At 38.2% G+C, this 72,089-nt stretch overlaps 1 protein-coding gene across 2 annotated transcripts; it reads right to left on the bottom strand.

The window, feature by feature from the left end:
- Nucleotides 1–17,518: 17,518 nt before the first annotated feature.
- Nucleotides 17,519–46,618, bottom strand: LOC127683358 (probable alcohol sulfotransferase). Of its 2 annotated transcripts, XM_052180539.1 has the most exons (6): nt 46,483–46,618; nt 45,208–45,416; nt 40,935–41,061; nt 33,035–33,129; nt 22,196–22,373; nt 17,519–17,631 (listed from the first exon to the last, which is right to left on the bottom strand). In XM_052180539.1, the coding sequence occupies exons 1-6, from the start codon at nt 46,616–46,618 to the stop codon at nt 17,519–17,521; spliced, it is 858 nt and encodes a 285-aa protein (XP_052036499.1). The 2 variants fall into 2 exon arrangements, with proteins under 2 accessions (XP_052036499.1, XP_052036506.1); XM_052180546.1 differs by lacking the exons at nt 22,196–22,373; nt 33,035–33,129.
- Nucleotides 46,619–72,089: the final 25,471 nt, after the last annotated feature.

The following is a 72,089-nucleotide window of genomic DNA, read 5'->3' as shown; positions in this document are numbered from 1 at the left end:
AGAAGTCAAACTATCATTATTTGCAGACGACATGATCGTCTACCTAAGTGATCCAAAGAACTCCACTAGAGAGCTCCTACAGCTGATAAACAACTTCAGCAAAGTGGCAGGTTATAAAATCAACTCAAGCAAATCAGTGGCCTTCCTATACTCAAAGGATAAGCAGGCTGAGAAAGAAATTAGGGAAATGACCCCCTTCACAATAGCCACAAACAGTGTAAAGTATCTTGGGGTGACTCTTACCAAACATGTGAAAGATCTGTATGACAAGAACTTCAAGACTCTGAAGAAGGAAATGGAAGAAGACCTCAAAAAATGGGAAAACCTCCCATGCTCATGGATCGGTAAAATCAATATAGTTAAAATGGCCATTTTGCCTAAAGCACTATACAGATTCAATGCAATACCCATCAAAATCCCAACTCAATTCTTCACAGAGTTAGAAAGAGCAATTATCAAATTCATCTGGAACAACAAAAAACCCAGGATAGCTAAAACTATTCTCAGCAACAAAAGGAAATCTGGGGGAATCAGTATCCCTGACCTCAAGCAATACTACAGAGCAATAGTGTTAAAAACTGCATGGTATTGGTACAGTGACAGGCAGGAGGATCAATGGAACAGGATTGAAGATCCAGAAATGAACCCACACACCTATGGCCACTTGATCCTCGACAAAGAGGCTGAAAACATCCAATGGAAAAAAGATAGCCTTTTCAACAAATGGTGCTGGTTCAACTGGAGGTCAGCATGCAGAAGAATGCGAATTGATCCATCCTTGTCTCCTTGTACTAAGCTCAGATCCAAATGGATCAAGGACCTCCACATAAAGCCAGACACTCTGAAGCTAATAGAAAAGAAACTGGGGAAGACCCTTGAGGACATCGGTACAGGGAGAAAGTTTCTGAACAGAACACCAATAGCGTATGCTCTAAGAGCAAGAATTGACAAATGGGACCTCATAAAATTACAAAGTTTCTGTAAGGCAAAGGACACCATCAAGAGGACAAATCGGCAACCAACAAATTGGGAAAAGATCTTCACCAATCCTACATCAGATAGAGGGCTAATATCCAATATATATAAAGAACTCAAGAAATTAGACTCCAGAAAACCAAACAACCCTATTAAAAATGGGGTACAGAGTTAAACAAAGAATTCTCACCTGAAGAACTTCGGATGGCGGAGAAGCATCTTAAAAAATGCTCAACTTCATTAGTCATTAGGGAAATGCAAATCAAAACAACCCTAAGATTTCATCTTACACCAGTCAGAATGGCTAAGATTAAAAATTCAGGAGACAGCAGGTGTTGGAGAGGGTGTGGAGAAAGAGGAACACTCCTCCACTGCTGGTGGGGTTGCAAATTGGTACAACCACTCTGGAAATCAGTCTGGCGGTTCCTCCGAAAACTGGGCACCTTACTTCCAGAAGATCCTGCTATACCACTCCTGGGCATATACCCAGAAGACTCCCCACCATGTAATAAGGATACATGTTCTACTATGTTCATAGCAGCCCTATTTGTAATTGCCAGATGCTGGAAAGAACCCAGGTATCCCTCAACAGAAGAGTGGATGCAAAAAATGTGGTATATCTACACAATGGAGTACTATTCAGCCATTAGAAACAATGAATTCATGAAATTCTTAGGCAAATGGATGGAGCTAGAGAATATCATACTAAGTGAGGTAACCCAGACTCAAAAGGTGAATCATGGTATGCACTCACTAATAAGTGGATATTAACCTAGAAAACTGGAATACCCAAAACATAATCCACACATCAAATGAGGTACAAGAAGAAAGGAGGAGTGGCCCCTGGTTCTGGAAAGACTCAGTGAAACAGTATTCAGCAAAACCAGAACGGGGAAGTGGGAAGGGGTGGGTGGGAGGACAGGGGAAGAGAAGGGGGCTTGCGGGACTTTCGGGGAGTGGGGGGGCTAGAAAAGGGGAAATCATTTGAAATGTAAATAAATTATATCGAATAATAAAAAAAAAAAAGAAATGAACTGATAATAGATCGCTTTTCTTCCACCTCTTGCTGATCCATTGTACTATTTATTTAGGTCCAATCTATCTATCTATTTATTTAATTTTTATTTATGATGTTTATTGTATATACAATAATTTTCTCATATGAATATAACAAATATTTATGTAATTTTATTATATTAACAAATAAAAATTCTATGTTTCTATTGTTTACTTATAATAGTATCTTACTACGCACTCCTGGCTAACCTGAGTCTCTCTATGTAGACCAAACTGGCTTGTATTCCAATTATGACAGCAGGTTTCATTCTGAGGAGTCAGGTTCCATGACATTTTCTAAGGAAATGGTATTGCATGCCACTTACTCTTCAACTCTTTAAGGAAAAACAGTAAATGGCTTAGAAATTAATATTAGTGTAATTAAGACATTATGAAAATGTCCTCATTAATATGGTTCTTTAAATAGCCCAGTGAGTGCTAATAGGAACAATATGTTTACCTAAGAGCACCATTTTCTTTAATCATTCATTTGTGAGGATAAAATTATTATTTTCTTAAAACAGTTATGTTTCCATATAGTAGTTAATAGTTATTAAATTTTATTTAATAAGTACATATGATATGGCAAATTGACACATAGGTGATGCTTGTTAGCACATAGGTTAAATTATTTTAATGTTATTGTCATGCATAATTCTTTAATATTTAAATAATATTTAATAATGAACGCTTAAGTAACATTTTTTTCTTTTTGTATTCGATATATTTTTATTTACATTTCAAATGATTTCCCATTTTCTGGCCCCCTACTCCCCGAAAGTCCCATAAACGCCCTTCCCTTCCCCCTCTTCTCTCACCCACCCCTTCCCACTTCCCTGTTCTGGTTTTGCCCTATACTGCTACACTGTCTTTCCAGAACCAGGGGCCACTCCTCCATTCTTCTTGTACCTCATTTGATGTGTGGATTATGTTTTGGGTTTTCCAGATTTCTAGGTTAATATCCACTTATTAGTGAGTGCATACCATGATTGATCTTTTGAGACTGGGTTACCTCACTTAGCATGATGTTCTCCATCTCCATCCATTTGCCTAAGAATTTCATGAATTCATTGTTTCTAATGGCTGAATAGTACACTCCATTGTGTATATATACCACATTTTTTGCATCCATTCTTCTGTTGAGGGATACCTGGGTTCTTTCCAGGTATATATTTCTATACCAATCACTCTATCTCAGCGTCATCATTTCCCAACACTCACGAGGCCCAGACTGTGATCTACTACACTCCGCTAAGCTGGTTCCAATAGTATGCCCACAGTATAGAATTTTGTTCTTTCTTTATTTATTTGATTGATTGATTTAAGACAGAATCTCACTGGGCAGCGGTGGCACACGCCTTTAATCACAGCACTTGGGAGGCAGAGACAGGCAAATTTCTGAGTTCAAGGCCATCCTGGTCTATAGAGTGAGTTCTAGAACAGCCTGGACTACACAGAGAAACCAAAAAAAAAGATATTTCTGGCAGTTTTGTCTTTTCTTTTTTATTCTGTTTAGGAGACATATATACATACATATGAGAGAGCTCTAAATATAAGCCCTAGGTGTCCTTGAACTTGCTGTGTGGAACAGACTGCTCTTGAACTCATGAAGATCCACTTGACTCTGCCTCCTGGACACTGGTATTCAAGGTGTATGCCACCATGCCCATTGCCAGATTATTTCTTTTTCTTTTTAAATTTATTTTTATTTTATGTGCATTGGTCTTTTGCCTGCATATGTGAGGGCATCAGATACCCTAGAATCTGGAATTACAAACAGTTGTAAGCTGCAATGTGGGTGCTTGGAATTGAACCTAAGTCCTCTGGAAGAGTAGATAGTGCTCTTAACTGATGAGCCATCTCTCCAGCCCCCAGCTTATGTCTTAGTAAACGCTAAAGAGTGATCACTGCTACTGAATAGGAACCAGACTTTGAGTCCCAGACCCACAAAGGGTGGGATAGTCACAATGGCCTATAATTCAGCTTCAAGGATCTTCTCATTATCCCGAATACAGTTTTGTTCTCTTGTTTTCTTCAAAATGGAGTCCTAAGAAATATATAGTTGCCTTACTTGCTAAAAAAAAAAAAAATAGAAAGAAAGAAAGAAAAAACAGGAAAGCGAACCTTGTACATATTTTGGAAGATAACTGTTTCACTGCAGTCACTTAATTCTACTGAGATAGTCTGATTCCATTACAGGCTTCAAAGCGGCAGTTACAGAGACTAAGCCTAAATCTCTGTTTCCAAGAACTAGACAGGTCCAGACAAGCCCTGACAAGTCAGTTACAGAATAAAAACCCCAGGCTTCAGGCAGCTAGTCAGAATGTGCCCCACCAAGGCTTCTGAGGCAAGGACAATGGGTCAGCAATAGTTTCCAGTCCCACATTCCAGTAATGCTTCTAGAATTTCTGATGAGATGGACCCAACAGGTTAAAATAGTAGTGACCTATCCCATAATTCCCCTAATGTACTTTAAATTGGGCCTGCAAGCTCACTTCAGGCTCTGTCTTGATGATGGGGAGGCCTCAGCATGCTGGATTTCTAAAGACTAAAACATTCTGTGTTTGAGGCCAGGGCATCATTCTTCAGCAAATCATGGACCCTTACAAGATCACTTTAGTTAACTTACATTTTAATTTTTTTAAGATTTATTTCTTTTGTGTATATGAGTGCTCTATGAATGCCTTCAGACACACCAGAAGAGAGAGCCAGACCCCATTACAGATGATTGTGAGCCACCATGTGTTTGCTGGGAATTGAACTCAGAACCTCTGGAAGAACTGTCAGTGCTCTTAACTACTGAGCCATCTCTCCAGTCCAAATTTTTAATACATTTATTTTATGTATGGGGCTGAGGAGAAATGTTTGTGCTGCAGTGCGTATATGGGAGTCAACAGTACAACTTAGTGGAATGGTTCACACCTTCCACCATATTGGTCCTAGGGATTGAATTCAGATCAGGCTTGCAATAGGCACCTTTACTGAGCCTAGATTTTGCTCTTTTTTTTCTTTTCTTTTTTTTCTTCTTTTTTTCAAGACAGGGTTTTCCACCTGCCTCTGACTCCCAAGTGCTGGGATTAAAGGTGTGTACCACCACTGACAGCCTTGTTGGAGCAGGTGTATCAGTGGGAGTGAGCTTTGAGGTTTTCAAAGCCAGGGCCAGGGTCTCATCCTTTGCCTGCCTAAGGGGCAGGCTGTAAAGCTCCCAGCTACTTCTCCTGCACAGTGCCTGACTGTGTGCTACCATGCTCCCCTCCAAGATAATGACGGACTAAGCCTCTGAAACTATAAGCAAGCTCCCAACTAAGTGTTTCCTTCTAGAAGAGCTGCTTTGGTTATGGTGTTTCTTCACAGCAACAGAACACTAACTGTCCAATCTGCTGGAGTTTCAGGAAGTTGTAATCTGGATGCTCAGATCTAAAGTCTGGTCTTCTCAAAAGTTAAAAGCAGTAAGCACTCTAAACTTCTCAGCCATCTCTCCAGTGCCTGATCTACTTTCAACATAATTTCATTTAAACAAAAACAAGAAGAAGAATTTTTAAATGTTTTCTTTTTCTTGTTCACTTTTTGTTTTTTATTTGTTTCTGTTTGCAGGCAGGACAGGGTAGGGGTCCTTACTCTACCCCTTATGTCCTTGAACTGACGACAAAGTCAGGTTGGCCGCCTTCTAAGGATTAAGACTACAAGAATGTATCACCACTCCTGGCTTTGGGGATTTTTATGGAACCTTACAATGCTAAAAAATCTGTATTATTTTCCATGAAAATCTTTAATCTTATGACTTTGATCTATATATTTCTTCAATTTTTTCAGGATTATTTTCCATGTAAATTTTCAGTTTTATCAGAAAATATTTCTACTTACCTCTTCAAATAGTTTGGAAATATTCTCTGTGTCTACCATTTTATCAGTATTGAAAATCTTAGATTTTAATTTTTTTCTATGTATTTCCTCAATTTTATTAGAAAAATTTTCCTCAGAAAAGGCTTTCTCAATTAGTAAAGATATATTTTCTATATTTACCTTTTTAACATTATTATTTCCCATCAAATTATTCAATTTTAAAATATTTTTCTATATATTTCTTCAATTTTATCGGAGATATATTCCATGTAAATCTTCAGTTTTATCAGAAAATGTTTCTACTTACTTTTTACTTAATTTAGAAAGATTTTCTCTGTCTATACTTTTATTTGTATAACTTTCCATTAAAATCTTTAATTTTCATACTTTTTCTATATATTTCTTCAATTTTATCAGAAATATTTTCCATCAAAACTTATTTTATCAGAACATTTTTCTATGTATTGGTCAAATAGTAAAGATATTTTCTATTTTTACAATTTTACCCTTATTATTTTCCAAATAATTCTTCATTTTTTGTATTTTTCTATATATTTGTTCTATTTATCAGAAATATTTTCCATAAAGATATTTAACTTTATCAGAAAATATTTCTACTTCCTTTTTCAATTATTTTAGAAAAGATTTTTATGTGTACCATTTTGTCTGTTTTATTTTTCCATGAAGCTCTTCCATTTTAACACTTTTTTTCTGTTTCTTCAATTTTATCAGAAATATTTTCCAATCAAAGTCTTCAATGTATCAGAAAAAATTTTATGTACTTGACATATCAATAAAATATATGAAAAATTGAAAATGTATATTGAAATATTTCTGATAAAATTGAAGATTTACATGGAAAAATTCTGATAAAAACAAAGACATGTATTGAAAAATTACTGGTAAAAATGAAGAAAAATGTAGAAAAATTATATGAAAAAATGAAAATGTATGTTGAAAATTTATTAAAAATGTAGATAAACAAGAAAAATTGATAATATTGAAAACACACATGAAAAAATTATTGACAAACATGATAACAAATGTAGAAAAATTGTAATGAAATTGAATATATAGAAAAGTTGCTAATAAAAATGAAGACAAAGATAGAAAAAAATTACAAAAAATTGATGATGTATTTAGAAAACTTTCCAATAAAATAGAAGATTTACATGGAAAAACTTTTGATAATACTTAAGATGTACATGGAAAAATTACTAAATATTGAAGACAAATATAAATAAAATTTCAGATGAAAATGAAGAAATAAAAAAATTTCATTTTTTGTGTTGAAAAATGAAATTGAGACAAATATAGAAAAAATATTTAAAATATACATAGGAAATTTTCTGATAAAATTGAACATTTACATGGAAAAATTACTGATAAAATTGAAAAGGTATATTGAAATATTTCTGATAAAATCAAAGACAAACAGAAAAAATCGATATATTTGAATACGAATAGGAAAAAATTACTGATATAAATGAAAATAAAAATAAATTCTTAGACTGGGCGGTGGTGGTGCACACCTTTAATTCTAGCACTTCGGAGGCAGAGGCAGGCAGATTTTTGAGTTCGAGGCCAGGCTGGTCTACAAGTGAGTTCCAGGACAGCCAGGGCTACACAAAGAAACCCTATCTTGAAAAACCAAAAAATAAATATAAAAATAAAAAAATAAAATAAAATAAAATTCTTATAAACTTTAAGACATGTGAAAAGACTACTGATATGCTTGAAGACAAATATAGAAAAAGTTGTGAAAAAATTGAAAGTTAATATAAAAAATTTTCACATAAAATTGAAGATTTATATAAAAACTGATAAAAATGAAGTTATATATGGAAAAATATGGATAAAAATGGAGACAAATAGAGAAAAAAGTTTGTGAAAATAAAAAAATTATGTAGAAAATTTTCTGATGAAATTTCAGATGTACGTGGATCAAAATACTAATAAAATTGAAAAATCCTATGGAAAAATAATGATAAAATTGAAGAGAAATACAGAAAAAATCTGATAAAGTTGAAAATTTACATGGAAAAATTACTCTGAATATTGAGGAGAAATAAAAAATGTGTGAAAAAATTGAAAATCTATGTAGAAAAATTTCTGATAAAATTGAAATTTTCTGAGGAAAAGTTTCTGATAAAAACAAGGATATTGACTTCTTTATCTATTTTGGCTATTTGTCCTCTATCAGATGTAGAATTGGGTTAAAAAAAATCCCATTCTATAGGCAGCTACTTTGTCCAATTTTCATAAGCTTTTCAATTTCATAAGGTCTCATATATTAAATAATGATATAATTGTCTGTGCTAATAGTTTTATGTGAATAAAGGCATCTCTTGTGCAAATGAGTTAAAGAAAAACAAGGATATTTATGAGAAATATTGGTAAAAATGAAGACAAATATAGAAAAAAGATATGAAAAACATGAAAATGTATGAAGAAAACTTTCTGATAAAACTGAAGACATAGAAAAAATATATAAAAACCTTGGAAATGTTATATATTAAAATATATAGTGACAAAACTGAAAAAGTTTTGGATAGTATTGAAGATGTACATAGAAAAATTCCTGAAAATTGAAGACAAATGTAGAAAAAATTTCTGATGAAAGTGAAGATACATATTGAAAAATAGAGATAAAATAAAGACATATAGAAAAATATTGAAAAAATTAAAAATGTATATAGAAATTTCTCAGATAAAATTAAAGACCAATTTTGAAAATAATTGTGATAAATTTGAACACATATAGGGAAAAATTACTGTATAAATGAAGTAAAACACAAAAAAATTATGATTAAATTGAGGACACATGGAAAAATCTACTGATACAAATGAAGAAAAATGTGGAAAAAATTTGTTCATAAACTGAAAATATGTATAAAATATTCTGAAAAAATTGAAGATTTACATGGAAAAAACTTCTGATAAAAACAAGAATATTTATAGGAAATTTACTGGTAAAAATGAAGATAAATATAGAAAAAATATGAAAAAATTAAAAAATGCATTTAGAAATATATATGATAAAATTGAAGACATATAGAAAATATATTAAAACGTGAAAATGCATGTTGAAATACTCCTGATAAAATTAAAGATTTACATGGAAAAAATTTGATAATATTGAAAAATACATGGAAAATTTACTGATAAACATGATGACAAATATAGGAAAAATGTGATAAAATTGAGGATATAAATGGAATAACATCACTAACAGAAATCAAGGCAATATGGTAGCATCTGAACCCAATTCTCCTTTACGGGCATATCCTGGATACCCAATCACACCAGAAAAACAAGATTTGGATTTAAAATCACTGGTCATGATGCTGGTACAGGAACACATGAAGGACATACTTAAAGATATTCAGCAGAAAATGGATCAAAAGTTAGAAGCCCTTAGAAGGGAAACACAAAAATCATTGAAAGAAATTCAGGAGAATACAAAAGCCAATAATGAGGAAAATCACTTAAAAAATACAGAACTTTGGTCAACAGGCTGAGGTCATGAAAGAGGAAACACAAAAATGTCTTAAAGGATTACAGGAAAACACAAACAAGCAAGTGAAGGAGCTAAGCAAAACCATCCAGGATCTAAAATCAGAAGTAGAAACAACTAAGAAAACTCAAAGGGAGACAACTTTGGAGATAGAAAATTTGGGAAGAAATCAGGGGACATAGATGCAAATATCAACAACAGAATACAAGAGATAGAAGAAAGAATCTCAGATGCTGAAGATACCATAGAAACCATGGACTCAACACTTAAAGAAAATGAAAAACTTCCCTAACCTAAAGAGAGAGATGCCCATGAATATACAAGAAGCCTACAGAACTCCAAACAGACTGGACCAGAACAGAAATACTTCCCATCACATAATAATCAAAACATCAAATGTACTAAACAAAGAAAGAATATTAAAGGAAGTAAGAGAAAAAGGCCAAGTAACATATAAAGGAAGTCCTATCAGAATCACAGCAGACTTTTCACCTGAGACTATGATGGCTAGAAGATCCTGGGCTGATCTCATGCAGACTCTAAGAGAACACAAATGCCAGCCAAAACTACTATATACAGCAAAACTCTCAATCACCGCAGATGGAGAAACTAAGATATTCCATGACAAAACCAAATTTACCCAATATCTATCCACAAACCGAGCCCTACAAAGGATAATAGGAGGAAAACACCAATACAAGGAGGGAAACTTCACCCTGGAAAAAGCAAGACAGTAACTTTTCATCAAACCCAAAAGAAGTTAAGCAATCAAATTTAAAAAATAACGTCAAAATGACAGGAAGTAACAATCACTATTCCTTAATATCTCTCAATATCAATGGACTCAATGCCCCAATAAAAAGACACAGACTAACTGACTGGATACGTAAACAGGACCCTACATTTTGCTGCTTACAGGAAACACACCTAAGGGTCAAAGACAAACACTACCTTAGAGTAAAAGGCTGGAAGACAATTTTACAAGCAAATGGTCTCAGGAAACAAGCTGGAGTAGCCATTTTAATATCAGATAAAATTGACTTTCAACCCAAAGTCATCAAAAGAGACTCTGAGGGACACTTCTTGCTGGTCAAAGGAAAAATACAACAAGAAGAACTCTCAATCCTGAACATCTATGCTCCAAATGCAAGGGCACCCTCTTTCATAAAAGAAACTTTATTAAAGCTCAAAGCACACATTGCACCTACCACAGTAATTGTGGGTGACTTCAACACTGAACTTTCCTCAATGGACCGATCAGGAAAACAGAAACTAAAAAGGGACACAATGAAACTAATTGAAGCTTTGGACCAATTAGATTTAACAGATATATATAGAACATTCTACCCTAAAGCAAAAGAATATACCTTTTTCTCAGCACCTCATTGGTACCTTCTCCAAAATCGACCATATAATTGATCACAAGACAGACCTCAACAAATATAAGATCGAACTAATCCCATGCCTCCTATCACATCACTATGGAGTAAAAGTGGTCTTCAATAGCAACAAAAACAACAGAAAACCCACATACACGTGGAAACTGAACAATATTCTACTCAATGATACCTTGGTCAAGGAAGAAATAAAGAAAGAAATTAAAGACTTTTTAGAACACAATGAAAATGAAGACACAACATACCCAAATCTATGGGACACAATGAAAACAGGGCTAAGAGGAAAACTCATAGCCCTGAGTGCATTCAAAAAGAAAACGGAGACACACAGCTTAATGACACACCTGAAAGCCCTGGAACAAAATGAAGCTATTTCACCCAGGAAGAGTAGAAGGCAGGAAATCATCAAACTCAGGGCTGAAATCAATCAAGTAGAAACAAAGAGAACCATACAAAGAATCAACAAAACCAGGAGCAGGTTCTTTGAGAAAATCAACAAGATAGATAAACCCTTAGCCAGACTGACCAAAGGGCACAGAGAAAGTATCCAAATTAACAAACTTAGAAATGAAAAGGGAGATATAACAACGGAAACTGAGGAAATCCAAAAAATCATCGGAACAATCAACACAACTGGAGAATCTGGAGGAAATGGACAATTTCCTTGACAGATACCAAATACCAAAATTAAATCAGGACCAAATAGATCATCTAAACAGTCCCATAATGCCTAAAGAAATAGAAGGAGTCCTAGAAAGTCTTCCAACCAAAAAAAGTACAGGACCAGATGGTTTCAGTGCAGAATTCTATCAAACCTTCAAAGAAGAGTTAACACCAATACTCTTCAAACTATTCCACAAAATAGAAACAGAAGAAACACTACCCAATTCCTTCTATGAAGCCACAATTACGCTGATACCAAAACCACACAAAGATCCAACAAAGAGGGAGAACTTCAGACCAACTTCCTTTATGAACATCGATGCAAAAATACTCAATAAAATTCTTGCCAACCGAATCCAAGAACACATCAAAACGATCATCCAACATGATCAAGTAGGCTTTATCACGGAAATGCAGCGTTAGTTCATTATACGGAAATCCATCAATGCAATCCACTACATAAACAAACTCAAATTAAAAAACCACATGCTCATTTCATTGGATGCTGAAAAAGCAATTGACAAAATTCAGCATCCTTTCATGCTTAAAGTCTTGGAAAGAACAGGAACTCAAGGCCCATGCCTAAACATAGTAAAAGCAATATACAGAAAACCGGTAGCCAGCATCAAACTAAAAGGAGAGAAACTTGAAGCAATCCCACTAAACTCAGGGAACAGACAGGGCTACCCCCTTTCTCCTTATCTTTTCAATATTGTACTTGAGGTAATAGCTCGGGCAATTCGACAACATAAGGAGGTCAAAGAGATACAAATTGGAAAGGAAGAAGTCAAACTATCATTATTTGCAGACGACATGATAGTCTACCTAAGTGACCCAAAAACTCCACGAGAGAACTCCTACAGCTGATAAACAACTTCAGCAAAGTGGCAGGTTATAAAATCAACTCAAGCAAATCAGTGTCCTTCCTATACTCAAAGGATAAGCAGGCTGAGAAAGAAATTGGGGAAATGACCCCCTTCACAATAGCCACAAACAGTATAAAGTATCTTGGGGTGACTCTTACCAAACATGTGAAAGATCTGTATGACAAGAACTTCAAGACTCTGAAGAAGGAAATGGAAGAAGACCTCAAAAAATTGGAAAACCTCCCATGCTCATGGATTGGTAGAATCAATATAGTTAAAATGGCCATTTTGCCAAAAGTAATCTACAGATTAATTGAAATACCCATCAAAATCCCAACTCAGTCCTTCACAGAGTTAGAAAGAGCAATTATCAAATTCATCTGGAATAACAAAAAACCCAGGATAGCTAAAACTATTCTCAGCAACAAAAGAAAGTCTGGGGGAATCAGTATCCCTGACCTCAAGCAATACTACAGAGCAATAGTGTTGAAAACTGCATGGTATTGGTACAGTGACAGGCAGGAGGATCAATGGAACAGGATTGACGATCCAGAAATGAACCCACACACCTATGGCCACTTGATCCTCAACAAAGAGGCTGAAAACATCCAATGGAAAAAAGATAGCCTTTTCAACAAATGGTGCTGGTTCAACTGGAGGTCAGCATGCAGAATAATGCGAATTCATCCATCCTTGTCTCCTTGTACTAAGCTCATATCCAAATGGATCAAGGACCTCCACATAAAGCCAGACACTCTGAAGCTAATAAAAAAGAAACTGGGGAAGACCCTTGAGGACATCGGTACAGGGAGAAAGTTTCTGAACAGAACACCAATAGCGTATGCATTAAGAGCAAGAATTGACAAATGGGAACTCATAAAATTACAAAGTTTCTGTTAGGCAAAGGACACCATCAAGAGGACAAATCGGCAACCAACAAATTGGGAAAAGATCTTCACCAATCCTACATCAGATAGAGGGCTAATATCCAATATATATAAAGAACTCAAGAAGTTAGACTCCAGAAAACCGAACAACCCTATTAAAAAATGGGGTACAGAGTTAAACAAAGAATTCTCAATGGAAGAACTTCGGATGGCAGAGAAGCATCTTAAAAAATGCTCAACTTCATTAGTTATTAGGGAAATGCAAGTCAAAACAACCCTGAGATTCCACCTTACAGGAGTCAGAATGGCTAAGGTTAAAAATTCAGGAGACAGCAGGTGTGGGAGAGGGTGTGGAGAAAGAGGAACACTCCTCCATTGCTGGTGGGGTTGCAAATAGGTACAACCACTCTGGAAATCAGTCTGGCTGTTCCTCCAAAAACTGGGCTCCTCACTTCCAGAAGATCCTGCTATACCACTCCTGGGCATATACCCAGAGGATTCCCCACCAAGTAATAAGGATACATGCTCTACTATGTTCATAGCAGCCCTATTTATAATTGCCAGATGCTAGAAAGAACCCAGGTATCCCTCAACAGAAGAGTGGATGCAATAAATGTGGTATATCTACACAATGGAGTACTATTCAGCCATTAGAAACAATGAATTCATGAAATTCATAGGCAAATGGATGGAGCTAGAGAACATCATACTAAGTGAGGTAACCCTGACTCGAAAGGTAAATCATGGTATGCACTCACTAATAAGTGGATATTAACCTAGAAAACTGGAATACCCAAAACATAATCCACACATCAAATGAGGTACAAGAAGAAAGGAAGAGTGGCCCCCTATTCTGGAAAGACTCAGTGAAGCAGTATTCGGCAAAACCAGAACGGGGAAGTGGGAAGGGGTGGGTGGGAGGGCAGGGGGAGAGAAGGGGGCTTGCCGGACTTTCCGGGAGGGGGGGGAGGGGGGCTAGAAAAGGGGAAATCATTTGAAATGTAAATAAAAAATATATCAAATAAAAAAAACTTAAAAAAAAATAAATAAATAATAAAAAAACCTTAGGTGACTGTAGATGCTGATAAGGATGTGGAGAAAGAAGAACACTCCTCCATTGCTGGTGGAATTGCAAACTGATACAACCACTCTGGAAACAAGTTTTGTGGTTCCTCAGAAAATTGGACATAATACTACCTGAGGACCCAGTTATACTACTCCTGGGCATATACCCAGAAGATGCTCCAACATGTAATAAGGACACATGCTCCACTATGTTCATAGCAGCCTTATTCATAATAGCTAGAAGCTGGAAAGAACACAGATGTCCCTCAACAGACTCATGGATGCCAAAAATTTGGTACCTTTACACAATGATGTTATACTCAGCTATTACAACAAATGAATTTGAAATTCTTAGGCAACTGTTTTTAGGATGAGTCCCCAAGTAGGGCAGTCTCTGGGTGACGTTTACTTCAGTCTCTGCTCCACACTTTGTCTCCTTTATTGCTCCTGTGAGTATTTTGTTCCCTTTCTTGGAGGAACCAAAGCACCTCCACTTCAGTCCTCCTTCTTCTTCAGCTTCCTGTGGAAGTACATACCAAAAGGAGCATGTCATACCTGTCTCCAGAGGGGCCCTGCCAGAGCCTTACACATACAGAGGAAGATTCTAGTAGGCAACCATTGGACTGGGCGTGGGGTCCCCAATGAAGGAGTTGGAGGGTGGTCCAGAGGAGTTGAAGGGGTTTGAAGCCCTTTGTTTGTTTGTTTGTTTGTTTGTTTGTTTGTTTGTTTGTTTGAAGCCGTTGTCAGCCACCCTGATATTGCTGTCTCCTGAGAGCCTCTCAAAGTTCCTGACAAATACAGAGGTGGATACTCTCAGCCAACCATTGGACTGAGCAGAGGGTCCTCAATGGAGCAGGAAGAGAAATGATTCAAGGAGCTGAAAGGGATTGCAGCCCCATAGGAGGAACAACAATATGAAACAACAAGTACTCCGAGAGCTCCCACATACTAATCCCCTAACCAAGGAGTTACACAGTTGGAGCCACAAAGGGAACCATGGCTCCAACTGCATGTGTAGCTGAGGATGGCCTTGTTGGATATCAATGGGAAGAGAGGCCTTTGGTCTGTGAAGGCTTGTTGCCCCAATGTAGGGGAATGCCAGGACAGGGAAGCAGGAGTGGGTGGGTTAGTGACCAAGGAAAGTGGGGATGGAATAAGGAGGTTTTGGTGGGGAAATGATGAAAAAGCATAACATTTCAAATGTTAATAAAGAAAATATCAACAGAGGCACGGATACTGAAAATGTGGTACATTCACACAATATAATACTACCTATCTATTAAAAACAATGACTTCGTGAAATTCACAGACAATTGGATGTATCTAGAAAATATCATCCTCAGTGAGGTAAGTCAGTCACAAAAGAACACACATGGTATGTACTCACTGATATGTGGATATTAGGCATCCCATATACAGTCTCCAAACTGGAAGCTATTATGGATGTAGAAAAGTGCATGCTGACAGAAGCCTGATATGAGTGTCCCCTGAGAGACTTTAGCAGAGCCTGACAAATACAGATGATTGCAGCCAACCATTGCACTGAGTGCTGGGTCCCTGATGGAGGAATTGTAGAAGGTACTGAAGATGCTGAGGGGGATTTTCAGCCCCATGGAGAGAGCAAAAGTGTCAACAGGAAAGACCCCCCCCCCAGAGATCCCAGGGACTGGACCAGCAACCAAAGAGTACACATAGAAGAACCCATGCCTCAGGCTGCATATGTGGAAGAAGGTGGCCTTGTTGGCATCAGTGGGATGACAGGCCCTTGGACCTGAAAGTGTTCGATGGCCCAGTGTAGGGGTGTGCAGGGCAGGAAGACTGGAGTGGATGAGTGGGTGTGTGAGTGTGGGAAGCACCCTTGTAGATTTATGGGGATAGAGTGTGTTAGAGGGTTTCAGAGGGGAGACCTGGAAAGTGAAAACATTTGAATAGTAAATAAAGAAAATATCCATAAAAAGAATATACATACATACTCCTTTACAAATAATCAAGTGGATATTCATGCAAAGTATGATAAATACATAAATACTGAGTAATACTTATTTAATTTCCATAGCATGACACTTAAAAACTTTTGTCATACCACTCTGGAAATCAGTCTGGCTGTTTTTCCGAAAACTGGGCACCTCACTTCCAGAAGATCCTGCTATACCACTCCTGGGCATATACCCAGAGGATTCCCCAGCAAGCAATAAGGACACATGTTCCACTATGTTCATAGCAGCCCTATTTATAATTGCCAGAAGCTGGAAAGAACTCAGGTATCCCTCAACAGAAAAATGGATGCAAAACAATGTGGTATATATACACAATGGAGTACTATTCAGCCACTAGAAACAATGAATTCATGAAATTCTTAGGCAAATGGATGGAGCTGGAGAACATCATCCTAAGTGAGGTAACCCAGTCTCAAAAGATCAATCATGGTATGCCCTCACTAACAAGTGGATATTAGCCTGGAAAACTGGAATACCCAAAACATAATCCACACATCAAATGAGGTACAAGAACAGAGGAGTGGCCCCTTGTTCTGGAAAGACTCAGTATAGCAGTATAAGGCAAAACCAGAACAGGGAAGTGGGAAGGGGTGGGTGGGAGAACAGGGGGAGGGAAGGGGGCTTATGTGATTTTCGGGGAGTGGGCAGTCAGAAAAAGGGAAATCATTTGAAATGTAAATAAAAAATATATCGAATTAAAAAAAAAAAAACTTTTGTCATGTCCAATCTCCTTAACAAATTCCCAAATAAACGACTAATTTAAATGAAAATAACATGTTTTAAAACTGGAATTCTATGAAGTAAATTGAAATTTGCTGATAATATACAACAAAACAGTAATAAAAGTAGCAAATATTTGATGACTCAAAACTCCATGATTCTAGGCTGAAGAGATGACAGATGGAGAGATATTAGTAGTACTGTTGTGCTTAGGTAGAGTACCTGAGATCAATTCCTAAGACACAAAGCAGAAAGTTTATAGCTACATGCAACTGCAGGTCCCTCAGAATCAATGCACTCTTCTGACCTTTGAAGGCACTACAAACAGAAAAGTATACACACAACCACAACCAACAGAACCATTACCACCACTACTGTTGCTACTTCTTGTATTAGTAACACTATCTTTTTAAAAAATCACACTCACAATTTTGCAACAGGCTTTATTCTATGACCACATTCAGTTATTCAGATATAGAGCAACAGGAACATAAATATCAGTGTTCACATAATATTTAAAAGTTTTGAAAACTTATTCCCATGGGAACATCCCTGGAGGGAAACCAGCCATTTTCTCCTGGAATACTTTATCGAAGGCTTCAGCTTGGGCCACTGTGAAGTGATTCTTCCAGTCCCCGGTTGTGCCTGGAAAATGTGAAGCAGGTACAAACGTGGTTTGATAACGGTCATAACACTGCTCCAGCTCCTCCCATCATATGCTCTTACCACACAGTAAATAAATCAAATTATAATTTTCTGTAGAAACATTCTTAAACCCTGAAATCATATATAGAGACTTCTCCCTCTGTAGAAATTATGTCCCACCTTTTCCTCTCCTAACCTATATGATAGACAATCTAACAACAGCAACACTGGCTTGACCTTTTACATATCCAAATTATTCCTGCTTCCCATCAAACCTGTTCCCATCACAATAACCAACTCAACAGTGTTTATTATCTCAATGATCCAAACAGACTTCAATTGTTCTGTCTACATTTTAATATTTGCTTCTAGAAGTTCTTCACAGCAGGCTAGCTACTTTTAAATAATATCTTAAAATAGTTTCTACTTGTGTGTGTGGGTTCACATGAGTGCTGCAGATACACACAGTTATGAGCAGCATTTAAGGTGTCTTGATCTTCCCACTAGATACAGGGGATCCAGCCACTCCCAGCTGAGAACATTGCAGGATTTCTGTTTCACTCAAACATGGTGTTTTGTGATGCATGAAGATCTGTATAATTTCAGTCCCTGAATTTGGAGCACTGTCTCCTCTGACCATACATTGGTTCTCACCACTCCTTTCCAGAAGGTCTTTAGTTTGAGCCTTACAAATTGTCTAACTGCTCATGCTGTGCTGTGTCTTCGTTCACCCCCAGAGGGCTAATATCTTCCATATAATTATATCTTGCTCTTTGTTCCCTTATTAATGACACTGTAACCTTCTTTTTCTATCTTTCCTCCACTTACCCCTCTGCAGGCCCCATCCTTGTTTTATGTTCTAGCTGTGGCATTGTCATGTGTTCCATACATTTTCTGGTTTGAATATACATATAGAATATGCATCTAACATATTTGAAAAGAAAATGTTTCTGAAATTAATAAATGGTTCATTTTGCAAAGAGTGCCAGACATAGAGGACATACTGAGTGTGGGATAATTTTTAATGAATTTTGCGAATACATGAGAAAGGTAGAGGCAGTGCTCCTATTATGCTGATGGGAAAAATGAGTCTATGAGATGTTACCTAGTGTGATAATGATGGATGTGTATTTGAATCCAAAAAGATTGACTATGGAAGTCATACTTTATTTTTTATCACATTACTGTGTTTCTGTATCATCATGTAAGTTAATTTTAATTCCTTGAGGGCTACATTAAAGAAAATATGAAAAATTCATAAAAATGTAAACCATTTATACAGCATATTCAAATAATCCATCATTAATTGATATGAATATAAAAGTGTTGTCTAATTATATGGGCACCTATCGATATCCATTGCTACTCTCAGGTTCCTTATTTTCTTCATTATCAGAACATGTTTTCTTATTGTTTTCCACAGCATACCTGGATCCTGATAAGCCAACCCAGATAGAGGTTGGACTACAAAAAAAATCAACAAATTCAATATGGCTTCTCAATGAAATAAATCAGCCCATCTGAGAAAATCACATCTTTGGAGACACACAAATGGATTTCTAATGCACCTATGTCAAAATTCTGTGCACCTTGTAGAAGTACATTTTATTTTCTTTCCTACTTTGCAAAATCTTTCCAATATTTTTGTTTCATATAGTAGGATAACCCTAACATGTAGTGTTTATGCCCCAGTCTATGGGAATGCCAGGGTGGGAAGGCAGGAGTAGGTGGGGGAGAACCATCAAAGGGGCAGGTGGAGGGGGATAGGATTGGGGGTTTTCTGGGGGGAGACCTGGAAAAGGGATAATATTTGAAATGTAAATAAAAATAACCATTAAAATAGAAAAATACTTTAAAAAGAAAGAAAAGGAACTTCCTCATAGTTCTAAAGACTGGAGGTCTCACATCAGGGTGTTGTCCAGATCTTTGTAGACCTGTTTTGCCTGTAGATGGCAGGCTTCTTCCTCTGACCTTAGGTCATCTTCTTTGTGTCTCTGATTAAAATCTTCTGAAGATACCAGTGAAAATGATTAATGGCCCAAGTACCGTAACCAGTAAACATACACTGTGAAATAATGAGGACTGGAACTTTTAAGGTTTGCCCGAAGATCTTTCCTACACGTCTCGAATGTGGCACTATCTTTATAAATGTCTTGTCAACCAAACAGTGGTTGGATGAGGGTGAACATCTCTCTAGTCTGCATTTCCTGCAGTGTCTAACTATGGAATTACAATAACGACAATTGCATTTGGAAAATTATGACTTGGAGGTTAAAACCAGATTCATCTAACCAACTTGAATGATTGTATCTCTGGGGCAAAGCTGACAAAGCAGTTCTCCAGGGGCAATACAAGATATTTTACTTGTGTATCAAGAGAAGAACCATTCAAGGATATGGGAAAATAGTTGTAATGAATAGGCTAAGGCAAATCTAACACTTAATACCACTTTTTTAATGCTTTATGGTTAAGGAAATTAAGTTATCTAATGGTAAATAATGAAATTGGTTTTAGCATTTATCTTTGAATTTCTCATCCGTTATGATTCAAAATTGGCACTAATCTGAGAGAGGAATTGAGAATACAAATATTATCTTTATATACTTTTCCTTTCAAAATTGTTTCCGGAGACATCTGTTTCATCACCCTCTATAATGAAGTAGTGACGCAATGGGCAATGCATATGATATATAATGGGTAATAAAATTTGTGTTCCCCAACAGTGAGCAGGTTTCCAGAGGTACATGGCTTACTAGACATGTGTCACACTAGTATAACAAAAATAATCCCCATGAATAAAAGTTGTCTTCAAATGCAAAAACATATGCTACGTATAATCAGTAGGATAATTCAATTACAAAAGACTAATGAAGTCTGATCAAGCATTTAGACAGAACTAAATTATAATTACTGTATGTATGTTGTATATATGTATTCCTCCTATCATTTATGCTACATGACATAGTATGCAAAAACATATGCTACATATAATCAGTAGGATAATTCAAATGCAAAAGACTAATGAAGTCTGATAAAGTATTTTGACAAAACTAGATTATCATTATTATATTATGTATGTATTATGTATTCCTATCATTTATGCTACATTACAAATAGTATGTGTATTAGGAAGAAATTCAATCTAAAGGTGGTTTCATCCTAGAGTAATCTTACTGCAAAAGCAGAAACGATAATTGTCCTCATAGAATTCTGTTTAAATTCTATTCCACCTGCTCTGATGTGTCTCTGCTAAAACTGTTCCTTGTCATTTTCCTTATCCTTTTGCTATTAACAGAGCTACTTCATTCCTTTAAGCATTTAATGACAGATTTTATGTTGATATACTATTTTTTTTACCTCTGCCAAATTCTGACTCATTATAAGAAATCTAAGAACAGCCCACTTTTCTTAGGTGAGACCTACATTTCTAGGGCAGAGAAATATGTCTCCACAGAGTCTGGAGTGCAAGAGTCTGAGGGCATCTGGCAACAGCAGCATATTTTTAGAGATGCCTTGATCTTTAGTGTATAAATACCAAATTTCTTTTGGTGATGGTGACATATCATTATGCTCATATCTGAGTCAAAAATTTCTATTATGAGGACACTAAGAGTATTGAATTAAATACAATCTGGTAACTACTTTGACTTCATTTCATCTGTGAAAACTCCTGATATCCTTATATTGTTACTATCTAAATCTCACACTCTGGAGCTGAGGAGCACTGAAGATAAAGGCTGAAACATTTAAATTATGGGTAAAAGAAAATTAAGCCCATAACTCTTGACTTCCTTCATTTATACCCATGTTTTTATTCATTGGTAAATATCTGATGACTGACACCTTTTTTCTTTCTCTCTGAGTTCCATCTAACATATCATTACCTAATCAGGTCTGGGTGTGGCACAAGGTCTGATTCATTTTGGCAACGTGACTCCTTAACTGTACAGCTATGAAACCATGTATGCATGAAAGAGGTGGCCCAGAAATTGAGAGAATTGAAATTCCCCTTCTAGGAGTTATAATTCTGAAAGAAAAGAAGGGTCATGAAACTAAAGTAATATGAACATAGTTGGCAAGTATCATCAGATTTTAAACCTAGGGAATTTTTTAGTCCTTTTGGGGGTCTACTCTTGGCTTACTATAAGACAGCAATCTTCATCTGATCAATATATTTCCCAGATGTTAATGTAATTTTTGTGGTTCTATTGCTATCATCTAAGATATATCTTTGGTCTACTGCTTTACACATTTTTTATATTTTAGAGTTGAGGATTATGTTTCAGGGAACTTTACAATGCCTCATAGTAATGTTACTTTCCCATTTTTTCATTGAAGTTATTGGATATGACCATCTCCAATCCCAAGATATCTCTCATAATAAATCAACTTTTCAGAGTGCCTGAAGCCCACATCTTGTCCATAAAAACATTCTCCTGTAATGTCTATAAGAAGCTATCGGTAATGAGCAGTGACTCTCAGTATATTGCCAACAAACTCTTAGAGATTCACCACAACTCTTTCACGTGTTCATACATATTCTGAAGCTAGACAATCTCTTTACCTTTTCTCATAAGTTGCAAGCCATTAGTAACCACATCATCCCCGATGAGACTAAAATTGGACATGTTGTTTTCTTTCATGACTTGGAAGGAGCTGTACTTGAGGACCAGTTCCAGCTCATCTGGCCCTAATTTTTTCCCTAGGAAATCACAGATCTTCTTTATGGTTCCCTTTGTATCCTAAAAGAAGAACAAACAGAAATGAGGATGATAGACGTAGACATCTGAGAGAACAAATGCAAAGAAGGGATCTGTGGATGGGGATGAGAAACAGGATGTGCAGAAAGGGCATCAACAAATGAGAGAGCATGAATGGTGTTTGGACAAGAAAAGGCAATGGAACAAAGGGAGGAAGTACTCACACACATTTATATATTGAGTGGGCTTGCAATGTGGCTGGTCTTTGGACCCTAAAAGATGGAGGCTGGGGTTTCATTTCAGGGAGGAGAAAAGTTTAGCGAAAGTCTCTCATAGAGCCAACATTAAACTTAAACTTGCTTTGCAGAACATACAAACCTTGAATTTTAGATGATCCTGCCTCATCTCCATTGTGCTGTGTGGTCACAGGTGTATACTCATACAGCCACTAAATATACTGAGATTTTTAAAAAATATTTGCTTTATTTACATTTCAAATGACAACCCCTTCCCATGTTACCCCACTGAAACCCCCCCTATCCCATCTCACCTCGTGCTCCTCACCTCTCTCCCCCCACCAATTTCCTGGCTTGAATTTCAGTATTCTGGGGAGTCCAGCCTTCAGAGGACCAATAGCCTCTCCTCTCATTGATGTCTGAAATGGTCATCTTCTACATATGTAGCTGGAGCCATGGGTCCCTCCATGTGTACTCTTTGGTTGCTGGTTTAGTCCCTGGGATTGCTGGGGGTACTGGTTGGTACATATTATTGTTCCTTCTGTAGAGCTGCAAACTTCTTCAGCTCTTGGGTCATTGCTGAAGTTGCCTTTGGTCTTCCTTCATCTTTAGTTCATGTGGTCTGCCAGTTGTATATTCGGTGTTCTGAGCTTTTGGGCTAATATTCACTTATCATCGATTTTATACCATGTGTTTACTTTGTGACTGGATTATCTCACTCAGGATGATATTTGCTATTTCCATCCATTTGCCTAAGAATTTCATTAATTCATTGATTTTAATAGCTGGGTACTACTCCATTGTGTAAATGTACTGCATTTTCTGTATCCATGCCACTGTTGAGGGACATCTGAGTTCTTTCTAGCATCTGGCTATGATAAATAAGGCTGCTATGAACATAGTGGAGCATGTGTCATTATTACATGTTGGAGAATCTACTTGGTATATGCCCAGGAGTGGTCTAACTGGGTCCTCAGGTCCAGGTCCTTTGTCCAATTTTCTGAGAAACCCCTAAACTGATTTCCAGAGTGGTTTTAACAGCTTGCAATCTCACCAGCAATGGATGAGTGTTCCTCTTTCTCCACATCCTCTCCAGCATTTGCTATCCCCTGAATTTTTGTTCTAGGCCATTTGACAGCTGTGAGGTGGAATCTCAGGTTTGTTTTGATTAAGGATGTTGAACATTTCCTTGGGTGTTTCTCAATCATTTGTTATTCCTCAGCTGAGAATTGTTTAGCTCTGTACCCCATTTTAATAGGGTTATTTGGTTCTCTATAGTCTAACTTCTTGAGTTCTTTGTATATATTAGATATTACCCCTCTACTGCATTTGGTACTGGTAAAGATCTTTTCCCAATCTGTTGGTTATCATTTTGGCCTATTGACAGTGTCCTTTGCCTTACAGAAGCTTTGCAATTTTATAAGGTCCCATTTGTCAATTCTTGATTTTAAACTGTAAACTATTGGTGTTCTATTTAGGAAATTTTCTTCTGTGCTCATGGGCTCCATGTTCATAAAAGCAATATGAAGCAAACCAGTAGCCAAAATCCAACTAAATGGAGAGAAACTTGAAGCAATCCCACTAAAATCAAGACAAGACAAGGTTGCCCTCTCTCCATATTTATTCAATACAGTACTCAAAATTCTACATAGAGCAATTAGACAAGAAAAGGAGGTCGCAGGATTCTAATTGGAAAGGAAGAAGTCAAACTATCACTATTTTTGCACGTGATATGATAGTATACTTAAGTGACCTAAAAAATTCCACCAGAGAACTCCTAAACCTGATAAACAACTTCAGAAAAATGGATGGATATAAAATTAATTCAAACAAATCAGTATCCTTCCTATACTCAAAAAGATAAAGAGGTTGAGAAAGAAATTAGGGAAATTACACCCTTCACAATAGCCAGAAATAATATAAAATAACTTGATGTGACTCTAACTAAGCAAATGAAAGATCTGTATGACAAGAACTTTAAGTCGCTGAAGAAAGAAATTGAAGAAGATCTCAGAAGATGGAAAGATCTCCCAGGCTCGTGGATTGGCAGGGCTAATATAATAAAAATGGCCATCTTGCCTACAGAAAGCTATAGATTCACTGCAATCCCTATCAAAACTCCAATTCAATTCTTCATTGAGTTAGAATGAGCAATTTCCAAATTTATCTGGAATAACAAAAAACCCAGGATAGCAAAAAAATATTCTCAACAATAATCTCTGGCAAAATCAATTTTCCTGACCTCAAGCTAAACTACAGAGCAATAATGATAAAAACTATAAGGTGTTGGTACAGGGACTGGCAGTTGGATCAATGGAATAGACTCAAAGATGCAGAAATGAACCCTCACACCTATGGGACCATTGACAAAGGAGTTAAAACCATCCAGTGGAAAAAGACAGCATTTTCAACAAATGGTGCTTGGTCAACTGGCAGTCAACATGTAGAAGGATGCAAATTGATCTATTCTTATCTCCCTGTACAAAACTTGAGTCCAAGTGGATCAAGGACCTCCACATTGAACCAGATACACTGAATCTAACAGATTTTTCTGTTTTGTGAAATGCATGTTCTTTTATTGAAAAGGGAAGTAAAAATATTTTATGATAAAATTGAAGAGTTATGTAGAAAATATTTCTGTTAAAATAGAAGCGATATATCGAAAAACACGTTAAAATTAATTGACAATTCATGAAAAATTAAAGAGTAAAGTGGTAGACATTTAAAACATTGCTAAGTTAATTGAAAATGAAATAGAAACATTTTAGGAGAGAATTGAAGATTTATGTGTTAAGACAGTACCTCACTATCGAGTTTTGTCTTTGGTGATGGAAGTTGATATGGAAACCAGTATACCTCAAGCTCACAGAGATCCAAGATCAATCGACCTGGCTTTTTTCTTCCAAGTGGTGGCATTGAACCACTCCTAATGTGCCCTGTGATGATCAAAGAAACTTATAGAAATGCTGCTAGACAGTGATCAAGGTGAGTGAAGGAATGTGCCCAAAGACCTCAACTTATTAATTTTGGAGCCATATAATACTGTTTACTTAGGCTAACTAAGAACAATACAGCTTTCTGGCAGTTTCATAAAAATGCTCTCAATATTTATTACTTGGAGGTACTTCTGAGAGATTTTGTTTTGAGTAAGCATGTCAGAATGCAGCTCAGATGGGCATCACATTCACAATTTTTGTGTCTCAGATCTCCAACTGTTACAATAAAATATTTGTACCCCACAATTAGCTTAATCCTAGAAGATAGTCATTACAAGGCAAAATCTTAGATCACCAAAAATTGTGTGTTAAATCCTAGACCTCCCCCTGGGGCTATGAAATTTTATTGGTTTAAAACTTTCTTTTGCATATTTATCACAGTTCTACTTAATATTTCATATGAAGGGAAACCATCATGACAGTGACTGAAAGGAATGGGTTAAGTGGTCAGAAAGAAGACTTATGGGAATCTGCACTAGTGTGCAGCAGACAGCTAGTTACTGATCCATTCTAGAAAAAACTGAATTTCATGATGATTAAGTAAAAGATTCTACATAAGAGAAAAAGAATGTGATTAAAGTTTTTCTTTTTTTAACATATAAACGTTCTACTTACTGAAAGACAACACTTAAGAGGTCAAATATTTTTTAAATCGTTTTATCTTTCAGTTTTTCTTTGGTTGCACTTTAATTTTATTAGTAAGTATTTTTCTCCATCCCTTTAGGGAAGCTGTAGGTTAATAGCAGACCTTCGCCTTTCCCTCTGTGCCATACCAACTCCAGTAGATTCTGTGTGACAAGTTCCACAGGCTGAGGCATTAGACTCCAAAGGAGGGAGGTCTCCTGGGAACAGTTGTGGAATTCTCTAGCTAGAGAATAATCCTGAGCTGTAGTTCTCAAGGCAGTTTTTTTGCTCTCAATTTCATCTTCCTGATCCTAATAGCCCAGGCAATAATCCATTCTTTGAAGTAGAGTCACTGGCCACAAACTCTTTTCTAAGAACTGCAATGCTTTGTCTCATAATCATTTACATAATTACAACCTCCTAACATCATATAAATTTATATGGCTATGCATATGCAGATGAGGGTGGCTCTGACACTGTGGTATGAAAAGCATTAAGTACAGCTTTAAATTGAATGTCAAGAAGTTTTTACAAAGTGAAAGCTAGATGTTAGATAGGGATTACTCACAGAAACTCATTAAAACCTAGGGGGTATGACCAAATGTTTTTAAGAAACTTCAAATTCTCTTTAAAGGCTTGCTGTTAACTACAAGTGACTCTATATTCTAATCAGAAAGATTGATGTTATCTGTGATTGATCCTCTAAATCTGTTACATGGGAAACATTATACCTGATTGATTTTGCATTTCCTTGTACCAAATGGTTATGATAATTGTGCCTGCTTCACTGGATACATCTTTTGAAATGGTAATACCGACTCTTTGTGTATAAGAACCCTTACTTGAGAGCTCCGAAATACATTCAGATTCAAACCACCTCAGGGTTTGTTTCTGTTTATCATCACCAAATCCATGCCTTTCCTGAGTACCAAAGCACCCCCTCAGTCATGATTCACACACACACACACCGCTGAGACAGTCTGTGGCAGCTGGCACCCAAATAGGGACCTTTGGACAGGTAACCTTTCCCCTTTCTTTCCTTTTTCTCAAGTTAATGGATCGGCTCTCGCCAGGGAACTGCAGTCCCACCAGTAAAGGATCATTGGTTAAGCATGAGTAATCTTGTAGTAACATGGGGCAATCTGAGTCAAAGCAGGAATGAATGTTTCTTTCAGTATTTACAGGAATAGTACAGGACTATGTGAAGGCCTGTATAGATGCCTCACCAGCCGTAGTGCAAAGAATGGCCTACGCTGCAGCTATGAAAGGACAGAAATTCAGCGCCTATGTTAAACAGAACTATGGTGGAGGAGGAAAAGGAAACTCCAAGCCTAATTGTTTTAAATGTGGAGAATCAGGACATATGCAAAGGCAATGTCCAGAAAATAAAAAGAGGGACTCGAATAAAAGGGGTGTTCCATTGGAAAAATAAATAACAAATCCAAGTTCCACAAAAATGGAACACCCCTTACAGAGGAAAAGAAAGAGGAAAACTCAATTTAGATTTTAAGTCAGGGGCAGTTTCTCAACCTCAAACTTGAAAGAAAGAAAAATACTGTTAATATGGGTGTAAAACTGGTCACCTCAGATAACCTAAATGAACAACATTTTTCATAGGGGCCACTGAGGGCTTGTTATATACAGATAAAATAGAATAAAAATCAAAAGAACCTATATGGCTCAATCAATGGCCCCTATCAAAAGAAAAAATAGAGTCTATAGAACAACTTGTGTAAGAACAGTTGTAAAAGGGACATATTGAAGAAAGTAACAGTCCCATATTTGTAATAAAGAAAAAGTCAGGGAAACGGAGATTATTGCAAGACCTCGGGGCAATAAATGCCACCGTGGTAGACATGGGAGCTTTACAGCCAGGACTGCCCTCTCCAGTAGCAGTCCCAAAAGGATTGAATATAATAGTAATAGATTTACAAGACTGCCTTTTCACTATAAAATTACATCCTGAGGATTGTAAAAAAAAAAAAATGCTTTTAGTATATCAGCTATACCATATAGAAGATATCAATAAAAAGCATTACCTCAAGGAATAAAAAATAGTCTGACATAAAGTAACAAATTATAAATAAAAATTAAAAAACAAAGCTTGATGCTTTAAAAAATTAGTTTTAAAATTAGGGCAAGAGATAAAAAATATTAAGGTTCAGCTTTTACCAGGTGCCATGCAAGCGTTTGATACATATGCATAACACCATTAGCCTATGATAAACAACATAATTGGACTCTTACTAAAAATCATGTGTTGGTAATTTTAAAAGATAATGATATTACTCATGATATGGCTTAATTAAAAACTCATATTTCAGCGATAAGCAAGGCACATGATGAATCATGTAGTTTACAAGATTTGGCTCAGTGTTAGCTCAGATCTGCAATCTCTAAAACCTGTAAGTTGGTTACATTAGATTATTTTCATCACCATGGCTACAGGAATAGCCATGGCTATTCTCCTTATCTTTTCACTCATTTTCAGACTAGTCTCCTCCTCCATTTCCCCTGACAAAAGAGATATCTATGAGCTTCAATTAAAAAATGAAAAAGGGAGAGATGCCACACCAACTCCAGTAGATTCTGTGTGACAAGTTCCACAGGCTGAGGCGTTAGACTCCAAAGGGAGGAGGTCTCCTGGAAATGGTTGTGAAACTCTCTAGCTAGAGGATAATTCTGAGACATAGGTCTCAAGGCAGTATTTTTAGCTCTCAATTTCCTCTTCCTTTTTTCACAGTATGGTCCTAATAGCCTGGGCTGATAATCCGTTCTTTGAAGTAGAGTCACTGGCTGCAAACTCTTTTCTAAGAACTGCAACACTTTGTCTCATAGTCATTTACATAATTACAACCTCCCAACATCATATAAATTTATATGGCTATGTGTATATAGATGAGGGTGGCTCTGACACTGAAATATGAAAAGCATTGTTTAAGTACGGCTTTAAATTAAATTTCAAGAAGTTTTTACAAGGTGAAAGCTAGATGTTAGATAGGGATTACTCACAGAAAATCATTAAAACCTAGGGGGTGTGACCAAATGCTTTTAAGAAACTTCAAACTCTGTTTAAAGGTTTGCTGTTAACTACAAGTGACTTTATATTCTAATCAAAAAGATTGATGTTATCTGTGATTGATCCTCTAAAGCACTTACATGAGAAACATTATACCTGATTGATTTTACATTTCCTTATGCCAAATGGTTATGATAATTGTACCTGCTTCACTGGATACATCTTTTAAAATGATAATACCAACTCTTCATAAATAAAAACTCTTACTTGAGAGCTCCCAAATACATTCAAATTCAAACCACCTCAGTGTTTGATTCTGTTTGTCATCACCAAATCCATGCCTTTCCTGAGTATCAAAGCCCCCCTCGTTGTGATCCCCCCCCCCGTCGTGATTTCTCCCTCCCCTGGTTGGGTCAGTCCACAGCACCTCTGCTTTTCCAGATCCCAGGCTCAACTCTCATCCTTAGCTCTGGAGTAGAAAGCCTGTGGCAGCACTCCCCTTCTCTAATGGATTCAAAGATCTTTCCCTTCTTAAATTTCTCCCTCTACTCATTACACAATACCAGCTCCCAAATTCAGCACTCCATGAGAACTCACAGACCACTCTGGCTAGGGAAAGAGATAGACTAATAGCAGATAGATCTTCACTTCTCTCAATGTGTTTCAAAGTCCAAGTCTTATCTCTGTATCAGAACACCAAACTTTGTGGTGCGAATTGCTTTTCCCCAGCCTTCAACTCCAGAATGCATTCCTGAGGAATCCACAGCACATCATGAGAAAGGAAGCAATATGTTACACCATCAGATCTTCATCTCTCCCTCCATTCTTCAATTCCAATCCCTGAGTCTGATCCCCACCTCTTTCTTAAGCATACTGATGTTGCCCCTCTTTATTATCTAGCCCTATTACCAGGAGATTGATTAAGAAGATCCTGGTGGAACACCCTGCTTTCCTCTTCCTTGTTAAGTCCCTCTGCTCAGGCCAGTCCATCTCTATTCCTGACTCTCAGGTCCTCAACCCATAAACACATCTTACCAGGTACCCAATGTGATTCTCTTTTTTAAATTTATTTTTATTGAGTGTCTTCTTCATTTACATTCCCAATGGTAAGACCCTTCCCAATTTCCCCCCTCCCAAAAGCCCCCCTTCCCAATGATTCCCTACCCCTCCTACCACCCCCTGCCACCATGCACATACCCCTCTACCCGACACAGTCCCACCTCCCCCACAACTATCCCCTCCCAGCCTTTTCCCTTTGTTGTGGCCTCTATTGAGCCTTTAACAGACCAAAGACCACTCCTCCTACTGATGCCCAACAAGACATTCCTCTGCCACATTTTTGGCTGGAACTATGTATACCCCTTGGTTGATGGTTCAGTCCCTGGGAGTCTTGGGGTGTCTGGGTGTCCAAAGTCATTGTTCTTCCCATGGGGCTATATACCCCTTCAGCTCCTCTGGACCACCCTCCAGATCCTCCATTTGGGACCCCAAACTCAGTCCAATAGTTGGTTGCTAGTTTCTGCGTCTGTATTTGTAAGGTTCTGACAGGGCCCCTCTGGAGACAGCCATGACATGCTCCTTTTGGTACATGCTTCTCATCATACTGTCAGGGTTTCATGACTGTTTATAGGATGTATCCCCAGGTAGGACACTCCCTGGGTGGTCTTTACTTCAGACTCTGCTCCACACATTGCCTCCCTTGTTGCTCCTGTGAGTATATTGTTCCCTTTCTCAGAGGAACCATAGCACCCTCACTTAAGTCCTCATTATTCTTGAACTTCTTGTGCTGGGTGAATTGTAGCTTGTTTATTTTGAGCTTTTGGACTAGCATCCACTTACTAGTGAGTGCATGCCATGTGTGTTCTTTTGTGACTGTGAAAAATACTAACATGAAGAAAGAGATGCAAATCAAAGTTCATGAAGCATACAGAGCACCAAGTAGACTGGACCAGAAAAGAAGGTCCTCTGAGCACATAATAATCAAAACATTAAATGTACATAACAAATTATGAAAGGATGTCCAAGGGCTAGGATGGGTGAATCAAGCAGGAAAGGGGAAGGGAGAGGGGGTTATTGAAGGGAGTACAGGAAGAGACAGGTGAAATTAAGAGGTATTTGAGAAGTAGTATCTAAACTAGTACAACAGAAACTTCCAAAATTATTTCATATATGAAGGTGATCAAAGTGAAATCACCAAATAATGACCATCCCATGTCACAAAGAAAGAATTAAAACTTCCAGTACTAGGATTGGGTTACATTTAATTGAGTTGGCCAAGTGGATCCCATGGGAATCACTCTCAAAAAACATAGACTGTTCCTAAGATTATAAGTTGCTCTCCACAAACTGAGAGCAAGCCCCCATTGCTAAAGGCAACACCTATACAAATTACTGAATGTGAAGGTGACAAACTGGTCCCTACGGAGAACCTACACCCTTATATCCAAGTGTCTTTAGTACAGAAAGGCACTCATTCTGCATGCTCCACAAAGAGAAATGTAGACAGCAAGCTAGACACACGTCTTTCTGTCTATAATAATTAACTACTTGTGAGATAAATTGTGTCACTGGTGGCTTAAAGCTTATGAGAATAAACTTTGACTTAAGTTATATTTTCATGAGATAGAGCCCAGATCATACACTGCTTTGGTAAACAAGGACCTGAGACTTGATGGCCCAGAGGACTATGGGGAAACCAAATAATGGTCTTATAAAAGAAAAAGAAAAAAATTGTAGTAAAATGACTGCTAGTTACATTCTGGTACATGCAGAGAATAGTGCAATATTTAAACATCATCAGAAACTTCCTCTTGCAGCAGATGCGGACAAATTTAGACTTTCAGCCATATACAACAGAGAGTGAGATATACTCAATGGATGTCTGCATCAAATCCCTCCTTTCAGAGCTCAGGGTACCCTGCAGAAGAAGAGGCTTAAAGACCATAAAAGAAAGAGGAAACTGAGAGCACCAGCAGAGATGACCCATCTGATAATGAAGCAACATGGTCAGAGCTTGGGTGATTCTTTGCCACATATTCTGTGTCTGTATTATTGCCTCCAGCTTTGTGTTTTCATGAGATTCCTGAATGAGTCAGTGAGTGAGAAATGTTCCTCATGCTTTCAATCAGATTCTTTTCCTTTGGTTGGTTTGACTTGTCTAACTTTGATGTGATAGTTTTTGCTTTATCACGCATTATTTGGCTTATACAGCATTGTTCACCCTTGGAGGAAGTCAGGAGAAGAAGTTAAATAGCACAGTAACATGGAGGCTAATGCTGATGCTGTGGCAATAGAGGCATGCTTCTTGCTGGCTTATTCACCATGTAAAATGCAGCCTGTTATCTTATAGAACCCAAGAATGGCAGCTCCCACAAGGGAATGGTTCTTCTACCTTGAATCAATAATTAAGAAAGTGCCTTGCAGAGTTGCCTACAGCCTGACAATATGGAGGCATTTCTGTATTAAAAGTTCCCTCCACTCAGGTGATTCTAGCTTGTTACACGTTGACATACAACTATCCAGTACATTATTTTATATTGCATTCTATTATATTTTGTTTCCTTGATTTGGGAGTCCTGTTATTGTTTTAGATATTTTTTGAGGAAAAACTTTTAAGTTTGGTGGGTAAGGAGGCATAGAAGATCTTGTAGGCATCAGGGAGAGTTTGAATATGATCAATATACATTCACATTAGAAAGTTTTTTAGTTAATAAAAGATAATTATTAAAAAGTTAAAACAAACAAAGAAAAATTCATAGTTCTCAGTAACCTTCCTCATTACCAGGATCTAGTTCTTAACTGAGTGGTGACTGTAAGACTGATGCTCACCTTTTTCATGTCTTCATAGTAAAGTACCAAGAAGTTGTCACATTCCCTCATTGACAGCCAGCCACGGACGTGCTCAAACCATGATCCATATACGACTGTGTGCAGGGAGAAGTGAAGTGTCAATTACAAAGCACTAACACAGGGTCTGCTCGAAATTCTTTACTTTCTGAAAGCAGCAGCAGAAAGCTTCACTAAGAAAAATCTAACTAGTCTGTATTCATAGCATTAAATATGAAGTGTGAGGCAAATACACAAATAGAAAACTGATTAAATCAAGCTCACTAACAAATTCATTACCACACAGACTTACCACTGATATCATGACGAGATATCCTACAGCCAAGTTGTAAAGACAGAGATATGTGCTGGGGGACATCTATCACACTAATATGGGAATCCAGAGGGGATTTCTATAAGCATGTGCCTCAAGGTGAGGTGTGCTAGGAAGACAGAAATATTTGATGACAGATATGGGCAAACAGTATTTTGTATGGTGTTGAAAAGAAAGATTCCCTTCAGTACAGCAACCTCTTGGCTGAAATCTAATGGAGGTATAAATCAAGGCTATGTGATATCAATAATAATGCCAACAAATTGAGTGAGAGGAATAATGCACTTGTGTGTGAGAGTAAATGTGTTTGTGTGTGTGTGTGTGTGTGTGTGTGTGTGTGTGTGAGAGAGAGAGAGAGAAAGAGAGAGAGAGAGAGAGAGAGAGAGAGAGAGAGAGAGAGAGAATGTTTGTGAGGTTCTAGAATAAACTTATCATATTTATTGGAAGCAGATCTGTTTATTGTGAGAAATATTTAGGGCAGTGCCAAGTGGGGAAGATAAGTGGCAGAGGAATTTGAACTGAAGCGCTCTAGTCAGCATACCTATGTCTGCAATTCCCTATCCTTTCTTATTTTTCAATTTTCAATCCCTCTTTTTCAACATAATGCTTTTATCCTGCACTGATCTCACATGCTACAACACAGATTTCCAGACCAGATGTGTCTAGTAGGGCAAAAATGACACAATTCCTATGGGGTTAGTTATATTTTGCCTGATTGGACTTGAGGCTTGATCCTTGGAAGGGAATTCATGTCTGGTACTATAAACCTTATCATGAAACCATGGTTGGGGTTGTGATAGTTCCAAACAGGGTTCCTACTGTAATTTTACTTAATAGTCATATTGTCAAACTACCTTCTAAATATTTGTATTCACACCCATTTTGTGCTCTTCTTTACCTTTGTTAGAGATTTATTTTTTGCAGCTGGCTTTAGTTAATGCAGAGACTCATAAGTGATCAAAATGTCCAGCACAATTGTGAGCGCTCAGTCATTGATGTTATTTCTATCATCCCCTACCAAAGGTTCAGGAAATATCATGCAACAGAAAATAGAAAGTAAAGGCTAGAGAAGGGGTGAAGTGCTTTGAAATTGTCGTCTGTAAATATTGTCCCATGAACATGAGTTGGCAGTTACACAAGTGTACTTATATCATCAATGACTGCCTATAGAGAAACTGCATAACATAATGCCTGCTAATATTCCAGGATGAATGCAGAAAGTTATCCTGAGACCCCACTCCTCATTGAAGATCTATTTGCAGTTGATGACAGCCAGATGAGAAAAACTTCCACACACTTTCGGTATAGTACCACTCTTAGGTTTCTAATGGCTACATGGATTCCCCCAAATCCATGCACATATGAGAATCACAAATTAGCCCCAATGGATGGCATTTTTAAAAAAAATTTTTAAGTTGTGGTATCAATATATTGTGGAATGTATAGTATGTTTGAGTCCACATTGGAAAATCTAGTAGAACATGGCATACAATATTTATGTTTTAAATTTTCAAAGAAAGCAAAATTATATAAAATATATAAAAATTATGAAAAATAAATCAAGCACAAACAAATGGCATAGGAAGATATAATGCTTTTATACATGAAATTCACAAAGCAGATAATTGAGGAAGAAGTAGTTAATATGAGGTGCTAATACACTTTACTTCTGAAGGATCCCTGTTCCAATATCTAAGACCTATTTATTCCAAGAAGGAGTTTTTATAAAGTCCTTCAGAAACCACCTCATAATGATTTTTCATTTTAGTTTGGTTCATCTCTCACCCACCATCAGAAAAGTTTTTCTATGTAGTGAACAGTGATTAATTCAAAGACCCATAGCTCTTAATGGTGCTGATAATAAGAGACTTTGGAGTGGTGAGCACTAAGTGAGGCGTCTATATTAAACCTTTTTCTCCGAGGTTCAGGGATTATTTTGGATGTGTATAGGATATATTATAAAGGTAGTGGATGACTTTACCAAACAATGTTTTCTGGACACATCATGGCAGTTGGACACAGGAACTCAACACTTGGGACAGTATGTGCAAGATCTATACATGCTTAAGCCAGACTGATTGACAGGAGGCAAGAGGTTGGTCATAATGTGCCACCTTTGAGGAACTAGGAGTGACCGTTAGCTTTCTGAAGAGAATCAGTTTACTTTATGAGTGTTTAGCCAAGTACACTGAGTAGTAATGCACCCCAAAATGTATAGGCAACATTAATAGGAATGGATGATTTTAAAATTGGATAAGGCTCTGTGGACAGGACCTGCCAGGAGAGAGATGCTCTCATAGGAGTACTCTAATTCCCAGGCTTGGAGCTGAGCTTTCTACTTTCTCTACACTAACTGTCCTGAGCAAGACTACTGAGGAGCACACAGGGCACAGGAACAGTGGAGCAGCTGGGCCAGGATTCTACAGGTCACCATCTGCCTCCAGGAACTGGGGCTATTCAACAGTCTGTTGTACACAGGACCTGCCAGAAGTGAGCTGGTCTCCCAGGAGTTCTGACACAGGCTCACAAAAGGGACAAGATCAAACCAGAGACAGAAATACCAACTAACACCAGAGATAAAAGGATAGCAAAAGGGAAGCACAAGAACCTTACCAACAGACATCAAGGCTACTTGGCATGATCAGAACCCAGTACTCCTAACACAGCAAGTCCTGGGTGTGATACCACACCAGAAAAGCAACATGTGCATTTAAAATCACATCTCAGACCATGCAGTTGTTAACACTATTGCTCTGTAGTAGTGCTTGAATGATTTAAATAAGCAGAAAAATGACCACGATCACACAGAAATTTTGGGAAATGCAAATCAAATCAACCTGGAGATTTCACCTCACACAGTCAGAATGCCTAAGATCAAAAACTCAGAAGAAAACAAGTGCTGGCAAGGATATGGAGAAAGAGGAACACTCCTCCACAGCTGGTGGGGTTGCAAGCTGGTAAAACCACTCTAGAAATCAGTCTGCCAGTTCCTCAGAAAACCGGGCATGATACTACCAGAGGACTCCTCTATATCACTCCTGGGCATATACCCAGAGAATTCCCAGCATGTAATAAGGACACATGCTCCACTATGTTCATAGCAGCGCTATTTATAATAGCTAGAAGCTGGAAAGAACCCATATATCTCTCAACGGAGGAATGGCTACAGAAAATGTGGTATATTTACAGTATGGAATACTACTCAGCTACTAAAAACACTGAATTCATGAAATTCTTAAGCATGTGGGTAGAACTGGAGAATGTCATCTTGAGTGAGGTGACCCAATCACAAAAGAACACACATAATATGTACTCACTGATAAGTGAATATTAGCCCAGAAGCTTGGAATACCCAAGAAGCAATTCACATATTCAATGATGCCCAAGAAGGAAGGAGAGGCCCCTGGTCCTGGAAAAGCTAAGTGCAGCAGTGTAGGGGAATACCAGGACAGGCAAACAAATGGGAAGTGGGTGATTGGGGAACAGGGGGAGGGAAGAGGGCTTATGGGACTTTCGAGGAAGGGGGATCCAGGAAAGGGAATAACATTTGAAATGTATATAAAGAATATATCGAATAAAAAGTACTTTCTTTAACCAAATATAGAAATACATCAATATGTAGTGAAATTGCACAAGAGGAAAAGGTATTTGCAGCTAAACCTGATGTCCTAAATCCACAAGATTAAAGTTGTCATTTGGTTTCCATTGGCACATTTCATCATACATATACTCCCCCATTATGCAGACAGAGAGAGAGAGAGAGAGAGAGAGAGAGAGAGAGAGAGAGAGAGAGAGAGAGAGAATTGCATCTCATGATGCTGATAGAGGACTTTAAGAAGAATATAAATAACTCCCTTAAAGAAATATAGCAGAATGCAGGTATACAGGTAGAAGCCCTTAAAGAGGAAACACAAAAATCCCTTTAGGAATTACAGGAAAACACAACCAAACAGGTGAAGAAATTGAACAAAACCATTCAGGATCTAAAAATGGAAGTAGAAACAATAAATAAATCACAAAGGGAGACAACTCTGGAGATAGAAAACCTAAAAAAGATATCATGAGTCATAGATGCAAGCATCACCAAAAATATGCTAGAGAGAGAAAAGAGAATCTAAAGTGCATAAGATACCATTAAAAAACATTGACAAATCAGTAAAAGAAAATGCCAAATGCAAAAGGCTCCTAACCCAAACCATCCAAGAAATCCAGTACATAATGAGAAGGCCAAATCTAAGGTAATAGGTATAGAAGAAAACAAAGATTCCCAATATAAAGTGCCAGCAAATAGCTTCAACAATAGAAGAAAAATTCCCTAACCTACAGAAAGGGATACCCACGGACATACCAGAAGCATGCAGAACTCCAAATAGATTGGACCAAGAAAAAGAAATTCCTCTCTTCACATAATAATGAAAGCACTAAATGCACAAAACAAAGAATATTAAAAGCAGTAAGGGGAAAAAGTCATGTAACGTATAAGGGCATACCTCTCAGAATTAGACCAGACTTCTTGCCTGAGATTATAAAAGCCAGAATCCTGGGCATATGTTGTAGAGATCTTAAGAGAACAAATATGCCAGCCCAGTCTACTGTATCCAACAAACCCCTCAATTACCTTAGATTGAGAAAACAATATATTCCATGACAAAAACAAATTTACACAGTAACTTTCCTCAAATCCATCCCTATGAATGATAATAAATGGAAAACTCCGACACAAGGAGGGAAACTTCACCCTAGAAAAAGCAAGAAAATAATCTTCTTATAAGAAATCAAAAAGAAGATAGACACATAAACATATTTCCACCTCTAACAACAAAATAACAGGAAGTGAAAATCACTTTTCCTTAATATCTCCTCATATCAATGGATTCAACTCCCCAATAAAAGGACATAGACTAACAGACTGGATAGGAAAACAGAAACTAACATTTTGCTGCATAAAAGTACACACCTCAATGAAAAAGACAGACATTATCTCAAAGTAAAAGGATGGAAAATAATTTTCCAAGCAAATGTTCCCAAGAAACAAGCTAGAGTAGCCATTCTAATATCAAATAAATCAACTTTCAATCTAAAGTTACCAAAAATGACAAGGAAGGACACTTCATACACCTCAATGGAGAAAGCTTCAAAGACAAACTTTCAATTCTGAACATCTTTACTCCAAATGCAAGGGCACCCATATTCATGAAAGAAACTTTACTAAACCTCAAAGCACACATTGCACCTCCCACAATAATATATATTCATATATATAACATACATATATATAATATATATTATATATATTATATATATTATATATATAAAACATTTTATACTAAAAGAAAAGAATATACCATCTTTTCAGCACCTTACACTACCTTTTCCAAATTTGGCCATATAATCAATCACAAAACGGGCCTCAACAGAAATGAGAAGATTGAAATAATTCCATACTTTTTATCTGATCACTACATACTAATGCTTGTCTTCAATGCCAACAAAAAAAAATCCTAGAAAGCCCACATATACATGGAAACTGAACAACAACCTACTCAATGATAACTGGGCCAAGCAAAAAATAAAGGAAGAAATTAAAGACTTTTCAGAAATTTATGAAAAGAAAGGAAGAACATACCCAAACCTATGGAACACAATGAAATCAGTGCTAAGATGAAAAATCATAGCTCTGAGTGCCTCCAATGAAACTAAAGAGAACATACACTAGAAGCTTGTCAGAACATCTGAAAGTTCTAAAACAAAAATCAGCAAATACACCAAAGAGGAGGACACAGGAAGAAATGATCAAATTCAGAGCTGAAATCAATCAAGTAGAAACAGAAAGAACTACACAGTCAAGAAAACCAGGAGCTGATACTTTGAGAAAATCAACAAAATACATAAACCCTAAGTCAGTCTAACCAGAGGGCAAAGAGACAGTATCCAAGTTAACAAAATCAGAAATTAAAAGTGAGATACAACAACAGAAACCAAGGAATTCCAAAAATATCATTAGATCCTACTACAAAAGACTATACTCAACAAAACTGGAAAATCTAGATGAAATAAATTGTTTTCTAGACAGATTCCAGGTACCAAAGTTAGATTAGGATCAGGTAAACCATGTAAATTGTCCCATAACCCCTAATGAAATAGAAGTAGTCATTAGACTCCCAACCAAAAAATGCCCAGGACCAGATGGATTTAGTGTAGAGTTCTGTCAGAGCATCAAACAAGAACTAATACCAATGCTCTCCAAACTATTATACAAAATAGAGAGAGAAAATCAACTACCCAATTCATTCCATGTAGCCACAATTACTCTGATACCTAAACCATACTAAGACTAAACATAGAAAAATGTCTTCAGACCAATTTCCCTCATGAATATTGATGCAAAAATAAGCAATAAAATTCTCAAAATTCAAAACCAAGAACACATCAAAAAGATCATCTACCATGATCAAGCAGGCTTAATCTTGGGGATGCAGGGATGGTTCATATATGGAAATACATACAGTAGTAGAAACAACATCACTTCTGGTCCTAGAACTCAAGAGATACCAGAAGGAGGAACCATGCTTAGAGGTCATCCCTAGTTATATACAGAATTCAAGGCCAACCCTGTCTACATCTCACTTTGTCTTTTTTTTAAAGTCTCTAAGACATGGGATGGGGTGGTTCCAGGGAGCCTATGGGAGTGACTCTATCTGAGACTCATAACAGTAGGGACTATGGAGCCTGAAGTACCACCTCATGTAGCCTGTTAGGTTTCCTAGTATAGGGGTAAGAACAGCAAACTACCCAAGAAAGCTTTGGCCACAAGTGTGTCCTACCTACAAGATGTGCATGGACTAAGATGGAGCAGAGATGGAGAGAATGGACCATCAGTGACTGGCCTAACTTGAGATACACACCATGGGCAAGAAACAATCCATGACATTGTGACTGGTACTGTTGCAGACAAGAGCCTAGAATAACTATACTCTGAGAGGCCCTACCCAGCAGCTGACTAAAACAGATGTAGAAATACACATCCAAACATTAGATAGAGCTCTGAGAGTCTTGTGGAAGAGTTGGGGAAAGGATTGAGGGACCCAAACAGGTTAAGAACTCCAGATGAAGACCAACAGATTCAACTAATCTGCACTTTTTGGCACTCTCAGAGATGGAACCACCAACCAAAATGCTATCTTGAGCTAGACTTAGGACCCCTGAACATATATAGCAGATGTGCAACTTGGTCTTCAAGAAAGTCTCCCAACAACTAGAGCTGGGGCTGTCCCTGAATCTGTTTCCTATTTGTGGATTCCATTTCCCTACCTGGGCAGCCTTGTCTGTCCTCAGTGAGAGAGGATGCACCAAGTCCTGCAGACAATTGATATATCACACAGTGGGGAAATACCTTGGGGGTCCCTACCCCTTCTCAGAGGAGAGGGGAATGGGAAAACAAGCTGTGGGAGGGGAACATTGAAAGGAAAGGAATGATGGATATTAGGATATAACGTGAATAAATAAATAAGTTAATGAAACAAATATCTCTGAGTTTCCCACATCTCCTATATTTCACAGGATACTCACCATTTCCTTTGAGAAACCATTCAAAGTAAGTTTCCAGTGACTCTGGGTCCTTTACAAGGTTTGTCTTACCCCAGAAAAAATAACCAGATATAAGAACATCCCTGGGATTTCTGATGACATAGATCACCTTAAATGGAAAAAATGTAAATGAAGGTCAATAGTTATTCCTCATCTTTTAACTGGCATAATTAACATGAAATAGTCAAATATCCACGGGTTTCTAAAAACATATATTTTTTTATTTGGGCAAAACATATACACAAGTGAAAAATATTTATAGTAATAATTCCCCTTTTCTAATTTTATTTGATTTGTAAAAATGGAACAGGAAAATGGCTACTTCTATAATACAGTAAAAATAAACCCAAACTAGGATGACTTGATGGTTCTAAAGATTACAATAATAATTGGTTATCCAACACCAAATGCCCAGCCTGTAAAATATACATATAAGTAACATTGTGCTGACTGAGAAGGATGTACTGAAGCATTCAGGCATATATAGTTTTATTTAGGAATATATATTGTATACATTAGAAACATTTAAATATATCTATATAGGCATATATAAACATAGGAATATATTTAGGAATACATATGCATATGTATGCAACATGAATTAACAAAAAAAGAAACCTTAATTTGAGAGAGAGAAAGAGAAGGATATATCAATCGGTTTGGAGGGAGAAAGGGGAAGGCGGAAATGATGTACATAATTATATTTTATTTTTGTAATTTCAAACATAAAATAAATGAAATACATAATTTTTTAAAAGATTTATTTATTTTATATATATGAGTTCACTGTCGCTGTTTTCAGACACACCAGAAGGCATTGGATCCAATTACAGATGGTCATGAGCCACAATAATATGATTGCTGGGAATTGAACTCAATACTTTTGTAAGAGCAATCAGTACTCTTAACTACTGAGCCTTCTTTCCAGCCCCAAAAGTTCTTAATAAAGAATAAAAATAAAAATATTAAATAAATAAAAAATATAAAAATCAAAATAAAAAAATAAAATGAAAATTCTTAATAAGATGGACTTTATATTTTGTACCAATTATTCTAGAATTCATCTTTTTTTTACTTCAAAAATATTTATTCATGCATGCCTAAGTGCACACGTTTATGTTCATGCACCACATATGGACTGAAACCTGCACACATAAAAAAGGGGGTGGGTTCCCCAGTGACTAGATTTGTAGACACTTGTGAGTCACAATGTGGGTATTGGGAACTGAACCTGGGTCATTTACAAGAGGAACCAGTACTCTTAACTGCTGAGCCACCTCTATAGATTTTATTCGATTTTTTTCCATTTACCATCCTTTTTATAATGTTTACATATTTGTAAATATGTTTTGTCTGTACACTGTGCATTCCCCACAAAGTCCAGGAGGGGGCACGAGAGCCCAGGAACTGGACTTAGAGATTTTATTTTTACAGTTTTATGTGTATATGTATATATATATATATACATATACATATGTATATTGTTTATTTATATAATATTTATTTTTATTTTACATTTTTATTTATATATAATATAAAATATTATCTATAATCTTTTTATTTATATAACATATATTTATATTATTATAATACATATAATAATATATATGATATATTCTTTATTTGCATTTCAAATGATATCCCCTTTCCTGGATCCCTCCTCCCCGAAAGTCCCATAAGCCCTCTTCCCAAATCACCCCCTTCCCTTTTCTTTATCCTGGTATTCCCCCACACTGCTGCACTGAGCCTTTCCAGTACCAGGGACCTTTCCTGTCTTCTTCTTGGGCATCATTTGACATGTGAATTGTTCTTGGGTATTCCGAGTTTCTGGGCAAAAATCTGCTTATCTTTTAAATTTTTATTGGATTCTTTAATTTACATTTCAAATATTATTCACTTTTACAATTTCCTGCCTCCTCCCCAGAAACCTCCCATCCAATCCCATTTCCCCTGCTTCTATGAGGGTGTTCGCTGACCCACCCATTCACTCCTGCGTCACCAGAATAGTAAAAATTATTCTCAACAATAAAAGAACTTCTGGCGGAATCAACGTTCCTGACTTCAAAATCCACTACAGAGCAATAGTAATAAAATCTAGTACAGTGGCAGTTAAGTAGATCAGTGGAATAGAACTGAAGATTCAATAATGAACCCACACACTTATGGTCACTTGATTTTTGACAAAGAAGCTAAAACCATCCTATGGAAAAAAAAAACACAGCATTTTCAACAAATTGTGCTGCTTGAACTGGTGGTCAGCATGTAGAAGAATGCAAATCAATCAATTCTTATGTCCTCGTACAAAACTCAAGTCCAAGTATATCAAGGACCTCCACAGAAAACCAGATACACTGAAACTAATGGAAAAGAAAGTGGGAAAGAGCTTTGAGCACATGGGCAGAGGGGAAATTTTCCTGAACAGAACACCAATAGCTTATGCTCTAAGATCAAGGATTGACAAACGGGACCTCATAAAATTACAAAACTTCGGTAAGGCAAGGGACACTCTCAAGAGGACAAAATTTCAACCAACAGATTGGGAAAGATATTTACCAATCATATATCTGATAGAGGACTAATACCCAATATTTACAAAGAATTCAAGAAGTTAGACACCAGAAAACCAAATAACCATATTGAAAAAGGAGTATAGAGCTAAACAAAGAATTCTTAACTGAGAAATACTAAATGGACTAGAAGCACCTAAAGAAATGTTCAACATCCTTAGTCATAAGGGAAATGCAAATCAGAAAAACCCTGAAATTACACCTCACCACAGTCAGAATGACTAAGATTAAAAACCTCCAGTGACAGCAGATGGAGTCAAGAATGTGGAGAAAAAGGAACACTCCTCCAGTGTTGTTGGGATTGCAAGTTAATACAAACACTCTGGAAATCAGTTTGGTGGCTCTTCATAAAAATTGATTATACTACTGCCTGAGGACCCAGCTATAGCACTCCTGGGTATATACCCAGAAGATTCTCCAACATGTAATAAGGACACATTCTAGACTATGTTCATAGCAGCCTTATTTATAATAGCCAGAAGCTAGAAAGGACCCAGATGTCCTTCAACAGGAGAATGGATACAGAAAATTTGGTATTACAAAATGGAGTACTACACAGCTTTTTTTTTTTTTTTTTTTAAAAAGCAATGACTTCATGAAATTCTTAGGGAAATGGATGGAGCTAGAAAATATCATACTGAGTGAGGTAACCCAATCACAAAACAACACACATTGTGTATACTCACTGATAAGTGGATATAAGCCCAGAAGCTTAGAACACCCAACATTTATTGCACAGACCACATGAAGCTCAAGAAGAAGGAAGACTAAAGTGTGGATACTTTGGTCCTTCTTAGATGAGATACAAAATACCAATGGGAAGAAATACAGAGACAAAATGTGGAGCTGAGACTGAAGGAAAGAACATCCACAAACTGCCCCACCTGGGGATCCATGCCATGGACAGTTAGCAAATCCAGATGCTATTGTGGATTCCAACATTTTCTACCTGACAGGAGCCTGATATAGCTGTTTCCTGAGAGGCCCTGCCAGTACCTGAAAAATACAGAAGGGGGTGCTCTCAGCCAACCATTGAACTGAGTACAGGCTCCACAATGGAGGAGCTAGAGAAAGGACCCAAGGAGCTTAAGGAATTTCCATCCCCATGGAAGAACAAAATATGAACTAAACAGTACCCCGAGAGCTCCTAGGGACTTAACCACCAACCAAACAATACACATGGAGGGACCCATGGCTCCAACCACATGTATAGCAGGGATTGGCCTGGTAGGATATCAATGACAGGAGAGGCACTTGGACATGTGAAGGCTCATTGCCCCAGGGAAGGGGAATGCCAGTTGAGGCCATTGGGAGTGGGTAGGTTAGTGTTCAGGGGGAGGCAGAATATTGAGAGGGGATAATAATTGAAATGTAAATAAAGGAAAATCTAATACAGAAAAAAAGTTTTCGAACCCTTTGGAATTAAATTTGGGAATAATGCAGACTAAAAGCAATAAAACAAATTAGTAAATATTTCAATGGAAATGTAAAAAAGAAAGCTGCCAGGGATCGCTGTGTGATGGTTCGCATCCTGGTACTCTAATGTAGTCTGATGTGGGAAAATATCAGCATCACCTAGTGTATGAGAATCCCACCTTTGGAGCTCTGCAAGAGCTCCAAAACCTGTCAGGGTAAAATAAGTTCAAAGAGGATTTGGTCAAAGAAAATCTCAACCACTGGACACTGACCTTGGCCTTGGAACTGAAGAGAGACTTGGGGAAAAGATGGATGGGAAGATGGGAGCTCATGAGTCGTGGTCCTTCCTTATTGATTAATAAAGGATGTCCATAGCTAGTCTCTAGCCAAGGTGAGCGGTCCCAGGTGGGCACAGATTGAACCCACGTGGGATCTCCCTTTTTCTGAATCAAGCAGACAATCTCAATCAGCCAGTTTGTTCCTGGATGAAAAGGAAAAGTGACTGTCTCTCATTTCAACAATTCTTGTGAAAAAGCATCAACTAGAATAAACACCCATACAATATTGAGTGCTGCCCATTTTCAAGCACACAGACTTGTAGTGTTCAAAATGTTCACGTGATATAAGTACAAAGTATATTCAAGCAACATATTCTAGACATATTCTCATTTTGCAAAACTGAGATCCTATACTCAATCAACAGCAACCTACTAATGGAATATCATCTCCAGCCCTGGACCACCATCATTCTATATTCTGGTAGAATGAATTTGACTATCTCAGATATATTCCACAGTGATGTAATCATAGCATCTGCCCTCTAAGAATTCATCATTTAATTGTTTCATTTTCATTGATATGCACACTTTCTGTAGTGTATGACAGAGTACTTCTTTTTCAGATGAATAAATTCTGTTGGGTATATTTATACCACACACTCGCATTTGTGTTTATGTGCTCATTTGTCAGTGGATGTTTCTCTAGCTTCCTTTTCTGAGTTACTGTATGGTTGTTTTTTCCTGTATTTCCACTGCTTTTGGATTTTCTGTATGAGCTGTCAATGTCAGAAGCCTAATTACCCAATGTTCAGTGCTTCTTTCACACGGGAAATATCCATTTTCAAACCACCATGATGTTGTTTTTTGGTGTCTTGAATTTTCAGACTCGATTTCCTAGACAAGGTTTATGATATTTCTACCTGGCACTGTCATCTCCTCCACATATCCTCACATACATGTTATCCTTATATCATGTATAAGACATTAACTCTTGGTGTTATTTCTTCTGTTCATTCTCATCACCCTCCCTCTTCTATATCTTATCCACATAGACCAATGGCAGATTCTGCCTCAGGGTCCACTATCATTGTTCTGGTATAATAGATGATAACCTTTGCCCACTTGTGTCAGACTGAATGGAACACACACAAATCTCATCATTTTACATGTTGATATACAGAGCACTCTACTCATCACCAAAAATGAATGAGGATCAAATCTCTAACCTCCCTTATACAATTCAGAATCAGTCTTACTGATGGTCCTTACCTGATTTGGGGTAAGTCAATATAATCAAGTCTTCTTCTTTCACCACGAACGTATTACAGATATCTTCCAATTGTTCTTTTTGAACTGCTAAGGTAGGAAAAGCTATTCCTTCAAACCAAGTATATTCTGACATCATGAACCTTGTAGGTTCTGTTAGGATTCCAGTACTCGATACCTCTTCAGCTTATAGAAAATGCTGAGAGGTAAGATTTATAGTGCAGGCAAAGAATCATTAACTTTCTCTAGTTTCTTGTAAAACTAGCTACTGATAAGAAGAAATAAAATATTGTAACACATAGTCAAAGGTTACTGTATTGAGCAAGTTTGAACTCCTACAAAGATCATTCTACAGTATTTGTGAGCCTGAGTTCATGACTCCCAACCAGAACCTCAGTAAGATGTAATAAGACATAGAAATTCAGGTTACGTTAAAATGTCTTCTAATAAAATTTAGCTTTCAGAATGATTTTAAATATGCAGAAAATGACCAAGATCACACAGAAATTTTGGGAAATGCAAATCAAAACAACCCTGAGATTTCACCACACATCAGTCAGAATGACTAAGATCAAAAACTCAGGAGAAAACAGGTGCTGGCGAGGATGTGGAGAAAGAGAAACACTCCTCCACTGCTGGTGGGGTTGCAAGCTGGTGCAACCACTCTGGAAACCACTCTGGTGGTTCCTCAGAAAACTGGGCATGATACGACCAGAGGACCCCATTATACCACTCCTGAGCATATACCCAGGGGATTCCCCAGCATATAATAAGAGTGCATGCTACTATGTTCATAGCAGCTCTATTTATAACAGCCAGAAGCTGGAAGGAACCCAGATGTCCCTCAACATAGGAATGGATACAGAAAATGTGGGATATTTACACTATAGAATACTATTCAACTATTAAAGACAATGATTTCATGAAATTCTTAGGCAAGTGGGTGGAACTGGAGAATATTGTCCTGAGTGAGGTGACCCAATCACAAAAGAACACACATGGTATGCACTCACTGATAAGCAGACATTAACCCATAAGCTCAGAATACCCTAGAAACAATTTACATATCCAATGATGCCCAAGAAGAAGGTAGGAGAGTCCCCTGCTCCTGGAAAGGCTCAGTGCAGCAGTGTACTGGAATACCAGGACAGGGATGTGGGAAAGCTTTGATTGGGGAAAAATGGGATGGAAGAGGGTTTATGGGACTTTCGGGGAGGGGAGACCCAGGAAAGGGGAAAACATTTGAAATATAAATAAAGAATATATCAAATAAATAAAATAATTGGAAAAATAAAAATCAATGTGATTTCACCTTGAAATATAGTTTATTCTCCATTTTTTTCCTTTTGTTCTATTTTTTTTAATTTATTGATATATTTATTTACATTTCAAATGATTTCCCCTTTTCTGGACTCCCACTCCCCGAAAGTCCCATCAGTCCCCTTCCCTCACCCTATTTTCCCACCCAACCCTTCCCACTTCCCTGTTCTGATTTTGCTCTATACTGCTTCACTGAGTCTCTTCAGAACAAGGGGCCACTCCTCCGTTCTTCTTGTACCTCATTTGATGTGTGGATTATGTTTTGGGTATTCCAGTTTTCTAGGTTAATATCCACTTATTAGTGAGTGCATACCATGATTCATCTTTTGAGTCTGGGTTACCTCACATAGTATGATATTCTCCAGCTCCATCCATTTGCCTAAGAATTTCATGAATTCATTGTTTCTAATGGCTGAATAGTACTCCATTGTGTAGATATACCACATTTTTTGCATCCACTCTTCTGTTGAGGGATACCTGGGTTCTTTCCAACTTCTGGCAATTATAAATAGGGCTGCTATGAACATAGTGGAACATGTATCCTTATTACATGGTGGGGAATACTCTGGGTATATGCCCAGGAGTGGTATAGCAGGATCTTCTGGAAGTGAGGTGCCCAGTTTTGGGAGAAACTGCCAGACTGATTTCCAGAGTAGTTGTACCAATTTGCAACCCCACCAGCAGTGGAGGAGTGTTCCTCTTTCTCCATATCCTCGCCAACACCTGCTGTCTCCTGAATTTTTAATCTTAGCCATTCTAACTGGTGTAAGGTGAAATCTAAGGGTTGTTTTGATTTGCATTTCCCTAATGACTAATGAAGTTGAGCATTTTTTGAGGTATTTCTCTGCCATCCGAAGTTCTTCAGGTAAGAATTCTTTGTTTAACTCTGTACCCCATTTTTAATAGGGTTGTTTGGTTTTCTGGAGTCTAACTTCTTCAGTTCTTTATATATATGATATAAATATGATATAGAAATATGATACTACCTCCATGGGGCTGCAATTCCCCTCAGTTCCTTCAGTCCTTTCTCCAACACCTTTATCAGGGACCCCACACTCTGTCCAGTTGTTGGCAGTGAGCACCTGCCTCTGCATTTGTCAGGTTCTGGCAGAGCCTCCCAGGAGAAAGCCATATCAGGCTCCTGTCAGCAAGCACTTTCCTGTTATATCTGTATCCACAATACGACCCGGTTTGGTGTCTGTATATGGGTTGGCTAATATTCACTTACCAGTGAGTGTATACCTTATGTATTCATTTGTGAATAAGTTACCCCATTCAGGATGATATTTTCATGTTCCATGCATTTGCCTGTAAATTTCATAAAGTCGTTGTTTTAATAGATGAGTAGTATTCCATTCTGTAAATGTACCACATTTTCTGTATCCATTCCAATGTAGAGAGACATCTGGGTTGTTTCTGGGTTCTGGCTATTATAAATATGGCTTCTATGGACATAGTGGGAAATGTGTCCTTATTACACGTTAGAGAATCTTTTGGGTCTATGCTCAGGAGTGGTATAGCTAGGTCCTCAGGTAGTACTATGCCCAGTTTTCTGAGGAAACACCAGCCTGATTTCCAGAGTGCTTGTCCCAGCAGTGAAGGAGTGTTCCTCTTTCTCTACTTCCTTGCCAGCATCTGCTGTCACTTGAGATTTTGATCTTAGCCATTATGATGATGTGATATGGAATCTCAGAGTTGTTTTGATTTGCATTTTCCTGATTACTAAGGATGTTGTGCATTTCTTTTGGTGCTTCTCAACCATTTGAGTTTCCTCAGTTGAAAATTTCTGTTTAGCTCTGTTCACCATTTCTTAATGTTATTTGGTTCTCTGGAGTCTAACTTCTTGAGTTTTTATATGTATTGGATATTAGCCCTGTATCAGATGTAAGACTGGTAAATCTGTAGGTTGCCATTTTGTCCTATTGACAGTATCCTTTGCCTTACAAAAGCTTTGCAATTTTATCAAGTCCCATTTTTCTATTCTTGATATTAGTAAATAAACCTTTGGTGTTCTGTTCAGGAAATTTTCCCCTGTGTCCATGTGTTTCAGACTTTTCTCCACTTACTTTTCTATTAGATTCAATGTATCTGTTTTCATGTGGAGATCTTTGATCCACTTGGACTTGAGCTCTATACAGCAGAATAAGAATAGAACTATTTGTATTCTTCTACATGCTGACTGCCAGTTGAACTAGCACCATCTGTTGAAAATGCTGTCTTTTATTCCACTGGAAGTTTTTAAGCTCCTTTTTCAAAGACCAAGTGACCATAGGTGTATGAGCTTTCTATTCTATTCCATTGATCTAACTCCCTGTCATTGTACCAATATGATGCAGTTTTTATCACTATTGCTCTTTAGTACAGCTTGAGGTCAGGGATGGTGATTCCCCCAGAAATTCTTTTAGTGTTGAGAATAGTGTTCGCTATCCTATTTTTCTTGTTATTCCAGATAAATTTGATAATTGCTCAATCTAAATCTATGAAGAATTGTGTTGGAATTTTGACGGTATTGCAGTGAATCTGAAGATAGCTTTTGGCAAGATGTCCATATTTACTATATTAATCCTGCCAATCCATAGCATGGGAAATCTTTCTATCTTCTGAAATCTTCTTCAGTTTCTTTCTTAAGACACTTGAAGTTCTACTCATATAGATCTTTCACTTGTTTGGTTAGAGTCACACCAAGATATTTATATTGTTTGTGACTATTGTGAATGGTACCACTACCGTAATGTCTTTCTCAGCCCATTTATCCTCTGAGTAGCGAAAGGCCACTGATTTGTCTTATTTTTATATTGGACACTTTGCTGAAGTTATAGATCATCTGTAGGAGATCTGTGATAGAATTGTTGAGGTCACTAAAATGTACTATCATATTGTCTGCAAATAGTGATATTTTGACTTCTTTTCCAATTAATATCTCGTTGACATCCTTTTGTTGTCTAATTGCTCAAGCAAGAATTTCAAGTACTATAATGAATAGGTAGGGAAAGAGTGGGCAACCTTGTCTAGTCTTTGATTTTAGTGGTATTGCTTCAAGTTTCTCTCCATTTAGTTTGATCTTGGCTACTGGTTTGCTGTATGTTGCTTTTACTATGTTTGTTATGAGCCTTGAACTCCTGATCTTTCCAAGACTTTTATCATGAATGGATGCTGAATATTGTCAAATGCTTTCTCAGCATCTAGTGAAAATGTTCATGTGTATGTCTCTTTGCATATGTTTATATAGTGGATTACATTGTTGGATTTCCCTGTATTGAACCATCTCTGCATCTCTGGCATGAAGCCTACTTGATCATGGCAAAATGATAAAGATCATTTTTTGATCTTGATGTGTTCTTGGGTTCGGTTTTTGAAAATTTCATTGATTTTTTGCATCAATATTCATAAGGGCAATTGGCCTAAAGTTCTCTTTTTGTTTGGTCTTTGTGTGGTTTTGTTAACAGTGTAGCTGTGCCTTCACAGAGTGAATTGACTAGTCTTCCTTCTTTTTCTATTTTGTGTAATAGTTTGAAGAGTATTGCTACTAGGTCTTCTTTGAAGGTCTAATAGAATTCTTCACTAAACCTGTGCTTTTTTAGGTTGGCAGATTTTTAATGACTGTTTCCATTTCTTTAGGGGTTATGGGACTGATCGCGTGGTTTATCTGACTCTGATTTAACTTTGGTATTTGCTATCTGTCTAGAAAATTGTCCAATTCATCCAGGTTTTCCAGTTTTGTTCAATATAGGTCCTTGTGGTAGGTCTGATTTTCTAATTTTGTTAATTTAGATTGTGTCTCTGTGCCTTCTGGCAAAGTGTTTGCCTATCCTGTTGACTTTCTCAAAGAACCTGCTCCTGGCTTTGCTGATTCTTTGTATAGCTCCTTTTGTTTCTACCTGGTTGAATTCAGGCCCCAGTTTGATTATTTCCTGCCACCTACTCCTACTTCATTCCTTTTCTTCCAGTTGTGCCATTAAGATGCAAGTGTATGCTCTCTCCAGTTTCCTTTTTTATGGTGATTGAGAGTTTTGCTGGGTATAGTAGTTTTGGTTGGCATTTGTGTTCTCTTAGAGTCTGCATGAGATCTGCCCAGGATCTTCTAGCTTTCATAGTCTCTGGTGAGAAGTCTGGTGTGATTCTGATAGGTCTTCCTTTATATGTTACTTGCCCTTTTTCTCTTACTACCTTTAATATTCTTTCTTTGTTTATTACATTTGGGGTTTTGATTATTATATGATGGGAGGTATTTCTGTTCTGGTCCAGTCTGTTTGAAGCTCTGTAGGCTTCTTGTATATTCATGGGCATCTCTCTCTTTAGGTTAGGGAACTTTTCTTCTATAATTTTATTGAAGATATTTGCTGGCCCTTTAAGTTGTAAATCTTCACTCTCATCTATGCCTATAATCCTTAGGTTTGGTCTTCTCATTGTGTCCTGGATTTCCTGGATGTTTTGGGTCACAAGCTTTTTACATTTTGCATTTTCTTTAACTGTTGAGTCCATGGTTTCTATGGTATCTTTGGCATCTGAGATTCTTTCTTCTATCTCTTGTATTCTGTTGATGATATTTGCATCTATGTCCCCTGATTTCTTCCCAAGGTTTTCTATCTCCCAAGTTGTCTCCCTTTGAGTTTTCTTAGTTGTTTCTACTTCTGATTTTAGATCCTGGATGGTTTTGCTTAGCTCCTTCACTTGCTTGTTTGCGTTTTCCTGTAATTCTTTAAGAGATTTTTGTGCTTCCTCTTCCATGACCTCAGCCTGGTGACCAAAGTTCTCCTGTATTTCTTTAAGTGTTTTTTGTGTTTCCTCCTTATTGGATTTTGTATTCTCCTGAATTTCTTTCAATGATTTTTGTGTTTCCCTTGTAAGGGCCTCTATCTTTTAATCCATTTTCTCCTGAATTTCTTTATGTATGTCCTTCATGTGTTCCTGTACCTGCATCATGATCAGTGATTTTAAATCCAAATCTTGTTTTTCTGGTGTGATGGTGTATCCAGGACATGCCGTTAAAGGAGATGTTGGGTTCAGATGCTGCTATATTGCCTTGATTTCTGTTAGTGACGTTCCTGCATTTGCCTTTTGCCATCTAGTTCTCACTGGTGTTAGTTGGTCTTGTTGTCAATGCTGGACTCACCAGTGCAAGCTTCCCCTTCCCAGCTGGCCTCTGGTGCACAGCTGACCTCCTGTACTGCCTGAAGACAGGGTGCTGTTGCCCAGGCTGTTCAGATCTGAAAGCAGAGACCTGAAGGCTCCTGCCCGGGGCCTGCTGGACTCACCAGAGCACACTGACTCCTCCCAGCCAGCCTCCCAGCCAGCCTCCCGGGTGCCCTTCTGGCCTCTTGCAGAGCCTGGAGATGTGGTGTTGTAACCCAGGCTGTTCTGGATCCCGAAGCGGAGATCTGAAGGCTCCCACCAGAGGCCTCAGAACTAGAACCTAAGTTCTGTGGGGCCAGACCCACCGGAGCATGCTGTGTCTTGTTGAAGATATTTACTGTGCCTTTAAACTGTAAATCCTTGCTCTCATCTATACCTATAATCCTTAGGTTTGGTCTCCTCATTGTGTCTTGGAGTTCCTGAATGTTTTGAGTTACCAGCTTTATGCATTTTGCATTTTCTTTGACTGTTGAGTCAATGTTTTCTATCTTGAGCACCTGAGGTTCTTTCTTCTATCTCTTGTATTCTGTCATTGATTCTTGCATCTATGACTCCTAGATTCTTTCCAAGGTTTTCTATCTCCAGAGATGTCTCACTTTGTGATTTCTCTATGGTTTCTACTTCCATTTTTAGATCCTGGATTGTTTTGTTCAGATGCTTCACTTGATTGTTTGTATTTTCCTGTAATTTTTTAAAGGGATTTTTGTGTTTCTTCTTTAAAGGCTTCTGCCTGTTGACCCATGATCTGTATTCTTTTAAGGGAGTTATTTAAGTCTTTCTTGAAGCCCTCTATCAGCATCATGAGATATGATTTTAAATCCATCTCTTGCTTTTCTGGTGTGTTGTGGTATCTGTCATAGCAATGCTGATTGCTGATGTCAAGATATCTTAGTTATCATTACTATTGCTATGATTATTGGTTTAGGTCAGTAGTACAGGAGTTGACTAACAAGTTCAAGGCCTGGGTTTGATCCTCAGCTCTAAAAAAAATGATAAAATTACTATTTCTGTGTGTAGTATAAGATATTTAATGTCTAGACCCAGGATTTCTACCCCACCTTTGGTAGTTGACTTCCTGGATGAAAGACACACTCAGCCTTTATATTTTTAATATGGCTTAAATAGAACAAGAGCTGGGCAACTACCTACCCTCCATGCTGTTAGAATCTACTTTAATATAAAAAAAAAACCCAAGTTATTGCTTACTATTAACTATGGTTATCTAGGCTGCTCTTAGCATGACTTGGGCTACCCAATTGACCATGATTTTATGGCTCAGCTAACCCAAGGTGGCCTCTCCTTTCTCTCTCCTGCATGTTATTTTTCTTCCTCATGGTCCCAAGCCTGAGAAACCTAAACCCCACCTATGCCTCTTTAGCTCAACTACTGGCTGTTGGCATCTTTATTTACCAACCACAACTAACTGGGGATAGAGTCACCCAGTGTCTTACATGCAGATGCTCTCATTTTGGGGGAAATGATTCCTGGGGGGGTCTCAAATTAGCATTAGAATACAAGGAGCATTAGGCAAACCCACTACAGCTGTGGTGAAACACTACTAACAAAGCAACCTGAGGTGGAAAGAGATTATTTGGTGTATACTGAGACATCATAGCCCATGATTGAAGGACAGCAGGCAGGAATTCAAACTGGGCAGGAACCTCTAGCCAGGAGCTAGAGGGGTGCTGCTTATTGGATTGCTCCTTTTGACTTGTTCAACCTGTTTTTTTTTTTTTAATAGAATCCAGGATTACCAGTTCAAGGTTAGCACCACTCAGAGTGGGCTGGAGCCTCAGAGATTAGGACAGCAACTCATCCACAAAACTTTCAACTGAAAATTTGCCCTGACTATAAGATATACAGTGACAAAGACAGAGCATAGATAGAGAGATTGGCCAATCCGCAACTGGCCCAATTTAAGACCCTCATCATGGGCAAGAACTAGTCACTGAAACTATTAATGATAAGGTGTTCTGATTTCAGACAGGACCCTAGCATAAATATCCTCTGAGAGGCTCCACCCAGCACCAAATGAAAATAGATACAGAGACTCATAGCCATATATTAGAAGGAGCTCAGGAAGTCTTGTGTAAGAGTTGGGAGGACTGAAGGACCTAAAGAGAACAAGGACTCCACAAAAAAGGCCAAAGGAGTCAACTAACTCAGACCCTTGGATGCTCCCAGAAACTGAACCTCCAACAAAAATGTGAGTATTGGCTAGAACTATTACACCTGCACATATGTAGTAAAAGTGCAGCCTTTTATGATTTGTACTTTCTTTGACCACTGTGTCATTATCTTCTAAGATATCTTTTACCCCTGTGATTCTCTCTTTTATCTCTTGTAATCTGCTCTTGATACTTGCATCTGTAGCTCCTGACCTCTTTCCTAGGTTTTCCAATTCGAGGGTTGCCTCCGTTCATGTTTTCTTTATTGTTTCTACTACAATTTTTAGGCCATAGACCACTTTGCTCAATCCTTCACCTGTTTAATTGTGTTTTCCTGTATTTTTAAAAGGGATTTACTTTTTCCTCTTTAAGGGATTCTACCTGTTTACCTGTGTTGTTCTGTATTTCTTTAAGTAAGTTATTTATATGCTAGTTAATGGATTCTATGATCTTCTTAAGATAGGATTTTAGGTCAGCATCCTGGTTTTCATGTGTGTTGGGCAATTCTGGGCTTGCTGTGGTGGGAGAGCTGGGTTCTGATAATGTAAGTAGGAATTGGAAAATGTAAATAGAATCATTCTTACTTTCTCCAATCATTTACCAATGGCTTAGCACTGCTTGTCCCTATTATTTCTCCATCTCTATGGTCTGTGGATCTCTAATATTACAGAGTAAGAGAATAAAAATAACGATGGACTTTTACACCCCAGAGGAGAATGTAATAATAAATTTTGGAGACATACATAAAAGAATAAAAAGGAAGCCTAGTTTTATCTGGATTTTTTTTTTCAAATACAGAGGGGGACATTCTTAGCCTGCCATTGAACAAGGTCCCCAATGGGGGAGCTATAGAATGGACCCAAGGAGCTGAAGGGTTTTGCAGTACTATAGGAGGAACAATGATATGAACCACCCAGTACTCCCAGAGCTCCCAGGAGCAATGACATCAACCAGATAGTGCACATGTTGTTACTCATGGCTCCAGATGCATAGGCAGCAGAGGGTGGCCTTGTTGAACATCAAAGAGAGGAGAGATTCCTGGTGACAGAAAGGCTCAATGCAGCAGTGTAGGCAAGAACCAAAAGAGGAAATCAAATCGGGAAGGGGTTGATTGGGGAACAGAGGGAGGGGAGATGGCTAATGAGGCTTTAGGAGTGGGGTGGGGGGAGGGGGAATCAGGAAAGGGGAAATCATTTGAAATGTAAATAAAAAATATATCTCATAAATAAAAGGACAAAACATTTAAATAATAAAATCTTACAGTGCTTTGTGAAGACACACACAGACACACACACATAAAGAACCCTAGTCTTACCTGGATTTTATTTCTTCTTTAAAATATTTGACACAACTGGAGTGGTACTTTATCATTTTTAATTGTTCTATGTATTTCAAATATTAGAAAGATTTTTAAGATATGCTAATGTATTTTGTAGGTGTTATCATTGTGGTGTATATGTGGAGATCACAGGGCAACATTGGTAGCTGATTCTTCCCTTCCATTATGTTGATGCCAAGATTGAACTTATTTTCTCAGATTTTGTGGCAAGTATCTTTGCTTACTCAGTTTCCTGTGTAACTCAAGATTTGATAGAAATAGGACCTGAGAAAAAACAGTAGCTTTATACCATGATCTTAAGTCACACAAAGTACAAAGACAACAGAACATATAAGTATCCCTGTAAGATGCAGAAGTCTGATGAAAATAAAAGCCTCTAGATACAATTCTGCTTACTAATTTATGGGAAGATGCTATATCATGGGTTGTTATGGTCATGGTAGGAGCAAATGTTAAAGGTCAGTAGCTGGCACAGCACATACAGGCACCAGGCACCTGCTTTGCAAGTGGGATGTAATGGATTTCTTGCATACTATCCTTAAAGCAGAAAGCAATGAGGAAGCATCACAAAGTTCTTTTTGACCTCCATTCACATGCCAGAACCATACCCCATAATGTAATTGTACTATCTAATTTTGTATCATCTTGACACAAATTATCTTAAAGGAGGGACCCTCATTCAGAAAACGCCTCCATGAGATGTGGCTGCAGGGCATTTTCTTTTCTTTTTAAAAATTATTTATTTATTTTTCTATTATTAACTATTTTTTTTATAGTCTAGTCATTATCCCTTTCCAGGTTAACTCTCCCAAAATTCCTCATTCCATTCTTCCTCCCACTTCTCCAAGAGGATGACACCATTCCCCCAATCTCCCAACATTCAAGCCCCCACCTGGCATCCCTAATCCCTGGTCCTTCAAGTATTTTGAGGGTTGCATGCATCTTCTCTTACTGAAGCCAGACCAGGCAGTCTTCTGTTATATATGTATATGTTGGAGTCCTCATACTAGCTAATGTATGCTGCCAGGTTGGTGGCTCAGTGTCTGAGACATCTTATGGGTCTGATGGAGTGAAGGCTGCTGGTCTTACTATAGGGTTGTCCTCCTCTTCAGCTTCTTCCAGCTTTTCCCTAATTCAACCATAGGGACCACCAACTTCAGTTCATTGCTTGGCTGTAAGTATCTACATCCATCTAAGTCAGCTGCTTGTTTGGGCCTCTTGGAGGACAGCCATGCTAGGCTCCTGTCCTGTAAGGACATCATAGCATCAGTAATAGTATCAGGCCTTGGAGCTTCCCCTTGGGATGGATCCAAAGTGTGGCCATTCACTTTCTTCAGTCTTTTCTGCATTTTTGTGCCTAAATTTATTTTAGGAAGAAACAGTTCTGGGTAAGAGTTTTGACTGTGGGATGGCAAGTCTTTCCCTCAATTTGATGTCCTATCTTTTACCTGGAGGTGGACTCTACAAGTTCCCTCTTCCTAGTGTTGGGCATTTCATCTAAGGTCCCTCCTTCTTAATAGCTGAATAGTAGCCCATTGTGTAAATGAACCAAATTTTCTAAATCCACTCTTCTGTTGTGTGACATTTGGGTTATTCCCACTTCTGGATGCCACAATAAAGCTGTTGCGAACATAGTGGAGCAAATGACTCTTTGGCATAGTAGAGCATCTTTTGGGCATACATCCAAGAATGGTATAGCTGAATCTTCAGGAAGATCTATTTCCAATTTTCTGAGGAAGCACCAAATTGATTTTCATATTGGTTGTACCAGTTTCCAATCCTACCAACAATGGAGGAGTGTTTCACTTTCTCCACATCTTCACCAACAGATGCTATCACCTGAGTTTTTTATTGTAAACATTCTGATTGGTGTAAGGAAGAAACTCAGGGTGGGTTATTTTCATATGTTTTCCCCTTTCCAAGCCTTCCCTTTGGAGTACCTCCCCATCCCCCTTACCCTCCCCATGCTTCTATGAGGGTGCTCCCCTAGGCACCTACTCCCATCTTGCTCCCTGGGATTACCCTACATTGGGGAACCAATCACCCTCAGGCTCAAGAGCCTCTCCTCCCACTGATGTCCAATAAGATCATCACCTGCCACATATGTGGCCAGTGCCAAGGGTTCCTCCATGTGTATTCTTTGGTGGGTGGTCCAGTCCCCGGGAGCTCTGGGGAATCTTTCCTCTTGACACTGTTGCTCCCTCCATGGGGCTGCAAACTCCCTCAGCTCCTTCAGCCCCTTCTCCTACTCCTCCATCAGTTACCCCTGTGCCGAGTCCAATGCTTGGCTTCAAGCATCCATCCATGTATTTCAAAGCGCTGGCAGAGCCTCTCAGGAGACAGCCATATCAGGCTTCCATCAGCAAGCACTTCCCAGCATCCACAGTAGCATCCAGGTTTGGTGACTGTTGATGGGATGGATCTCCAAGTGGGGCAGTCTCTGGATGGCCTTTCCTTCAGTCTCTACTCCATACTTTGTCTCCATATTTCTTCCAGTTCACGCTTTTCTTTTTGTTCACCCTTCTAAGAAGTACTGAAGCATTCGCACTGTGGTCTTCCTTCTTTTTAGACTTCATATGGTCTGGGAATTGAATCTTGGGTATTCCGAACATTTGGGATAATATCCAGTTATCAGTGACTACATACTGTGCCTCTTCTTTTGTGACTGAGTTACCACACTCGGTGATATTTTCAACTTCCATCCATTTGCCTGAAAATTGCATGAAATCATTGTTTTTAATAGATGAATTGTATTCCGTTGTATAAAATGTACCACATTTTCTGAATCCATTCCTCTGTGGAGGGACATTTGGGTTATTTCTGGCTTCTGGCTTTTATAAATATGGTTGCTATGAAGTTAGGGGAGCATATGTCCTTATTACATGTTGGAACATCTTTTATATGCCTAGCAGTGGTATATTTAAATCCTTAGGTAGTATTATGTCCAATTTTCTGAGGAAACACCAGACTGATTTCCAGAGTAGTTGTCCCAGCTTTCAATCCCACCAAAAATTGAGGAGTGTTTCTCCTTCACTACATTCTTGCAAGAATCTGCTGTTACTTGAGGTTTTTGCTCTTAGCCATTCTGCCTAGTGTGAGTTGGAATCTCAAGGTCTCAGGGTTATTTTGATTTTTATTTGCCTGATCACTAAGACTTTGAACATTTCTTTAACTGCTTTTTGGCCATTTGAGATTCCTCTGTTGTAAATTCTTTGTGTAGCTCTACAACCCACTTTTTGTTTGGATTATTTGTTTTTGTGAGCTTAGTTCCTTGAGTTCTTTTTATGTTTTGGATATTATCCCTCCATTAGATGTGGGCTTAGTGAACATTTTTCCCAATCTGTAGTTTGCCTGTTTGTCCTATTGACTATTTCCTGTGCCTTAGAGAAGCTTTTCAGTTTCATAAGGTCCCATTTATCAATTCTTGATTATCAAGAGACACAATGGAGTAAGCTAATAGGTAGCAGGTTAGGAAAGGATGTAGAAAGGTCTGGCAAGCAAATGGTGCCAATAAACAAGCTGGTCCATAAGTTTCATAAGGTAGGAAAAGCTATTCCTTCAAACCAAGTATATTCTGACATCATGAACCTTGTAGGTACTGTTAGGATTCCAGTACTCGATACCTCTTCAGCTTATAGAAAATGCTGAGAGGTAAGATTTATAGTGCAGGCAAAGAATCATTAACTTTCTCTAGTTTCTTGTAAAACTAGCTACTGATAAGAAGAAATAAAATATTGTAACACATAGTCAAAGGTTACTGTATTGAGCAAGCTTGAACTCCTACAAAGATCATTCTACAGTATTTGTGAGCCTGAGTTCATGACTCCCAACCAGAAACTCAGTAAGATGTAATAAGACATAGAAATTCAGGTTAAGTTAAAATGTCTTCTAATAAAATTTAGCTTTCAGAATGATTTTAAATATGCAGAAAATGACCAAGATCACACAGAAATTTTGGGAAATGCAAATCAAAACAACCCTGAGATTTCACCACACATCAGTCAGAATGACTAAGATCAAAAACTCAGGAGAAAACAGGTGCTGGCGAGGATGTGGAGAAAGAGAAACACTCCTCCACTGCTGGTGGGGTTGCAAGCTGGTGCAACCACTCTGGAAACCACTCTGGTGGTTCCTCAGAAAACTGGGCATGATACGACCAGAGGACCCCATTATACCACTCCTGAGCATATACCCAGGGGATTCCCCAGCATATAATAAGAGTGCATGCTACTATGTTCATAGCAGCTCTATTTATAACAGCCAGAAGCTGGAAGGAACCCAGATGTCCCTCAACATAGGAATGGATACAGAAAATGTGGGATATTTACACTATAGAATACTATTCAACTATTAAAGACAATGATTTCATGAAATTCTTAGGCAAGTGGGTGGAACTGGAGAATATTGTCCTGAGTGAGGTGACCCAATCACAAAAGAACACACATGGTATGCACTCACTGATAAGCAGACATTAACCCATAAGCTCAGAATACCCTAGAAACAATTTACATATCCAATGATGCCCAAGAAGAAGGTAGGAGAGTCCCCTGCTCCTGGAAAGGCTCAGTGCAGCAGTGTACTGGAATACCAGGACAGGGATGTGGGAAAGCTTTGATTGGGGAAAAATGGGATGGAAGAGGGTTTATGGGACTTTCGGGGAGGGGAGACCCAGGAAAGGGGAAAACATTTGAAATATAAATAAAGAATATATCAAATAAATAAAATAATTGGAAAAATAAAAATCAATGTGATTTCACCTTGAAATATAGTTTATTCTCCATTTTTTCCTGTTGTTCTATTTTTTTTAATTTATTGATATATTTATTTACATTTCAAATGATTTCCCCTTTTCTGGACCCCCACTCCCCGAAAGTCCCATCAGTCCCCTTCCCTCACCCTATTTTCCCACCCAACCCTTCCCACTTCCCTGTTCTGATTTTGCTCTATACTGCTTCACTGAGTCTCTTCAGAACAAGGGGCCACTCCTCCGTTCTTCTTGTACCTCATTTGATGTGTGGATTATGTTTTGGGTATTCCAGTTTTCTAGGTTAATATCCACTTATTAGTGAGTGCATACCATGATTCATCTTTTGAGTCTGGGTTACCTCACATAGTATGATATTCTCCAGCTCCATCCATTTGCCTAAGAATTTCATGAATTCATTGTTTCTAATGGCTGAATAGTACTCCATTTTGTATATATACCACATTTTTTGCATCCACTCTTCTGTTGAGGGATACCTGGGTTCTTTCCAACTTCTGGCAATTATAAATAGGGCTGCTATGAACATAGTGGAACATGTATCCTTATTACATGGTGGGGAATACTCTGGGTATATGCCCAGGAGTGGTATAGCAGGATCTTCTGGAAGTGAGGTGCCCAGTTTTCGGAGGAACCGCCAGACTGATTTCCAGAGTGGTTGTACCAATTTGCAACCCCACCAGCAGTGGAGGAGTGTTCCTCTTTCTCCACATCCTTGCCAACACCTGCTGTCTCCTGAATTTTTAATCTTAGCCATTCTAACTGGTGTAAGGTGAAATCTAAGGGTTGTTTTGATTTGCATTTCCCTAATGACTAATGAAGTTGAGCATTTTTTGAGGTATTTCTCTGCCATCCGAAGTTCTTCAGGTAAGAATTCTTTGTTTAACTCTGTACCCCATTTTTAATAGGGTTGTTTGGTTTTCTGAAGTCTAACTTCTTGAGTTCTTTATATATATGATATAAGTATGATATAGAAATATGATACTACCTCCATGGGGCTGCAATTCCCCTCAGTTCCTTCAGTCCTTTCTCCAACACCTTTATCAGGGACCCCACACTCTGTCCAGTTGTTGGCTGTGAGCACCTGCCTCTGCATTTATCAGGTTCTGGCAGAGCCTCCCAGGAGAAAGCCATATCAGGCTCCTGTCAGCAAGCACTTTCCTGTATCCACAATACGACCCGGTTTGGTGTCTGTATATGGGTTGGCTAATATTCACTTACCAGTGAGTATGTACCTTATGCATTCATTTGTGAATAAGTTACCCCATTCAGGATGGTATTTTCGTGTTCCATGCATTTACCTGTAAATTTCATAAAGTCGTTGTTTTAATAGATGAGTAGTATTCCATTCTGTAAATGTACCACATTTTCTGTATCCATTCCAATGTAGAGAGACATCTGGGTTGTTTCTGGGTTCTGGCTATTATAAATATGGCTTCTATGGACATAGTGGGAAATGTGTCCTTATTACACGTTAGAGAATCTTTTGGGTCTATGCTCAGGAGTGGTATAGCTAGGTCCTCAGGTAGTACTATGCCCAGTTTTCTGAGGAAACACCAGCCTGATTTCCAGAGTGCTTGTCCCAGCAGTGAAGGAGTGTTCCTCTTTCTCTACTTCCTTGCCAGCATCTGCTGTCACTTGAGATTTTGATCTTAGCCATTATGATGATGTGATATGAAATCTCAGAGTTGTTTTGATTTGCATTTTCCTGATTACTAAGGATGTTGTGCATTTCTTTTGGTGCTTCTCAACCATTTGAGTTTCCTCAGTTGAAAATTTCTGTTTAGCTCTGTTCACCATTTCTTAATGTTATTTGGTTCTCTGGAGTCTAACTTCTTGAGTTTTTATATGTATTGGATACTAGCCCTGTATCAGATGTAAGACTGGTAAATCTGTAGGTTGCCATTTTGTCCTATTGACAGTATCCTTTGCCTTACAAAAGCTTTGCAATTTTATCAAGTCCCATTTTTCTATTCTTGATATTAGTAAATAAACCTTTGGTGTTCTGTTCAGGAAATTTTCCCCTGTGTCCATGTGTTTCAGACTTTTCTCCACTTACTTTTCTATTAGATTCAATGTATCTGTTTTCATGTGGAGATCTTTGATCCACTTGGCCTTGAGCTCTATACAGGAGAATAAGAATAGAACTATTTGTATTCTTCTACATGCTGACTGCCAGTTGAACTAGCACCATCTGTTGAAAATGCTGTCTTTTATTCCACTGGAAGTGTTTAAGCTCCTTTTTCAAAGACCAAGTGACCAAAGGTGTATGAGCTTTCTATTCTATTCCATTGATCTAACTCCCTGTCATTGTACCAATATGATGCAGTTTTTATCACTATTGCTCTTTAGTACAGCTTGAGGTCAGGGATGGTGATTCCCCCAGAAATTCTTTTAGTGTTGAGAATAGTGTTCGCTATCCTATTTTTCTTGTTATTCCAGATAAATTTGATAATTGCTCAATCTAAATCTATGAAGAATTGTGTTGGAATTTTGACGGGTATTGCAGTGAATCTGAAGATAGCTTTTGGCAAGATGTCCATATTTACTATATTAATCCTGCCAATCCACAGCATGGGAAATCTTTCTATCTTCTGAAATCTTCTTCAGTTTCTTTCTTAAGACACTTGAAGTTCTACTCATATAGATCTTTCACTTGTTTGGTTAGAGTCACACCAAGATATTTATATTGTTTGTGACTATTGTGAATGGTACCACTACTGTAATGTCTTTCTCAGCCCATTTATCCTATGAGTAGCGAAAGGCCACTGATTTGTCTTATTTTTATATTGGACACTTTGCTGAAGTTATTTATCAGCTGTAGGAGATCTGTGATAGAATTGTTGAGGTCACTAAACTGTACTATCATACTGTCTGCAAATAGTGATATTTTGACTTCTTTTCCAATTAATATCTCGTTGACATCCTTTTGTTGTCTAATTGCTCAAGCAAGAATTTCAAGTACTATAATGAATAGGTAGGGAAAGAGTGGGCAACCTTGTCTAGTCTTTGATTTTAGTGGTATTGCTTCAAGTTTCTCTCCATTTAGTTTGATCTTGGCTACTGGTTTGCTGTATGTTGCTTTTACTATGTTTGTTATGAGCCTTGAACTCCTGATCTTTCCAAGACTTTTATCATGAATGGATGCTGAATATTGTCAAATGCTTTCTCAGCATCTAGTGAAAATGTTCATGTGTATGTTTCTTTGCATATGTTTATATAGTGGATTACATTGTTGGATTTCCCTGTATTGAACCATCTCTGCATCTCTGGCATGAAGCCTACTTGATCATGGCAAAATGATAAAGATCATTTTTTGATCTTGATGTGTTCTTGGGTTTGGTTTTTGAAAATTTCATTGATTTTTTTTGCATCAATATTCATAAGGGCAATTGGCCTAAAGTTCTCTTTTTGTTTGGTCTTTGTGTGGTTTTGTTAACAGTGTAGCTGTGCCTTCACAGAGTGAATTGACTAGTCTTCCTTCTTTTTCTATTTTGTGTAATAGTTTGAAGAGTATTGCTACTAGGTCTTCTTTGAAGGTCTAATAGAATTCTTCACTAAGCCTGTGCTTTTTTAGGTTGGCAGATTTTTAATGACTGTTTCCATTTCTTTAGGGGTTATGGGACTGATCGCGTGGTTTATCTGACTCTGATTTAACTTTGGTATTTGCTATCTGTCTAGAAAATTGTCCAATTCATCCAGGTTTTCCAGTTTTGTTCAATATAGGTCCTTGTGGTAGGTCTGATTTTCTAATTTTGTTAATTTAGATTGTGTCTCTGTGCCTTCTGGCAAAGTGTTTGCCTATCCTGTTGACTTTCTCAAAGAACCTGCTCCTGGCTTTGCTGATTCTTTGTATAGCTCCTTTTGTTTCTACCTGGTTGAATTCAGGCCCCAGTTTGATTATTTCCTGCCACCTACTCCTACTTCATTCCTTTTCTTCCAGTTGTGCCATTAAGATGCAAGTGTATGCTCTCTCCAGTTTCCTTTTTTATGGTGATTGAGAGTTTTGCTGGGTATAGTAGTTTTGGTTGGCGTTTGTGTTCTCTTAGAGTCTGCATGAGATCTGCCCAGTATCTTCTAGCTTTCATAGTCTCTGGTGAGAAGTCTGGTGTGATTCTGATAGGTCTTCCTTTATATGTTACTTGCCCTTTTTCTCTTACTACCTTTAATATTCTTTCTTTGTTTATTACATTTGGGGTTTTGATTATTATATGATGGGAGGTATTTCTGTTCTGGTCCAGTCTGTTTGAAGCTCTGTAGGCTTCTTGTATATTCATGGGCATCTCTCTCTTTAGGTTAGGGAACTTTTCTTCTATAATTTTATTGAAGATATTTGCTGGCCCTTTAAGTTGTAAATCTTCACTCTCATCTATGCCTATAATCCTTAGGTTTGGTCTTCTCATTGTGTCCTGGATTTCCTGGATGTTTTGGGTCACAAGCTTTTTGCAGTTTGCATTTTCTTTAACTGTTGAGTCCATGGTTTCTATGGTATCTTTGGCATCTGAGATTCTTTCTTCTATCTCTTGTATTCTGTTGTTGATATTTGCATCTATGTCCCCTGATTTCTTCCCAAGGTTTTCTATCTCCCAAGTTGTCTCCCTTTGAGTTTTCTTAGTTGTTTCTACTTCTGATTTTAGATCCTGGATGGTTTTGCTTAGCTCCTTCACTTGCTTGTTTGTGTTTTCCTGTAATTCTTTAAGAGATTTTTGTGTTTCCTCTTTCATGACCTCAGCCTGGTGACCAAAGTTCTCCTGTATTTCTTTAAGTGTTTTTTTGCGTTTCCTCCTTATTGGATTTTGTATTCTCCTGAATTTCTTTCAATGATTTTTGTGTTTCCCTTGTAAGGGCCTCTATCTTTTAATCCATTTTCTCCTGAATTTCTTTATGTATGTCCTTCATGTGTTCCTGTACCAGCATCATGATCAGTGATTTTAAATCCAAATCTTGTTTTTCTGGTGTGATGGTGTATCCAGGACATGCTGTTAAAGGAGATGTTGGGTTCAGATGCTGCCAATTCTGATCATCTATGCCCCTAAGGCAAGGGACATAGATCTCTTCCCGAGATTGTCTGCTTCAGATTATTATACAATCTTCTACAAGTTTGCCTTTATTGGGCAAGGCCTTTAGGGAATTTATTTTTGGAAAGATTCCTGCTATTAATATGCTTTTCCTGTTACTATTAAACATATATAACAATCATTAATTAATAGCACACCTCTTTGGAGAATATCTCTGCAAATCCATGATGTTTTAAAGTTTTTACAGTGATGTTGTAAAGACAAATAGATGACTTCTTAAGTCTTAGTGATGATCCTAAAAGAATTCCTAAGTTATATCTGTGATTATTAAGCTTTAATGTAGTGGGACTGCTATTAGGTTCTTTTCTTATATTCAAAACCATAATGAGAATTCTGCCAGTCTCCCAAGTTCCACAAGTTAATTGCTCTTAGATAGTAACTAGACTTTCTCCTACTCGAGCATATTCCAAGTTGTAAAACAATTAACCAAACATCATAAAAAGAGAATTAACAATTTATTATAGGTGCTAGGACATAAGATAAAATATTAACTGAATTTATCTATAGAAAACTTCACTAATAACTTAGTTATGGGTTTAAATATTCAGTGTACCTGCAGAGTGGTGACAGATGATAAATGTTTAGCCAAATAATTGCTCCTAATGGATTTTCATGTAAACATTCCCTGTTGTAAAGTGCTATTTCAATTTATGATATGATTGTTTGTGTGAACTTGTGAGGAACTTTGTAACATGTGACCATATATTCTGAAAGATGTACAAGTACTGAGGAGAGAGAGAGAGATGAGAGGCGAATAGAGAAGAATTTTTTTCCTTAGAAGAATCCTTTCCCTTATTAGAATTTTTACCCCCTTTCCCCCGCTTAGAAACTTTTCCCCCTTGCCCACTTAGGATCTTTCTGCTTTTCCTCTTAGTTAGATTTCACAACCCTAAGATTTCATCTTACACCAGTCAGAATGGCTAAGATTAAAAATTCAGGAGACAGCAGGTGTTGGAGAGGGTGTGGAGAAAGAGGAACACTCCTCCACTGCTGGTGGGGTTGCAAATTGGTACAACCACTCTGGAAATCAGTCTGGCGGTTCCTCCGAAAACTGGGCACCTCACTTCCAGAAGATCCTGCTATACCACTCCTGGGCATATATCCAGAGGATTCCCCACCATGTAATAAGGATACATGCTCTACTATGTTCATAGCAGCCCTATTTATAATTGCCAGATGCTGGAAAGAACCCAGGTATCCCTCAACAGAAGAGTGGATGCAAAAAATGTGGTATATCTACACAATGGAGTACTATTCAGTCATTAGAAACAATGAATTCATGAAATTCTTAGGCAAATGGAAGGAAACTTTTTTATAGCATAGTAACAATATAGCATAGTAATAAATGCTTTAATCACTGTTCTAAGTGTCCCTTCTTCTTCCTACTACTTCCGACTAGCAGGATGAAAGTTAGAGCAATGCAGTTCCTAGTGAGATAGTACAAAGGCTATCCTTTGCTGATTTTACTCAATGCTTTCCTGATTTTTGGAAGAGGTGCTAAATGCCAGAAACTGCAGTTTCTGGCTTCAGAGGATCACAGAACTCATGTCAGCTACAGTAACTTAGACTTAGATAAGTATTTTTTTTTTTATACAGCAAACCTAAATATCTGGTAAGACAAAGTCTTACACCTGTATCTAATAAAACCAAGTCTTACCCTCTGCCAATGCTTTTCCCACTCCACCGCCTCAAGAAGAACTGTCAAGAAAGAAGAGCTCCACTGGAGATAACCCTGGAAGGGAAATAAAATCAAAAGTACTTTGAGATTCCACCTTATATCTATCAGACTTTCTTTCTTTCTTTTTTCTTTCTTTCTTTCATGACCAAGTTATCATTGAGTAGAGAGTTGTAAAGTTCCCATGGGTATATGGGTTTTCTGTTGTTTTTGTTGTTATTGAACTCTAGCATTTGACCATGGTGATATGAGAGAATGCATGGGATTATTTCAATCTTCTTGTATTGTTTGGGACACGTTTTGTGATAGATTATATGGCCAATTTTGGAGAAGGTATCATGAAGTGCTGAGAAGAAGGTATATTCATTTTATGGTGAAATGTTCTGTACATATTTATTCAATCCATTTGGTTCATAACCTCTATTAGTTTCACTTGTCACTGTTTAGTTTCTGTTTCAATGACCTGTTCATTGGTGAGAGCTGGTGAAAAGTCATCCACTGTGCTTGTGTGGGGTTTAATGCGTGTTTTGATATTCAGTGAACTTTCTTTTATGAAAGTAGTTGCCCTGCATTTGGGGCATAGATGATTAAAATTGGGACTTTATCTTGGTGAATTTTTCCTTTGATGAATATGAAGTGGATTTCCCCATCTTACTTGATAACTTTTTGTTGAAAGGAAATTTTATTGAATATAGAGTGGCAAATCCAGCTTGTTTCTTGGGACCATTTGCTTGCAAGACCTTTTCCCATCCTTTAACTCTGAGGTAGTGTCTGACTTTGTCATTGAAGTGTGTTCCTTGTAGATAGCAAAATGCTGTATACTGCTTGCCCATTCGGGTTGTTAGCTTAATTAAAATAAATATGAGCTTCCAGTCACCACCTCTGGATCGGGAGCAGCTTGGGCCATGTGCCCCATCCCCAAGCAGTGCAGAGGGCCAGCGGTGCATCCGAAGGCTGGACACAGGGAGGCATCATGCTTGGGTGAGTCCATCTGACACTGAAAAGTGCAGGATCCATCGGAAGGCCTCTGGCAGGAGCCTTCCTGTTGCCACCTCTGGATCAGGAGCAGCCTGGGCCATGCAGCCCATCCCCAAGCAGTGCAGAGGGCCAGCAGTGCATCCAGAGGCCGGCCACAGTGAGGCAACTTGCTCAGGTGAGTCCATCTGACCCGGCAGAGCAGAGGATCCATCCAGAGGCCTATGGCAGGGGCCTTCCAGGCACCACCTCTGGATCAGGAGTAGCCTGGACCATGCACCCCATCCCCAAGCAGTGTAGAAGGCCAGCAGTGCTCTGGAGGCCAGCCACAGCGAGGCACCTTGCTCAGGTGAGTCCGTCGGACACTTCATAGCAGAGGATCCATCCGGAAGCTTTTGGCAGGAGCCTTCCAGTCACCACCTCTAGACTGGAAGCAGCCTGGGCCACGCGCCCCATCCCCAAGCAGTGCAGAGGGCCAGCGGTGCATTTGGAGGCCGGCTGCAGGGAGGCATCTTGCACGGGTGAGTCCTGCATTGACAACAAGACCAACTAACACCAGTGAGATCTAGATGGCAAAAGGCAAATGTAGGAACATTACTAACAGAAATCAAGGCAATATGGCAGCATCTGAACCAAATTCTCCGTTAATAGCAAATCCTGGATACCCCAACACACCAGAAAAGCAATATTTGGATATAAATCACTGGTCATGATGCTGTTACAAGAACACATGAAGGACGTAAATAAATCTCGTAAAGAAATTCAGGAGAATATGAGTCAAACGATAGTAGCCAATAAGGAGGAAATGCAAAAATCACTTTAAAAAGTACAGGAGAACTTTGATCAACAGGCAGAAGTCACGAAAGAAGAAACACAAAAAACTCTCAAAGAATTACAGGAAAACACAAACAAGCGAATGAAGGAACTGAGCAAAAACATGGAGGATCTAAAAACAGAAGAAGAAACAACTAAGAAATCACAAAGTGAGACAACTTTGGAGATAGTAAACCTTGGGAAGAAATCAAGGATCATAGATGCAAATATCAACAATAGAATACAAGAGATAGAAGAAAGAATCTCAGATGCCAATGATACCATAGAAACCATGGACTCAATGGTCAAAGATAATGCAAAATGCAAAAATCTTGTAACCCAAAACATCCAGGAAATCCAGGACACAATAAGAAGGCCAAACCTAAGGATTATAAGCATAGATGAGAGTGAAGATTTACAACTTAAAGGGCCAGCAAATATCTTCAACGAAATTATGAAAGAAAACTTCCCTAATCTAAAGAGAGTGATGCCCATGAATATACAAGAAGCCTACAGAACTCCAAACAGATTAGACCAGAACAGAAATACCCCCCGCCGTCACATAATAATCAAAACCCCAAATGTACTAAACAAGGAAAGAATATTAAAGGCAGTAAGAGAAAGAGGACAAGTAATATATAAAGGAAGACCTATCAGAATCACACCAGACTTCTCACCAGAGACCATGAAAGCTAGAAGATCCTGGGCAGATCTCATGCAGACTCTAAGAGAACACAAATGCCAGCCAAAACTTCAATACCTAGCAAAATTCTCAATCACCATAGATGCAGAAACCAAGATATTCCATAACAAAACCAAGTTCACCCAATATCTTACCACAAACCCAGCCCTACAAAGGATAATAGAAGGAAAACACCAATACAAGGAGGGAAACTTCACCCTTGAAAATGCAAGATAGTAACCTTCTTTCATCAAACCCAAAAGAAGATAACCACTCAAATATAAAAGATAACATCAAAAATGACAGGAAGGAATAATCACTATTCCTTAAATATCTCATAACATCAATGCACTCAATTCCCCAATAAAACATAGACTAATGGACTGGATACATGAACAGGAGCCTACATTTTGCTGCATACAGGAAACACACCTCAGTGTCAAAGACAAACACTGCCTTAGAGTAAAAGGAGGAATGAAAAGGAGAGAAAGACGCTGAGCAGAACAGAGGGAGGCGGCAGAGTTGCCAGGACCAAGTAGGGAAATGTTATGTTTTCTTACCCAGTGCCCCACTCCGCAGTAGACAAAGTGTTCTAACTTTAAAGGAATGGAGTAGTTCTTCATGTTTTCCCACTTGATCACACTTTTACAAACCACCTTAAATAAAGGTAGCTTCAGCTTTTCACATGGCAAAGATCTTTTTTCCAGCCTTTTTATCATGTTTGAGAAGATGACCTACTGAATAATGTTGTGCTCAGATGGATGATCAGAGAAGAAAACTTAATAAAAAATCAAATAAACACTTGATAATAATAATTATTATTATAATTATTATATAATAATTATTCGGGGACTCGGCGGCGGCGGCGGCAGCAGCAGTGCAGCAGTGGCTGGTCCAGCTGAAGGGCCATCAGCAGTGGAACCAAGGCGACACAGGGTCCAGTTAGGCCCTGCGCCCACGACCACTGACCTTCGCTGACCAGCCGGGCGGCAAGCAGCTGCGGTTCTGCGGAGCCTTTCGCTGCACGGAAGCCACTTCAGAACTCGGCTTCCCGCCAGTCAGAAGAGACTCACCTCCATCTTGATTTCGGACTCCAGAGATCGGACAGACTGAGGTACACAAACATAATCCGAGGCCAACACCGCAGGGGTCTGAGCCCGACGGGCGTTGGCCTGCACCCAGGCCCTGGGCTGTTCGGGTAGCCATTGGGGTGCCAACCCAGCCAGGAGGTTTTTTTGCCCTGGCCGGCGCACGCGCCGCCATTTTGCCTACAGGACCCAGAGTGCTCAGGAGGGCAGAGATGGCTAACAAGCATAGCCTGAGGCTAACAAAACAGGGATCTAGGCCCCAAAAGGCACAGGACTGACCCCAAGAACTAGGCGGCTTGGTGGGCCATCTGTGTGTCAACCCGCCCAGGAGATTGTTAGCACAGCAGACTCTCCCGGTGCTTTCGGGGAGTGCGGAGGCGCACACTGGCCATCCGGGTCACCTGGTGGACCCAATTAACAGTCATAGCCCTAGGGGAACTTTGCTCGGACCTTGGCCTCCCAGGCTTTTGCCTGGACTCAGGGCCTGGGCAACCAGGCTAACCTTGTGTGCGCCAGCCCGGTTGGGGAATCGGCTGCCCAGCGGAGTGACCTCCACATAAAGCCAGACACTCTGAAG

Source organism: Apodemus sylvaticus, chromosome 1 (genome assembly GCF_947179515.1).
Source record: "Apodemus sylvaticus chromosome 1, mApoSyl1.1, whole genome shotgun sequence".
NCBI lineage: Eukaryota > Metazoa > Chordata > Mammalia > Rodentia > Muridae > Apodemus > Apodemus sylvaticus.
Note: the sequence above shows the minus strand (reverse complement) of the source record. Positions and strands in the feature narration are given on the sequence as shown.

Bases quoted from the DNA above. Each gene is read 5' to 3' on its own strand.
- LOC127683358 (XM_052180539.1), bottom strand. From the start codon at position 46,618: ATGATGTCAGAATATACTTGGTTTGAAGGAATAGCTTTTCCTACCTTA. The intron at 45,417-46,482 runs GTAAGGACCATC...CTTTTCATCCAG, and splicing joins ATTGACTTACCCCAAATCAG to GAACAAACTGGCTGATTGAG. The intron at 33,130-40,934 runs GTGAGTATCCTG...CCCTGCACACAG, and splicing joins ATGGTTTCTCAAAGGAAATG to TCGTATATGGATCATGGTTT.